The sequence below is a fragment of the Beta vulgaris genome, chromosome 2, assembly GCF_026745355.1.
Source record: "Beta vulgaris subsp. vulgaris cultivar EL10 chromosome 2, EL10.2, whole genome shotgun sequence".
NCBI classification, from domain to species: Eukaryota; Viridiplantae; Streptophyta; class Magnoliopsida; order Caryophyllales; family Amaranthaceae; genus Beta; species Beta vulgaris.
The window spans coordinates 14,937,156-15,009,244 of NC_079203.1; the positions used below are offsets into that span (position 1 = coordinate 14,937,156).

Below are 72,089 nucleotides of genomic sequence, written 5' to 3' on the forward strand. Positions count from 1 at the left end.
ATGGGAACTTTGAAGGATAAAGTTCGAAATCCTGCACAACCAGAAGGTAGTATAATTCAAGGGATTGTGGGTGAAGAGATCAGTAATTTTGTGGCTGAGTATTTTTCTAGTGTTGATCCTGTTGGACTTCCGACATCCCGACACGAGGGCAGACTTGAGGGCAAGGGTACAATTGGTTCAAAATTGATCACACCTTCCGTAGAAAAGCGTAAACAAGCTCACTTATTTGTATTGCATCACGTACCAGATGTCCATCCTTATTTAAGTGAACATATGGAGGAATTACGTGTTAGCAATCCTGGAAAAGGAGTGAGGGCATTGACGCAAATGCATAACAAGACTTTCATTGATTGGTTTCATAAACGAGTACTCAATGATTTGGATGAAAGTGTTCCTGAAACAGTCAAGTGGTTAGCATTTGGTCCTCGTGAATGTATACGCTCTTATGAGGGTTATGATATTAATGGGTATACGTTTTGGACTGAACGTCAAGATCTGAAGTCAAGATCGCAACAAAATAGTGGTGTTTCACTTGTGGCGTCGTCTACACAATATGCAAGCTCGAAAGATAAGTCGCTGTACATGCTGAAAGCAACTATTATGGGCGAATACAAGAAATATGGGAGCTGGACTACTGTACTTTTAATATTTGCCTCTTGTGTTGCAGTGGGTTGACATAATCGACGTTGTGTAAGAAACGATGATCCTTGCGTTTCACTCTTGTTGACCTTAGTCGTCTACGTGAAACTGAGGAGCCATTTGTAATTGCATCACAAGTCAAGCAAGTATTTTTTGTAACTGATCCTGCTGATCATAAGTGGTCAATTGTTGTACCTGGTAAAAGGAGTATCCTCGGTATTGGTGATGTTGATAATGAGGAAGAATATGATGCATTTGAGGACCTCCCCCCTTTTACCTATCCTGAAATTCGTGTGGAAGATGACGTAAATATGTCGGAGAACTATATGCGTGTAGATCACACGGAAGGGATACATGTACTTGAGGATCCTAAGAAACGGCGGAAGGTCAGTAAATCATGAGACATAAACTCAGGTGTGTGTAATTTCTCCAATTTGTAACTATTTTGGCATTTTCGCTCCCAAAATCGTACTTATCGAGTCATTTAACCCCAAATTCTCTTTGAACATGATTGTATGAGGCATAATATAACTAGTATGTAGATTCTTAGGCTTTAATTTGTTGTGGTTGCATTTGGGAACGAAAGGCCATTTCGGCCTTTTTGGCCTTTTCGCTCCCAAAATGTACTTATCCAAGTATTAACCCCAAATTCTCTTTGAACATGAGTATATGAGGCATAATATAACTAGTATGGAGATTCTTAGGCTTTAATTTGTTGTTGGTTGCATTTCGGGAACGAAAAGGCCATTTCCGGCCTATTTTGGCCTTTTCACTCCCAAAATGTACTTATCAAGTCATTTAACCCCAAATTTTCTTTGAACATGATTATATGAGGCATAATATAACTAGTATGTAGATTCTTAGGCTTTAATTTGTTGTTGGTTGCATTTCGGGAAAGAAAAGGCCATTTCCGGCCTATTTTGGCCTTTTCGCTCCCAAAATGTACTTATCAAGTCATTTAACCCCGAATTTTCTTGGAACATAATTATATGAGGCATAATATAACTCGTATGTAGATTCTTAGGCTTTAGTTTTTTGTTGGTTACATTTCGGGAATGAAAAGGCCATTTCCGGCCTATTTCGGCCTTTTCGCTCCCAAAATATACTTATCAAGTCATTTAACCCCAAATTCTCTTTGAACATGATTATATGAGGCATAATATAACTAGTATGTAGATTCTTAGGCTTTAATTTTTTGTTGGTTGCATTTTGGGAACGAAAAGGCCATTTCCGGCCTATTTTGGCCTTTTCGCTCCCACTGCACCCCCTCCCTCCCACTGCCCCTCCCCTGTTGCCCCCCTCCCTCCCACCGCCATCTCCCCTGCTGTCCCCCTTCCCACTGCCCCCCTCCCACTGCCCTCCTCCCCCTGCCCCCTCCCCACAGCCCCCTGCCCCCCTACCACAGCCCCTGCCCCCCTCCCACTGCACCCCCTCCCCACTCACAGCCCCCTCCCACCTGCACCCTCCCCACAGCCCCTGCCCCCTCCCCTGCTGCCCCCTCCCACCTGCACCCCTTCCCCCTGCTGCCCCCCTCCCCTGCACCCCCTCCCCATCCTCATGCTGCCCCCCCTTCCCTGCACTCCCCACCCCTGCCCCCCTCCCCACTGCACAACCCCCTCCGCCTAAATGTGATTTTTTTTATTAATGCGTATGTTTGTACAATTTCAGGGACATGGCGGAGGTGCATACGGATCGAGTGCGGAACACACTACCGAGGATGAGTTTTCGATTACAAAAGGAGCGGGGTAATTGGTTAAGGCTCGCCGTGAAGAAAAAGTTGCACAAAGGCCAAGTAAGAACTTGGGACGAAAAAGAGAAAAGGAAGGGGACCTACAAAGTCACTAGGGAAACCCACCCTAATGACTTTGGAGTACGATCATTTGGGGCAACCTTGTGGAAAATGGCGTCAAAAGTATGCCATGCAAGTTGGGATTTGCATGCATAAGCTCTCCATTCTCCACTCATGGAAAGAGGTGCCCGAGTCTTTGAAAAAGATGATTTGGGAAGATACTATGGTAAGCTTCGCGTACAAAACGTTTAGAATCTTAACACTTTAGTTAAATATACTATGTAATATTTACTAATTTGTGAAATGCGTTTTTTGTAGAATCAATTCAATATTAAATGATGAAGCCAAGAAGAATGTGTTTCTATCCGCGGTTGCCAGAGATTCAGAGACTTCAAGGCCAAGTTAGTGTCGGGGTGGATCACGAAGCGGAGAAAAGTCGTGGGTACAAAGAAGAAGAAAATCTACGGGGGCGAAACACACATCATTTGAGGCGCCCTCCAAGTTTCCATATCAGATATGGAGGCATATCAGACCTGAGGAGTGGCATGCATTTGTTGCACAAAAAAAACTCCGGAAGCTATTGTAAGAATATTTTACTGCTAAGATTTAATACTTTAGATCCAATATTATTGTATAACACCATAACCTTTGTTTATATTGTGTGTTTCAGGCATCTCGTGAGAAAAGTAGCCGAATGCAAAAGCTAGGAAGTACTATCACCATCTGGGTGCTCAGTACGGGCAGGCGAGAGATCGTGGATGTATAGCCATTACCCACGATTGGTCGACAAGGCAATCGGGCACTAGCTCTACGACGACAGTTGCACAGCCTCGGCAACCAGATAGAGTGCTCGATTGGTGGTGTTCATGCATGGGGTTGATGCAAAGGGACAGAGAGTCTTGCTGATCCCGGAACAAACAGATAGCTAATGCCATTGTAAGTACATATTATAAGTTTTTGATAAGGTATATATAATATAACTTGTGCGCTCACGATATTTCTCTCTTATCCTTTAGATTGGCTTGAAGGAAAAGGAGGCAACTGGTGAGTTCACTCCTAAGGACAAGTTGATGCCTTACACGAGACTTTAGGACGGGACCAATATGGACGTGTGAGGGGCGTAGGAGGTGTCCGCCTCGGGGTGAGAAAGGTGTATGGTGATCAATACACCTCTACGTCAAAATCCAGTGCCTCCAGTGTCAATTCGCAGCTTCCATAGATGTGGAGGCTATGAAAGCCCAAATTCGGGAGGAGCTCAGAGCGGAGATGACTCAAATTTCAACGCCATTTGGCGCAGATGGGCTTACCGACTTTTGGTGCTTTCCAGCAGGCAGTGTTCTACGCAGCCTGATCCAGTCCGGAGTTCACGGTAATCATTAATATCACAACTATTGTTCTTAAATGCATGAATTCTTACTATATATATGTTGTTTCATAGACTAACTATGAATAGATTTTTTTTAAAGGAAGAGACACCATGTGAGCTATTAGCTCAAGGGAATGGTCATGGCAGTTTCATTTCGTTGCTTATGGCCAGCACAACCCCCTAGGGACCGGGTATGATTGCACAACCAGACAGTCGCTGATATTCACTATGTGGTCAGCGTTTCAGAGATTGTGCCCGGTTTCGAAGAATTACCTCTTCCGCTGCCGAATGCAGAAGTTGGTTACAGTCAGTGACTGATGCCCTTGGCAGTTAGTTCTATGGCCGCGTGCATTGGTGCGGTTATCATATGAGGTACAATGATAATATAACATATATATATATATATACATATAGTTTTCTTTATAGTTCCTATATATATATGATTGTCAGTAATATCTTTTAATTTAACTAATTACTAGGGTTCGGGGAAGGCCGACAGGAAGGGAAAGAAGACATGTTCACCTCAGGAAGGCCGACGTGATGAAGTGGAGAAAGTAAATGTTTCTAGGCAAAGTGTCCACTCATTACGGAGATCGAGGTGGTGCAAGGCCTTACTCTCCGTGCTTTTGGCTACATGAGTGCGCTAGCGATGTAGCGATGAGAGCAATGATTGAGATTAGTTGTCGCACCACCAATTCCACTACTTTGAGGATTCATCGACCTTCATTTCTAAGGTTGATATTAAGAATTCTTACTTGGGAAGAGTTGAATGTTTCCATGATACAAACATTCATGAGGTAATACTTTAGTATATAAATTAATAATATATACATATATATGCCTTAATTAAGTAGTTTTCAATCCAACTAACTTCCATAATAAGTAAGTTTTTTTAATCAATATGATTCTCAGGCTATTATACAATGATTTGGGCATCTAGTGAGCCAATGTTTGGTTGGTTATGTCCAAGCTTAGTACGAGATGACAGTTGCTAAGACAAAAAGGATTGAAAGCTATCTCAAGTCTTCTTGAAAGCATGTTCTCGTCTTGGAATAAGATCATTCTTCTCCTTACATTGAATCGTATGCTTCTTAAACTCACTTTTACTTTAATTAAATTGACCTATTAGTTGTTCTACGATAATAATAACTATTTATTGTTGTAGGAACATTGGACACTGATTGCAATATGTTTGCACGTAACGAAGCTACCACTTTGATTCTTTGCGTAAAGAAACAATGCGGCCTTACTAGTCAAATCATTGTTAAATAGGTAGCCTAATCGAAACTCAATATATGCGCACTTATTAATATTAAATGTACATCTAATCTTATAATAATTGTATTGATGTAGTGTGATGAAGGAGGTTAATGCATGGACTTCGACACCAAAACTCCTGTTTGGCATTCAGTCGAGGTAACATGACTAATTTTTTCTTCCTTATATAGAAACACATAATACACATCTAACATCAATGTCATTTATTGCATCCTTTGGTGAATTTAGTGTCCGTACAAGAAGGTGGACTTGCGGTGGGTATTACGTCATGAGGTTCATGCTCGATATCGTCAACCGTTGCAAACATGTTATGATCTTCAAAATGTATGTAACTTATTAATTAATTATTAGTATATGTTAGTTTCTGCCTATTTTGGCCTTTTCGCTTCCAAAATGTACTTATCAAGTGATTTAACCCCAAATTCCTTTGAACATGATTATATGAGGCATAATATAACTAGTATGTAGATTCTTAGGCTTTAATTTGTTGTTTGTTGCATTTCGGGAACGAAAAGGCCATTTCCGGCCTATTTTGGCCTTTTTGCTCCCAAAATGTACTTATCGAGTCATTTAACCCCAAATTCTCTTGAACATCATTATATGAGGCAAATATACTAGTATGTAGATTCTTAGCTTGCATATGTTGTTGGTTGCATTTGGGAACGAAAAGGCCATTTCCGGCCTATTTTGGCCTTTTCGCTCCCAAAATGTACTTATCAAGTATTTAACCCCAAATTCCTTTGAACATATTATATGAGGCATAATATAACTAGTATGTAGATTCTTAGACTTGCATTTGTTGTTGGTTGCATTTCGGGAACGAAAAGGCCATTTCCGGCCTTTTCGCTCCCAAATCGTACTTATCGAGTCATTTAACCCCAAATTTTCTTTGAACATGATTATCTGAGATATATTATAACTAGTGTGTAGACTTTTAGGCTTGTATTTGTTTTTGATTGAATTTCGGGAAGGTATATGTCATTTTTAGAACTACTAACTACGGTAAAATGATTGAATTCTTATATACTTCCTCCGTTTCTTTTTACTTGCAACCGTTTGACTTTCACGCTTGCCAATGCATAATTTCAACCTTCAATAAGTTTGCTTATCGATAAATAAAACTTATAAAAAGTATATATTCGGAAAATATACATTCAGACGAATCTAACAAGATCCCACATAAATATGTTTTTCCTTAACTATAAATCACCAAACATAAACAAAGTAGAGTTGGTGAATAGTGTAAAAGTCAAACCGTTGCAAGTAAAAAGAAACGGAGGAAGTATGTGTTTATTCCTTGGTTATTTTGCAAGGTTTATGAGAATTCCACACCAAGTTCGAGGAACTTCACCAAAGAAGAAACAGATGAAGTTCGGGATAAATTGGTGTCCTACATTACCGATGATTGCTTATGATACATACATTTTAGCTCGAATCTACTAGTTTGTATCAATTCTATGTACATTTTTTACTTTATCAAATATATAATTTGAAGTTAATTATTACCTTTCTCTACTTGTCATATATTGTTGCATTTGCATTTATTTTTTTGTCGAAGGGAGGTTTTGGGTGGGGGTGGGGGTGGGGTGGTGGGGCTGTTGGGTGGGCTGGGGATTGGGGTGCAGGGGTGGTGGCAGGGGTGGGAAGGGGTGGCAGCAGGTCTGGATGGGTGTGGGCAGGGGTCTGGGTGGGTGTGGGCAGGGGTGGGCAGGGGTCTGGGTGGGTGTGGGGGTGGGCAGGGGCTGTGGGTGTGGTGGGCAGGGGGTGGGCAGGGGCTGTGGGTGGGAAGGGCTGGCAGGGCAGGGGTGGCAGCAGGTCTGGGTGGGCAGTGGTGGCAGCAGGTTTGGGTGGGTGTGGGTAGGGGTCTGGGTGGGTGTGGGCAGGGGTGGGCAGGGGTTTGGGTGGGTGTGGGGGTGGGCAGGGGTTGTGGCCTTGTGGGTGTGGTGGGCAGGGAGCTGTGGGTGGGAAGGGAAGGGCTGGCAGGGCTGTATTAATTTTCAAAAAAATAAAATTTTTTTAAAAGAAGGGTTGCGCTAGTTTTCAAAAAGCGCAGCCCTTCTTGCTTAGAACGGCTACGCTTTTTCAACTAGCGCAACCCTTCATAGTAGGAGGGCTCTTGAAGGCTGCAGCCCTTCAAGCTTAGAAGGGTTGCGCTTGTTAAAAGAAGCGCAACCCTTCAAGCTTAGAAGGGCTGCGCTTTTACCTAAAAAGCGCAGCTCTACTTAAAAAGTGAAGGGCTGCTATTTAAAGGGCTGCTGTCAAAAAGCACAGCCTTAAAGGCCTTTTTCAGCGCAGCCCTTCTTCATTTTTCCACTAGTGGCTTATCACTAAATTAGACCTACTTTAATTAATCATCTATTATTGGGTCATGGCTCATTAAATAAATCGTTTTTTTCACCAGGTACCCCTGTGGTATCTCAAAATTCATGGGGTACCCCCGTTGTTTGAAAATGCACAGGTACCTTTACGGTTTCAACAAAATGCATAAAATCCCCCTAATGACTAACGATGTCATGATTCCGTTAATAATTAACCATAATTAACTCTTTGAATCCTAATTAATCCCTAATCCTAAACCCAAAACCCTTACCTAATCCTTAACCCCCTAACACCTAACCCCCACCCTAACCCTAGCCACCCAACCACACCCACGCAACCTACCTTCCCCACCCACATAACCACCCCCCTCCTCCGTACCTCCCACCCCCACTCCCACATCGCCACTCCCGCAGCGCCACTCCCCCTGCCCTCTCTCGAGCGTTTTTCGTTTCATCGCCATTAGTGTCAACGTGATCAAAGACAAGCCGCCGCCATTGTTGTTGTTGCATGCACAGGAGGAGAGAGAGTGAGATGCGATTGTTGAATGCAGTCCAACATTCTAAGTTTCCAATAGTCCAATCCAATCTCTTCCTATAAAGTATAGATAATTGTAGTCAAATTTGGTGATGCAAGTAATCAGAATTCTTTTTATCTGACTTGTCTGCTACTTTTAAAACTTGAAAAGCAACAACGCCCAACTCCACTCTATACATTGTCTCTCCTCTACCCTTTTGTTTCCAATAATGCACGTATATATACAAAGTTCAATCAACTCAAAAACAAATTTGATTTCATGTGAAGTATTATTTCTCAAATATTTTGTACACATTGATTTGTTGTTTTTTTTCTTCTTTTGCTATTATATCAGATCTAGCAAATGAGAGAAAAATTCATGATTTTTTCTCATTTTCTAGTGATATTAAGATCCGCCGATTTGTTCTTTCACACTCCTATTTTTAAGGTTGGGGGATGGGGGTGGGTTGCGTAGGTGGGAGAGGGGATATGGTGGTTGAGTGGTTAAGGTTGGGGCTTACTGGCTTAGGGTAGCGGTGAGGTGTTAGGGAGTTATGGGTTAGGGGTTAGGGGTTAGGGGTTAGGGTTATAGTGTTTAATTAGGGTCATAAGGCTTAATTGAGGTTAACGACTAACGGAATTATGACGTCGTTAGTCAGGGCATTTTATGCATTTTGTTGAAACAATAAGGGTACTTGGTGCATTTTTCAAACAACGGGGGTACCTCATGAATTTCGAAATACTACATGGGTACCTAGTAAAAAAATCGTTAAATAAAAGCTAGACTCTTAATAGACTTATGTCCATGAAGCCCAGGAGGCAGGGTAAGTGGAAACTCTAGGGTTCTCCTAATTCTATAAATATAGAGCTCCTCTTTGTTTGCTAGGGAAGAAAAACATAAGAAAAGAGAGAGAGAGAAAGAGAGAGAGAAAGAGAGAGAGAGAGAGAGAGAGAGAGAGAGAGATAGAGAGCTGCTCTAGAATTCAGAAACTCTCCAAGTATGCACATCCAAATCAAATCATCCAACCTAGAAGAAGAACAACAAGCATCAAAGCCGTTCTGTTCTAGAAACCATACTTGAAGGAGAACCAGCGCCGAGGCCCTCATTCAAGAAAATCAAATCATTCTTGGAGATCGAATCAATGAATATATATTTGAGATTGTACTCAAATTTTTTATATTGATAAAATTATCATTTGTTCACATCTTTTGTTTGTATTTTGCATACATCTAAAAAACTTGTGTTTACAAATTTTTGGCACGCTCAGTGGGACTATCTCTGCCACTCATCTCTTTCTCCAAACAAAGTTCAAATATTTTCCAAGCAATGGCACCAAAGAAAAACATCTCTCATTCTGATGTGGAGAACACTAATCAATCTCAGCGGAAATCCATGACTCTAGGTGATTTTATTGATGATTTAACCTTGGTTTTCATACTAGGGGTACGAAAAAGGTTGCTATCAGGAGTGTTGCTTCCAACTTGTGAGCAACATCTATACCTACCAAATTGCGCACTAAACCAAGTGTTTCATCCACTTCAGAATCATCCATGGCGCTACTTTTCTTTGGAGCGTGTGAAGTTGTTTTGCTCAATTCAAACCCTTACACACATGAGAAGTGAGACGATGCTTTGTTCGCATAGTTCTCCTCAAACCCCAACTTTCAACAATTTAACGTGGCTGACGATGTTGATAGTAGCACTGGTTCCTCCCCTTCATCACATCCGTCAATTCTGCATTTGTTCAAAGCAATTCAAGAACCCAATGTTGCTAATGTCTGGTACATGAAGCCAAAACACTTGAAGAACAATTGATCGAAATGAAGAATCTCATCCAAAGGATGATGAAGGATGGATAAGAAGAATATGTCCAGATTGCTTCCTTGCAGAAGAAGCTTGGAAAACGCCCTAGTGAAAGTGATTCGGACGCCGATAGCGATCGAAGCCGCGGATCCAAACATATCTCAAAGGGTTAAAAGCCATAAGGTGATTTATTAACTGTTTAAAGAATCCAAGGCATCATAGCCAATGCTCTCAAAATGCAATTTGTTGGAGATTCTCATGGCAATCATCGTTATATAAAGCCATATAATAAGAGGATTGACAAGATGAAAATGCGAAGTAGCTATCAACCTCCAAAAATTCAATAATTTGAGGCCTAGGGCAACCCTAAGCAGCATATAGCACATTTTGTGGAGACTTGCAACAACGCTGGGACAACAGGAAATTTGTTGGTTAAGCAACTTGTTCGTTCCTTAAGGGAATCACCTTCGATTGGTACACAACTCTTTCACCAGAATCCATCAGTAGTTGGGACCAGATGGAGGAAGAATTCATGAACAGGTTTTATAGTACACGTTGCATCGTAAGCATGACGGGGTTAACCAAGATACTACAATGGAAGGACGAGCCTGTTGTTGATTACATCAACCGATGGCACGCTTTGAGTCTGGAGTGTAAGGATCGCTTGTCAGAAACTTTCGTTGTGGAGATGTGCATTCAAGGTATGAAATGGGATCTCTTATACATTCTACAGGGTATAAAACCAAAATATTTTCAGGAATTGACAACGCGGGCCCATGATATGGAGCTTACTATCGCCAACAGTACGTGATGGAAGTTCTTGAGAGTACAAGAAGGAATTTAAGAAGACAGATAACCCTTTCAAGAATTCTATAAAGGAGTCTTTTGTAGTCACCACTACATTTTCTCCTGTGAAGATTTATGCAAAACCAAAGAATGAACAAAAGAAAGGATCATTCACCAAGAATGGTAATAAAGATAGACTCAAGTTAAAATAACAACAGGCTGAGAAGTATTCCTTCCTAGATTCTGACTTAGCAGGAATATTGGAGCATTTGCTCGAGAAGAGGATTATAGAATTGCTCGAGTCCAAGCGACTAGAAGAGGTGGGGAGAACATCTGATCCGAACTATTGTCGTTATCACCGTTTAGTAAGCCATCCTATCGAGAAGTGCATTACGCTGAAGGAGAAGATCTTGCAACTTGCCAATGACAGAAAGATTGTTCTAGATGTTGATGTTATGGCAGAGTCAAATCATGCTTCAATCACTTTAGAAGCCTTTCCATCCAACGACCAAAGGAAGCAAATAAGACTCGTTCAGTTCGGAAGCCTGGAGCCAGTCATGGTGGAAGTGGAGGATTTATCATGCACATCACATCATGAGTATTCAGATTTGGTTCCCATACCTCATGAAGAAGAAGAAGAGGAAGGCTGGACTTTAGTCACATGAAGAAAGCAGAAAAAGAAGGTGATTCCAAAGTCACAACCTCCTCGATAAAGAAAAAGACAACAAAAAGGAAACAATCCAGACGCTCTAAGGCGGAAAAGGAGACAAAAACAATTAGTGAATATGGTGTCTTACCTATTGATCTCCTTGAACAGGAAGCACGAATGCCCATCACCTTAGACGAATTCTTTCCTCAAGAATACTTCGGCAAAATTTCAGTCAATATGGTGACTTGTGACGTGGTGGAAGAAGAAAAAGAGTGAGGTGAACAAAGTCATCTTCCTAAAGAAAGTCTCAATCATGAAAAAATCCTGTAAGAGATGCCAAAAACTTGCATTGTTGGAAACAGTCCCTTCCCGCATGAGATGGCGACAAGCTCTTTCCCTCCCAGAAGAAATGTGATTTTCTCTTGCACACGCCATAGATTATCCTACTCACTATACATCTAAGGAAAATAATGAGCAAGGAATTTATGACAACCATCCTGACCCATGTGCATGTTCCAAGGAGTACCAATAACATGGCAGAAGAAAGCATGTCAATCCCAGTTTGCAATCGATGGGTGGTGACACCTCTTGAAGATGGAATAGAAGAAGGTGCCATTTCAGTCTCAGTTTATGAAGTAAATGCCAAATGATTGGCGTCAACCACTCATAGATTACTTAGAGCATCGAAAGTTGCCAAGTGATCCGAAACACAAGATGAAAATTCGACGACGAGCTCCACGCTTCATCTACTACAAGGGGACACTTTATAGGCGTTCATTCCTTGGAACCTGGTTGCGGTGCGTTGGAGATGAAGAAGCGGTCAAAACACTAGAAGAGGCTCATTCAGGAGTTTGCAGTGCCCATCAAGCTGGTCCAAAGCTTCATGATCGCATCAAAAGATTGGGGTATTTTCAGCCAATCATGGTTCAAGATTTCATGGAATTTGCAAAAAGATGTGAAGATTGTCAGTATCATTCCAATTTCATTCATCAGCCTCCGGAGACGTTGCATCCTACTGTGACATCTTGGCCATTTGAAGCATGTGGCCTCGATGTTGTTGGTCCAATCACACCAAAGTCTTCAGCCGGCCATGCATACATCCTCGCAGGCATAGACTATTTCTCCAAGTGGGCAGAAGTAGTTGCTCTTCGAGAAGTTAAGAAGGAAAATGTCATTGATTTTTTTCCGAAATTACATCATATATCGCTACAGTTTACCTCGTTATATAATCACAGACAACGACACACCATTTTGCAACAGATTGATGACAAGTCTTTGCGAGAAGTTCAAATCTGCACAACGTAAGTCCTTGATGTATAATGCTCCTGTTAATGTGTTGGCTGAAGCTTTAAACAAAACCTTTTGCACTTTGCTCAACAAGGTTGTATAAAAGCACAAGCGAGATCGGCATGAGAAACTTGGTGAAGCATTATGGGAATATCGTACTACGTACAAAATGCCAACTCTATCAACACCAAATGCACTCGTATATGGAGTAGAGTCTATATTGCCATTGAAAATACAAGTCTCATCCTTGAGGAAAGCCATTCAAGAGGATCTTACGGAGGAACAAAATGCTAAGATTTTGCTGATGGAATCAGAAGAACTTGATGAAAAAAGACTTGAAGCACAACAAAAGTTGAAATGCTACCAAGCCCGTCTGACACGCGCATTCAATAAGAAGGTGTAAGTCCGTTCTTTTGAAATCGGGGACATGGTTCATGCAGTGAAGAGATAAATCATTGTCTCTTGCAAGATAAGAAGAAAGTCCGACTCAAAATGGGATGGCCCGTATGTTGTTTAGGAAGTATACACAAATAAAGCTTGCAAGATTGTTGATGCTGACGGGTTGCGCATAGGCCTATCAACGGGAAGTTCCTGAAGCGTTACGATCCTTGAAGTTTTTCACCATGTAAAATCATAAGCAAGAGAATAAGCTGCATATCCATGTAATAAAAAAAACAACAACAAAAATAATAAAACACAAAAAAAATAGTGTTTGATGAGCTACGTTGGCTTCATCTTGTGGAGTGAATTCCTTTCCTTCACAGATACGTAGGCGGTTTGAAGAAGTCATTTATACTTCAAGTCCAGCCCCATCAAAAAAAACAAAACTCATTCATTGTAATACTCCTGGCATGCAAGAGTATAAACTGTGAACAGCGAAAAAAAATGTAATACTCCTGGCCCGCATGAGTATAAAATGTGAACGGCTTAAAAAATAAAAATGGTTTTTTCACCAAGTACCCCTGTGGTTTTTCAAAATTCATGGGGTGCCCCTAGTTTTTTTGAATGCACCAGGTACCCTTACTTTGGGGGTAAAATGTACGAAATGCCCTTAATGACTAACGGTGTCAAGTATCCCTAATTAAATCCTAATTAACTAACTCAATCCTAACCTCTAACCCTACCCTATCCCCATAACTTCAAACCCTAACCCCACCACCACCACCACCACCACCCAACCACCACCACCTCCCCTCCCCTCCTTCACCCCCTGCAGTATCCCTCCTCCCTCGTCGATTTCCCCAACCCACCCCCACCCCCAGCTTCGGTAGCAACCCCCTCCCCTGCCAGCAGCCCGCTCCCCTGGCGATTTTCTCAAAATCTAACCCCCACTTATCCACCACATCACCTCCTCTCACACTCCAGCTGCACCAGACCGCACCCACTACATCACCTACCGACGCTAATCAATATCACAACACTAGACCATCCACCACCTCACCTCCTCTCACCCTCCCCAAACGATTTTGGAAATCATTTTCCAAATTAATTTTCGAAATCAGTTTTCGAAAACGAATAAGGAGAGAGAGAGATTGAGACCTCTAAGAACAACAAGAAAGGGAACTCGAGGGGGGTGGGGGTGGGAAGGGTGAATTCAACAGGGGTGGAGGGTTGTTGCAGGGGGAATTCAACGGGCCGGGGGTAGGGAGGGGGGAGGGGGAATTCGACAGGGGTGGTAGGGGAGGGGTGGGGGGAAGGTGGTGCTTGAGTGGTTAAGGTTGGGTTTAGGTGTTAGGGTGTTAGGATTAGGGCTTAAGGGTTAGGGTTAGAGATTTAATTAAGATTATAGGGTTAATAATTAACGGAAACTTAACACCTTTAGTCATTAAGGGCAATTTGTGAATTTTATTGAAATAGTAAGGGTACCTGGTACATTAAAAAAAAGTAGGGGTACCTCATGAATTTTGAAAAACCACAAGGGTGCCTGGTGAAAAAACCGAAAGAAATAACAAACATTGAGGAGTTTGTCTTATAAATGAATCAAATGTGTATTGCAAGTATTCCTTATTACAAATCAAATGGATATGTGTTCTATTTCAAAATATAAAAAAATGGAATAACAACCTAAGACAATTCACTTGTCCCTAAAATCAAAACTAACAAAAAAAAAGGGAGGAAAATAATAATATATGGCCCATATTCTAAAGTCTTCAATGCCTCATGGACCTCATCAAAACTCTTCTTTGTTATCGATAACTCAGTCTCCCCTTGCTTGACATTAGCAACGCTTTCCTCAAGAGAAGTATGTGATTTTGTCAAGTCTTTCCTGCTCTTCAAGAAGGTGTTTTGATTCTGTAATGACTGTCACAAGATTGTACTCCCTTATGGTCAGCTCTCCGAGTTCTTCCTTGAGTCGAGTTTGCTTTTGGTGGATGTCTTTCATCTCTCCTTCAAGTGTCCGAACTCGTTCTTTTTCCTTTTGGTGATGACTCACAGCACTGCTCAAGTATAAGTAGATTAAATGCTTATTGCTGCGGTCATCAAATGCCCTATTGCTGTGGTTTTGGGCGCGCAACAATTAAGGGGCAGCAATAGGTCATAATTATATTGATGCGGTTTCTAGCCAGAACCACAACAATATATATATATATATATATATATATATATTTTATTAAAAAATTACAACATATTGCTGCGGTTTCTAGCCCAAAACCGCAGCAATAGGGTCTTGTACAGGCAAATAATTTTTTTCTTTTTTTTTTTGCATTTTGTCATAAAATTTGAAAGATTAAAACCGGGCAACAAACCCATCCACTATCCACCAAATTCGCAGACAAATGAAAGATGAAATGACAAATATCGTTTAATAGAAACTAAACTAAAAATGAAACCAACATCACGTCTCATTCACAATAGATGAAACTAACAATAAGAACTGGAAAATTATATTATAACATATCTAAGAAAAAAAAACTAAAATCACCGCCATCAACCACGTCATCAACCACCGTCCTCAACCGAAGAAATCACGCAAAGCAAAACACGCATCTCGGAACTTCGAAATTTTCAGATCTAAGAACGATGCCGGAAATTCATCGCGAGAAGGAACTTCGAAATTTTTTCAGATCTGAGGCCGAGATGAACGATGAGGGACGAAACTTCGAACAAAACTCGCCGGAAATTCATCGCGAGAAGATCTGGTCGCAAAACCGGACGATGATGGCGCCGGTACCAATAAATCTAAAAAATGAATAAAAAAACGAAAAAAAGGAAACAAAAACGAAAAAAAAAACCGAAAAGGGAATTCGTCGGAGGCGGCGAATTGGCGTCGCACACTCTGGTCGCGTCGGCTTCGTCGCGTTCGCTCCGTTCGAAGGTTGACAGAGACGAAAGGTTGACGGAGACGAAAGGTTGAAGAGAGGTTGAGAGTGATGAGAGAGATGAGAGAGAAAAGTGCGTGTGAGGCTGAGAGAGAGAAGATAGGGTTGTGAGGCGCTGAGAGAGACTGAGGGTGAGGGTGAGAGATGGAAAATGAGGGAAAAAACCCTAATTTTGTGTTTCATAACTTTTTTTAATGATATTGCTGCGGTTTCTGACAAAAATCGCAGCAATATATTAAAATATTATTTTTTAATATTATTTTAATATATTGCTGGGGTTCTTGACAAAACCGTATCAATATATCTGGTCAAATAATCATTCTTTTTTCTAAAATTTTCTGTTGATAACATATTGCTGCGGTTTTAGGTAGAAACCGCAGCAATATCTTTATTTTATATTTTATGTTTCTTTTTACGTGATATATTGCTACGTATGGGTATCACCGCAGCAATAAGCAATTATTGTACTAGTGGATTCTGCCGTCAAAAGTTGTTGCTGCTCAAAGCAGGTTTCTCTACATGCGCCTTCTGTTGAGAACGTAATCTCGAGCCGCACTCTAGGTGTTTCTCATCAAATCGTTGTAAGATGGATATGTTGATTCCTTTGTTAGTAATATACTGGAAAATCTCTTCACATTCCTGCTTTGAGTTGTGAATTTCATCCAAAGGGGTTTCCAATAGCTTCTTCCTAATGGATTGAACCATATAGCTCGCAGCATGTCGCTCTGCTTGTGAGATCACATCTCATTTTGAGAGGGCGAATTATTAGAAATGGGAGGGACATCAACAATGTTGCTGGACTCTCGAGTCAAAATGCAGGTTGCAGTTTGGATTATGACATGATCATGAGAGGCGTCGATCAACTCTTGATCTGAGGAAGCGAATGTATTGTTGCATGCTCGTAGCTCCTCAACAATGTCCATTTCACGCTGATCATCCTATATACACAAAGAAGAAAGAGGTAAGATGTAAGAATATGCAGACAGAAAGGAAAAGGAGAATGAGGTAGAACATTAAGGAGATTACTTATGTTTCCTCATGGTCCGATTCTTCATCATAGCCACTACCGAAGATGTCGTCAAAAACTGATTTCTCATCTTTTGCACCTTTTGCAACAACTTCTCACAGAATGGGAGGGACATAATGACTCGTCATCTTGAGCTTGAGCTTACGCTTCTCATTAGGCTCAATAAGGATCTTAGCAGCTTTCTCCTGTGGTGAACTAACATAATCATTCACCTTTTCTTTTCTTAACTTACTCTACCCACCAGTTTTAGAGACATATGGAGAACTCAAAGTGCGTAAGGAATAAGTTAAAGAATAGAACGATTCCACCAAGACACAAAGGCAGGAGTAGTCTGAGCTTGAATGTTAGCGCAATGACCAGGTATCAAGAAAGAAGAGCTGGTTCCTAAGTGAATGCTTTGGTAAATACCAAATTGTCGACTAAACCTATTAGGGTTGTACTGCTCAATCACGTAGCAATTATCATGCCTCAAAGTTACAAAGCTAGATCTCATACTAAGGAACAACCCAGCAGTCTGACGAGATTGCATGTTATCATTAGTGAAATCTTCATCACTGCCTCTGCTCACAAAAGTAGCAAGCCAGGCAATTGCCTTGTTAGATCGGATGAGAGATCTCGCTTCTAAGCTATTGAAAAATAAGGCAGCTTCATGACCATGAAAATAAATCGTATGGGCACCACCAGAAACATGTGTTGTTGAGCGATGGCTCTAAAAGTAGCTGGCTATCCAAGCATATACAAAATGTGCACGAAACGAACCCTGGGATTTACCTGGTGAAGAGGAAATAGAAAGCTCTCCCAGGCCTCTGTAAATGCTTTCAAGGACAGGAACAACTAAGGAAATTTCACGCCACATGCAAGGTATGATGGAGGTTTGAAAACTCCAAGGCGAATATTACCTTCATTTTCAAAGGGAAGGCAAAAGCGCAAATCCAGCATGACAGAAAATATGTAAGATAGGTTTCACGGCGATGGGCTTCGGGAATGTCCAGGTCAAGAAACTCCGTGAGTAGTGTCACTCCATGGATGAGGGTTCCCAAATGTTAATAAATCCTTGTCATATACAGGATAATTCACCCTTTTCCTTGTGCTTTTAGGTGGTGTTGAGTACTTGGGAGAGTCACGGAACCAAAAACGACACCATTCTTCAAAAGTGACACCTAACCTAGTAGATTTTGGTGTTAAGTGGTGAAAAGCTTCAAGCAAGTATGTGCAACTATAGGGAAGACGTAGATCATGTTCCACTTTGGATTCTTCAAGCACCCTTGCAGAAATTACCTCGTCATAAAGAAGATCAGAAATGGGCAAACCACCAAGGACATGAACATCCCACAAGATAATAGACATCACTCCCTCAGAAAGAAGCAAAGTGTTCGTTAGAAAGAACCATGATTCACAGAAGGTTTGCATAACTGAACGGTCGCACTTGTTAACGAACATGGAAGCATACACAACGTCGAGTAGGTGGATGCGACAAAGAGCATTTCTGAAACGGCGTAAGATGTCCTCTAACCACTCCCAATAGCAAGGGATATGTTTGAACTCAACTCCAAAATGCATATTAGAACTCCACCTAGCCTCTTACGCCATTTCAAAAATGCTATTTCCGCATCGAAGTTCTAGCAGTAATGAAACTGCTAGATAACTCAAGTCCTGCTCCATTCCCCGACGTACTAGGAATTCCGAAGCTGCTAGATAACTCCAAAGTTTTTATTTCACCATCGAAGTTCGCGACACATTACAGACACATTACATATATGCTTAAGTTCTGCTCCGAAACTGCTAGAACTTTGATGCGGAAAAAGCATTTCCGAAATGGCGTAAGAGGCTAGGTGGAATTCTAATATGCATTTTGGAGTTGAGTTCAAGCATAACCCTCGCTATTGCTATTGGAAGTTGTTAGAGGATGTCTTACGCCATTTCAGAAATGCTCTTTCTCGCATCCACCTACTCGATGTTGTGTATGCTTCCATGTTCGTTTACGAGTGCAACAGTTCTGTTATGCAAACCTTCTACGAATCATGGTGCCCTCTAATGAACACTTTGCTTTTTTCTGAGGGAGAGATGTCTATTATCTTGTGGGATGTTTATGTCCTTGGTGGTTTGCCCAATTCTGGTCTTCTTTATGACGAGGTGATCCCTGCCAGGGGGCTTGAAGAATCCAAAGTGGAACATAATCTATGTCTTCCCCATACTTGCACATACTTGCTTGAAGCTTTTCACCACATAACAACAAAGTCTAATAAGTTAGGCGTCACTTTTGAAGAATGGTGTCGTTTTTGGTTCCGTGACTCTCCCAGGTACTCAACACCACCTAAAAGAACAAGGAAAAAGCGAATTATCATGTATATGACAAGGATTTTTTTAACATTTGGGAACCCTCGGCCATGGAGTGACACTACTCATGGAGCGTATCTTGACCTGGACATTCCCGAAGCTCATCGTCGTGAAACCTATCTTACACCTTTTCTCTCATGCTGGATTGGCTCTTTTGTCCTCCCTTTGAAAAATGAGGGTCATATTCGCCTTGTGAAAGTCTGTTCCTTTTGTGGTATGATACGTGTCGTTACCGTATAAAATTAAAAACCTAACTTAAACCTTCAAAAATATTTATAACCAGTAAAAGGGTAAGAAAGGGTCGATCCCACGAGAAGATTATTATAATTCCTAAACTCAAATATTCAACTAAGTGACAAAAATATATATTATATACGAATTTACACTATTTACACTATTCACATATATACGTTTAGGGGGATTTCGGTTGTAACCAACTACTTAGACGAAGTAAAATTAAAACTACTACTAAACTAATAATTACAAGTGACGACACACAAACTCTATTAATTCCCGATTCGATCATAGAATGTTTAGTCATAATTTAGCTTCTTAACCTTTATAATTGAAACCATTTTAATTGTTAACTTAGCACTTAGATTGGTGAATTATCGCCGCGATCAATTCTTGTCTTACTCACTAAAAATCTAGAATCTTGCTAAGACAAATCCAACCCTAATAAACTTGTTTTATTAGCACAATTCATACACTTAAGAATATTAAGATGAGCCGCTCACTCTTATTAATCTCAAGTCGTCCTCCCTATCCAACTATTAAACGCTGCGCCTAATAGTCATATAGCACAATTTGAGTATCTAAACAACTAATTGCGTCCAATTACAAGTAAAGATATCAAATTTCATAACCAACCAACAATAGTATGAATTGTATAAATACTAAATTAAATAATTAAATTCAATCAACTCAGCGTTAACCAATTAGACTCAAATAATATAGATATAAGAAACTGAAATCATGAATAAATTCAGATAGAATCAAGTTCAATCACAAGAACAACTAATTGAAAGTAGAAGAGAGAAAACTCATGACTGTAGAACCGAATTGATGTAGCCGCTACCCTCAATTCGCCTCCGAAAACGCAATACTTGTTCAATTCCTATCAACTTGTCGATCTTGGACGAACCCGATTGTTTTCTTCACTCTCACTACCGATGTGTGTTTTCATCTCCGAAAAATGGTGAATTTATATCTCGTTGTGTAGAAGATAGAATCAAAAAGATAAAATTTCACAACTGAAAATCTCCTAAACAATCTGTATCGTGAAAATTTTGAGCAGATAAAATCATATCTCCTCTTTGTCCCTTGCGTGGAATTCGGAAAGTATTCTGTTTCTTTGGTTTGCTGAGTATATAGATAGGAAGCATGAATTAACAGATGTAGTTGCCCCTTTTGTTGCTTCCTTCACGTGACAAAGCCCACGTGAGCTTGGGCTCACTTTATCATTTTTTTTCTTTTCTTTTCTTCTTTCTTTTAGTCTTGTTGTCTTCCTTTAGCAAAGTGAACTTGTAAAATACCTATAATAAAATAACACACTATTTAAACTAATTATTCAATAAAATATAATATGGACATAAATAAGTCACTTATTAATAAAAGTCAATAAATATTATAAAATAACACATAGAAGACAACCATAAGACTAATTTTAGGGGACAAAAATATAGACATATATGCGCTTATCATGGTAGTGGAAACCATGTTCTAAATGAATGTACAAAAAGGAAAAAGAAAAATGTCTAAAATGAAAACTATGTAAAGAAAAAATGGGTCAAGAAAACTGATGTGGTGAAAGAAAAGGAACTCAAGGAAACCCGAGTTCCTACAACTAATCAGTGATTTTCATGCAGGTCCTAGTGAGGGGGAACAACTCGTGGTATCTCGACAACGGGTGTTCCAAACACATGACAAGAGACACATCTAAGTTTCTCTCACTAGAGGCCTATAACGGAGGAACGGTGACCTTTGGGGATACCAATAAAGGTGAAATAGTCGCCATTGGAAAAGTAGGAAGGTCAAGTTCCCACTCAATTGACAACATGTTCTTAGTCGAGGGTTTGATGCAAAGTCTGCTAAGTATTTCCCAATTTTGTGATAAGGGAAACTCGGTAAGTTTTACTTCTGAAAATTGTCAAATTGTTAACAATGACAGTGGGAAGGTTATTTTGGAAGGAACTAGGAAAGGGAACACATATATTGTGGATCTCAACCAAGTTCCAAAAGCCAATTTAAGCTGCCTAAGTGTCATTGAAGATGATTCTCTCCTTTGGCATAAAAGATTTGGTCATGCCAGACTTTCACTACTTGAAAAATTAAAATCAAAATAACTTATGAGAGAGCTTCCTTCAATCAAGTTCCAAAAGGAGAAAATCTGTGATTCTTGCGTCAAAGGAAAACATGTGGAAGTTCTTTTAAGCCAAAGAAAATGGTTAGCTCTTCTAAACCACTAGAACGGATTCATATGGACTTATGTGGTCCTATGACAATTCAAAGTAGAAGTGGTAAAATATATGTCTTAGTGATTGTTGATGATTATTCTCGCCATACTTGGGTAATTTTTCTAGCAAGTAAACATGAGACTTTTGATGAATTTGTTGCTTTTGTTAAGAAAACACAGAGAACCAGTGGCCATCAATTAATTCATTTATGGTCGGATCATGGAACTGAATTTGACAACAACAAGTGTGATGATTTCTGCAAGGAACAAGGTATGGATCATAATTTCTCTGCCCCTAGGACTCCCCAACAAAATAGAGTCGTTGAATGGAAAAACAGAACCATGGAAGACATGGCCAGAACCATGTTAATTACTAGTTCCTTACCAAGGAACTTCTGGGCTGAAGCAGTTAATACAGCTAGTTGTATAATCAATAGAGTCATTATTAGAGCTTTATTAAACAAGACACCTTATGAGCTTTTGAAAGGAAACAAACCTAACATTTCTTATTTTAGAATTTTTGGGTGTCAGTGTTTTTGTTCACAATAATGGAAAAAGGAACTTAGGAAAATTTGATGAAAGAAGTGACGAGGTAGTTTTCTTAGGATATGCCTTAAACAATAAAGCTTACAGAATTTATAACAAACGCACAATGAGTGTAGAAGAGAGTGTGCATGTTTTTTATTATGAAACTGACAAAGTTGATGTAGTACAGGAACATGAAGATTTCGAAATTGGTCTAACACGTTTTTAAGAAAAGATGACGAAATCTCACCCATGAAGCCACAAAACATAGTTGATGTTCCTAGAAGTCAAGAAGCAGGAGAAAATGAAGAAGTTCCTATGATAGAGGAACTAGAAGAAACTGGTGCAGTTCCAAATGAGCACAACGAATCTCAGGAGCATGAGGCTCAAGAAACTGAGATGGATGCACCTCAGCCAGAAACCGTTCCTGCGGCAGAGATCCATCCAAAACCATGGAAACATCAAAGTTCTCATCCAATGGATCTTATTATCAGCAACATTCGTAAAGGAACTCAGACAAGATCTCAAATGAGGAACTTCTGTGCTTTTCATGCATTCTTATCCATTCTCGAGCCAAGGAACCACACAGAAGCATTACAAGATGCAGACTGGATTACTGCCATGCAAGATGAACTCAATGAGTTCAAAAGAAACAAAGTGTGGCATTTGGAACCCAAACCAAAGAATCAAATGGTAATCGGTCTCAAATGGGTTTTCAAGAACAAGCTCGATGAACATGGAACTATCGTAAGGAACAAAGCAAGGTTAGTTGTTAAAGGCTACAATCAACAGGAAGGTATAGATTTCGAAGAAACTTTTGCTCCTGTTGCTAGGTTAGAAGCCATACGAATTTTAATTGCTTTTGCTTCTTTCATGGGATTTAAGATGTATCAGATGGACGTCAAATGTGCTTTTCTGTATGGTTATTTAGATGAAGACGTCTATCTGGAACAACCTCCTGGATTTATAGACGCAAATCTTCTTGACCATATCTATAAGCTTGATAAAGCTCTCTATGGGCTCAAACAAGCTCCTAGATCCTGGTACGAGAGATTATCAAAATTCCTTTTGCAAAATGATTTCAAACGCGGAAAAATAGATAAAACTTTTTATTTTTGAAATCAAAAGTAACTGATCTTTTGGTAGTACAAATATATGTGGATGATATATTATTTGGTGATACTAATGAAGTTCTGTGCAAGGAATTTGCAGATTTGATGAGCAGTGAGTTCGAAATGAGCATGATACGGGAACTTAATTTCTTTCTTGATCTACAGATAAAACAAACTGAGAAAGGAATTATGATTCACCAACAAAAGTATGTAAATGAACTCCTCAAGAAATATGACTTTGAATCTGCTAAAGTGAATCACACTCCTATGGGACCAGCCACAAGATTAGATGAAGATCCCAATGGAAAAAGTGTGAATCAAACAAAGTACACAGGTATGATTGGATCATTGCTATATCTAACGGCAAGTAGACCTGACATTTCTTTCAGTGTAGGTTTATGTGCCAGGTTCCGATCGAATCCAAAAGAGTCTTATATGACTGCTGTGAAAAGGATACTTAGGTATCTTCGAGGAACAGACGATTTATGTTTATTCTACCCTAGAGATGGTGCCTTTGATTTAAAAGGTTTTGCTGATGCTGATTACGCTGGAGATTTGGTAAATAGAAAAAGCACGTCTGATATGGTTCAATTTTTGGGTTCCTGCATGGTTTCTTGGAGTTCCAAGAAACAAAATATTGTTGCTCTATCCACTGCTGAAGCTGAGTATGTAGCTGCTGCTGCATGCTGCTCACATCTCCTTTGGATAAAGCAACAGTTAAGGGACTTTGGTATGATATATGATTGTGTTCCCATTTATTGTGATAATACTAGTGCTATATGTATTTCCAAAGATCCAGTACATCATTCTCGAGTCAAACACATTCACATACGACATCATTTCTTAAAAGATAATGTTGAAAAAGGTTTAATCAAAGTAGATTTTTGTGAAACTGGAAATCAAATAGCTGACATTTTGACTAAGCTTTTAAACAGGGAAAAACATGAGAAAATGAGAATGGAACTTGGGATGATCAAGTTGATATGAGTGCCTATGAATTTCCCTCCAAGGTAAAAATGATTGTTTCCAATACATGGCATTGTCATTCCATCACAATATATTATGTGCAAGCATATTCTAAGTTTTCCATTATAGGAACTCATTTTCACTTCATAACTTGAGCAAATTAAGCACCTTCTTTTTGTTTTAGTTATATGTTATATACCGCTAAGCAAGTTTTTTTTTTCTGTTTCTCTTCTTCATATTTTTTGCTTTTATTTTTCATTTTTCTTTTCAACGTGCACCTTAAAACACGTTATTTCTGTTATATCAAAAAAAAAAAAAACGTGTTCTTCCATACACGTGTTCCACAAAAAAAAATTCTCTTCTTTTCCTGTCATACGGTTAAGAAGAATGTTCTATTATTTGTTCCTTCTCTTTCCTACATTCACTCCTTCTTAATCTCACCCATTATTTTATTTTATTTTACCACATTATTGTTCCAACTCAAAATAATCTAAGTGATACAATTAAAATCAAAAAGGAAAACCCCTTTTCTCTCTCCTCCCCCCTTACACGTGCAAAACATAGCCCTTCCTTCATCTTCTTCGAAATTCCACCCTCCATTGTTACACCTCTTCTTCTACAAATTTCTTTTCTTTCATCTTCACCATGGTAATCACAAGCTTAGACACTGATCTTTCTTCCCTCAAAAGAAAAAGAAATTCATCTTCCCCAATTCCCATGGAAACATCACCCACACAAAACCCTAACCCTCTAGAAATTCAAAAACCACCCATGCCCCTCATCACCGGCGAACAGACCGACGCCTCACCGGCGTCTGCACCGGGACTCGCGGCTCCAACCCACGTGTCTGATGTTCCTTCGCCACCCACAGCCGCGAATCTGCCTGTCGTGGACTCCACTCGCGCGATTCAATCGCGACCCACTGCATCCATGTCCCGTGTCGCTACGGTAACACCGGCGATGCTGTCTCCCATGCTTCAAATTCCGACTGCAAAGCGCCGGAAAACCGGTGGGTCTGACATCCCTGAATTGGATTTTCTGGTGGTGCCCATGAGAGGTCCGAAAATTCCTTCCTTTGCTATTAACTCTCTCACCCATGGTTTTGCTATTAATTATGGATGGTGTAAATCTGAAAAGTTGGATGAATTGGTAGAAATTCTTGATTTACAATAATGGGTAAATCTTTTTGACACACATGCTAGACTTCCAATTTACCCTATGGCAATGCATAAATTTTGTGCAAACAATCTTATTTGCACTAGTATGGTTAATCGAACTCACATAAATTTTGATGTTGAATATTTGGGAACTCTCTTTGGTGTGCCTGATGAGGGTTTCGATGATTATCTTAAAGGGAAGCAGATAAATGTGAGGATGAATGGGATTGAGAGTGCCGACATTGTGAATTACATAGGGGGATATTATGAGCTTTCTTCCACTACTAAACATTCTCTTTTAACCCCCCTACAGAAATTGTTGTTTAGTATTGTTTGGAGTGTAGTAGTTCCCATAACTCAAAAGAGGGATGTTGTGAGTGTATTTGATGCCTGTTTGATTTATGGGCTTGAAAATCACGTACCTCTTAATTTTCCTGCTTTAATGATAAAACATTTAGCACATTGTATTCCTAGGAAATTGAGAGTTGACTATGGTTTCCTTCTGACTGCCATTTTAAGGAACCAAGCGGTTGATCTGAGATCCTATGAGAAACTTCTGGTTAAACCTTCACAAACCTTACAAAAAGGGTTTTTTTCGAATTCAAATCTTGAAGTGGTTGAAAAACATGTTCAGTTCCTTAAAGCCAAAATTCATGAAGTGCATGATATTGAGATAGAGAGAGATGGAGGACAGAAAAAAGTTTGCAAAAGAAAGAGTGTGCGCATTGCTAAAAAATCTAAGCCTCACTCTGTTTTTATGGATATCAGTGATGAGGATAATGTCATTCTGGAGGAAAAAGGAGAAGAGGAATAGTTGGGTACTCCTGGGAACACCCCTACAATTCCTATGAGTTCCCCTCCTGTTCCTAAGAAGAAAGGAACTCAGAAACGGTCAGTTCCTCAGGGAACCGGTTCAGTTCCTACGTCTGTTTCATCTGGTTTTGCTGGGTTTACTGGGTTATCTGGTTTTGGTGCAGACACAAAGAAAGATGAGTACATTAAGGATCTCGAAGCCTCTGTTTCTCAGTTGAAGGAACTCCAGGGTAACACTGTTACTAAACTCGAGTTCCTGCAGGAACAAGTTGGGTCTTTGGTCTCTTTGGTCAAGAAACTCCAAGCATCCTTCCTCAGCTTTTCATCTCAAACCTCTTCTACCCAGGCTATTATGCTTCAAAAGATTGATGACCTCACCATTGAAATTGACACCTCTGAGCCTCATGATTCTTAGCCTCTTTTTCTTTTTCTTTTTCTTTTTCTTTTTTTTGTCACTATGATAATTTTAGTTGGAACAACTTAAATTTTTTATTTTCTTTCTTTTTTTAATTTACATTTTTTTTGGGTGTGATTCTTTTTTTTAGCCTTCCTAAAAACTTGCTATGCTACATTACTATGACTTTAATGAAGAGTTGGAACGAAAAGAAACACCAACTCTTCATTGAAGTCATAGTAATACGTAGCATAGCAAGTTTATAGGAAGGCTAAAAAAGAATCACACCCAAAAAAATGTAAACTAAAAAAGAAAGAAAATAAAAAATTTAAATTGTTCCAACTAAATTATCATAGTGACGAAAAAAAAAGGAAAGGGAGGCTAAGAATCATGAGGCTCAGAGTTGTCAATTTCAATGGTGAAGTCATCAATCTTTTGAAGCATAATAGCTTGGGTAGAAGAGGTTTGAGATGAAAAGCTGAGGAAGGATACTTGGAGTTACTTGACCAAAGAGACCAAAGACCCCACTTGTTCCTGTAGGAACTCGAGTTTAGTAACATTGTTTCCCAGGAGTTCCTTCAACTAAGAAACAGATGCTTCGAGATCCTTAATGTACTCATCTTTCTTTGTGTCTGCACCAAAACCAGATAACCCAATAAACCCAGCAAAACCAGATGAAACAGACGTAGGAACTGGTCCGGTTCCCTGAGGAACTGACAGTTTCTGAGTTTCTTTCTTCTTAGGAACAGGAGGGGAAGTCATGGGAACTGTAAGGGTGTTCCCAGGAGTACCCAACTGTTCCTCTTCTCCTTTTTCCTCCAGAATGACATTATCCTTATCACTGATATCCATAAAAACAGAGTGAGACTTAGATTTTTTAGCAATGCGAACACTCTTTCTTTTGCAAACTTTTTTCTGTCCTCCATCTCCCTCTATCTCAATATCACGCACTTCATGAATTTTGGCTTTAAGGAACTGAACATGTTTTTCAACCACTTCAAGATTTAAGTTCGAAAGAAATCCTTTTTGTAAGATTTGTGAAGGTTTAACCACAAGTTCCTCATAGGAACTCAGATCAACTGCTTGGTTCCTAAAAATGGCAGTCAAAAGGGAACCATAACCAACTCTCAAAATATAATGTGGTAATTGTTTAATAATTAAAGTAGGAAAAGTAAGAGGTACGTGATTTTCAAGCCCATAAATCAAACAGGCATCAAATACACTCAAAACATCCCTCTTTTGAGTTCTAGGAAATACTCCTCTCCAAACAATATTGAACAACAATTTCTGCATGTCGGCACTCTCAATCCCATTCATCCTCACATTTATCTGCTTCCCTTTAAGATAATTATCGAAACCCTCATCAGGCACACCAAAGAGAGTTCCCAAATACTCAACATCAAAATTTATGGGAGTTCCATTAACCATACTAGTGCAAATAAGATAGTCACATGAAAAATGTGCAGAATATTCATGCATTGTCATAGGGTAAATTGGAAGTCTAGCATGTGTGTCAAAAAGATTTACCCATTGTTGTAAATCAAGAATTTCTACCAATTCATCAAAACTTTTCAGATTTACACCATCCATAATTAATATCAAAACCATGGGTGAGAGAGTTAATATAACAAAGGAAGGAATTTTCAGACCTCTCATGGGCACCACCAGAAAATCCGGTTCAGGGATGTCAGACCCACCGGTTTTCCGGCGCTTTGCAGTCGGAATTTGAAGCATGGGAGACAGCACCGCTGGTGTTATTGTAGCGACACGGGACATGGATGCAATAGGTCACGATTGAATCGCGCGAGTGGAGTCCGCGACAGGCAGCTTCGCGGTTGTAGGTGGCGAAGGAACATTAGACACGTGGGTTGGAGCCGCGAGTTCCGGTTCAGACACCGGTGATTTTGAATTTGTAAAGGGTTAGGGTTTTGTGTGGGTAATGTTTCCATGGGAATTGGGGAAGATGAATTTCTTTTTCTTTTGAGGGAAGAAAGATCAGTGTTTAAACTTGTGATTACCATGGTGAAGATGAAAGAAAATAGATTGGAGAAGAAGAGGTGTATCAATGGAGGTTGGAATTTTGGAGAAGGTGAAGTTGGGGTCTTTTTTTTTGTTTTGATTGTCACGTGGAAAGGGGTAAGGAGAGAGAAGAAAAGGGGTTTTCCTTTTTTATTTTAATTTTATCACTTAGATAATTTTGAGTTGGAACAATAATGTGGTAAATAAAAAGATAATGGGTGAGATTAAGAAGGATAGTGAATGTAGGAAAGAGAAGGAACAAATAATAAAAAATTCTTCTTAACCATATGACAGGAAAAGAAGAGAATTTTTTTTTGTGGAACACGTGTATGGAATAACACGTTTTTTTTTGTTGATATAACGGAAATAACGTGTTTTAAGGTGCACGTTGAAAAGAAAAAAAATGAAAAATAAAAGCAAAAATTATGAAGAAGAGAAACAGAAAAAAAAAACTTGCTTAGCGGTGTATAACATATAACTAAAACAAAAAGAAGGTGCTTAATTTGCTCAAGTTATCAAGTGAAATGAGTTCCTATAATGGAAAACTTAGAATATGCTTGCACATAATATATTGTGATGGAATGACAATGTCATGTATTGAAAACAATCATTTTTACATTGGAGGAAATTTCATAGGCACTCATCTCAACTTGAGCATCCTAAGTTCCATTCTCATTTTCTCATGTTTCTCCCTGTTTAAAGGATTAGTCAAAATGTCATCTATTTGATTTTCAGTTTCATAAAAATCTACTTTGATTAAACCTTTTTCAACATTATCTTTCAAGAAATGATGTCGTATGTGAATGTGTTTGACTCGAGTATGATAAACTGGATCTTTCGAAATACATATAGCACTAGTATTATAACAGTAAATGGGAACACAATCATATATTATACCAAAGTCTCTTAACTGTTGCTTTATCCAAAGGAGTTGTGAGCAGCATGCAGCAGCAGCTATATACTCAGCTTCAACAGTGGATAGAGCAACAATATTTTGTTTCTTGGAACTCCAAGAAACCATGCAGAAACCCAAAAATTGAACCATATCAGACGTGCTTTTTTTATTTACCAAATCTCCAGCGTAATCAGCATCAGCAAAACCTTTTGAATCAAAGGCACCAGCTCTAGGGTAGAATAAACATAAATTGTTTGTTCCTCGAAGATACCTAAGTATCCTTTTCACAGCAGTCATATGAGACTCTTTTGGATTCGATCGGAACCTGGCACATAAACCTACACTGAAAGAAATGTCAGGTCTACTTGCCGTTAAATATAGCAATGATCCAATCATACCTGTGTAGTTTGTTTGATTCACACTTTTTCCATTGGGATCTTCATCTAATCTTGTGGCTGGTCCCATAGGAGTGTGATTCACTTTAGCAGATTCAAAGTCATATTTCTTAAGTAGTTCCTTTACATACTTTTGATGGTGAATCATAATTCCTTTCTCAGTTTGTTTTATCTGTAGACCAACAAAAAAATTAAGTTACCCCATCATGCTCATTTCAAACTCACTGCTCATCAAATCTGCAAATTCCTTGCACAGAACATCATTAGTATCACCAAATAATATATCATCCACATATATTTGTACTACCAAAAGATCAGTTCCTTTTTATTTCAAAAATAAAGTTTTATCTATTTTTCCGCGTTTGAAATCATTTTGCAAAAAAATTGTTGATAATCTCTCGTACAATAATCTAGGAGCTTGTTTGAGCCCATAGAGAGCTTTATCAAGCTTATAGATATGGTCAGGAAGATATGGGTCTATAAATCTAGGAGGTTGTTCCACATAGACGTGTTTATCTAAATAACCATTTAGAAAAGCACATTTGACGTCCATCTGATACAGCTTAAATCCCATGAAAGAAGTAAAAGAAATTAGAAATTCGTATGGCTTCTAACCTAGCAACATGAGCAAAAGTTTCTTCGAAAATCTATACCTTCCAGTTGATTGTAGCCTTTAACAACTAACCTTGCTTTGTTCCTTATGATAGTTCCATGTTCATCGAGCTTGTTCCTGAAAACCCATTTGAGACTGATTACCTTTTGATTCTTTGGTTTGGGTTCCAAATGCCACACTTTGTTTCTTTTGAACTCATTGAGTTCATCTTGCATGGCAGTAATCCAGTCTGCATCTTGTAATGCTTCCGTGTGGTTCCTTGGCTCGAGAATGGATAAGAATGCATGAAAAGCACAAAAGTTCCTCATTTGAGATCTTGTCTGAGTTCCTTTGCGAATGTTGCTGATAATAAGATCCATTGGATGAGAACTTTGATGTTTCCATGGTTTTGGATGAAACTCTGCTGCAGGAACGGTTTCTGGCTTGGGTGCATCCATCTCAGTTTCTTGAGCCTCATGCTCCTGAGATTCGTTGTGCTCATTTGGAACTTCTTCATTTTCTCCTGAACATCAACTATGTTTCGTGGCTTCATGGGTGAGATTTCGTCATCTTTATCTGAAAAACGTGTTAGACCAATTTCGAAATCTTCTTGTTCCTGTACTACATCAACTTTGTCAGTTTCATCAAAAATAACATGCACATTCTCTTCTACACTCATTGTGCGTTTGTTATAAACTCTGTAAGCTTTACTGTTTAAGGCATATCCTAAGAAAACTGTCTCGTCACTTCTTTCATCCAAAAATTCTAAAATAAGAAATGTAAGGTTTGTTTCCTTTCAAAAGCTCATAAGGTGTCTTGTTTAAGAAAGCTCTAATCATGACTCTATTGATTATATAACAAGCTGTATTAACTGCTTCAGCGCAGAAGTTCCTTGGTAAGGAACTAGCAATTAACATGATTATGGCCATATCTTCCAAGGTTCTGTTTTTCCTTTCAACGACTCCGTTTTGTTGGGGAGTCCTAGGAGCAGAGAAATTATGATCCATACCTTGTTCCTTGCAGAAATCATCAAACTTGTTGTTGTCAAATTCAAATCCATGATCAGGCCTTAAATGGATTAATTGATCACCACTGGTTCTCTGTGTTTTCTTATCAAAAGCAACAAATTCATCAACAGTTTCATCTTTACTTGCTAGAAAAATTACCCAAGTATAGCGAGAATAATCATCAATAATCACTAAGACATATATTTTACCACTTCTAGAATTCTCATAGGACCACATAAGTCCATATGAATCAGTTTTAGTGGTTTAGAAGAGCTAACCATTTTCTTTGGCTTAAAAGAACTTCTCACATGTTTTCCTTTGATGCAAGAATCACAGATTTTCTCCTTTTGGAACTTAATTGAAGGAAGCCCTCTCACAAGTTCTTTTGATTTTAATTTTTCAAGTAGTGAAAGACTGGCATGACTAAATCTTTTATGCCAAAGGAGAGAATCATCTTCAATGACACTTAGGCAGGTTAAATTGGCTTTTGGAACTTGGTTGAGATCCACAGTATATGTGTTCCCTTTCCTAGTTCCTTTCAAAATAACCTTCCCACAGTCATTGTTAACAGTTTGACAATTTTCAGAAGTAAAACTTACCGAGTTTCCCTTATCACAAAATTGGGAAATACTTAGCAGAATGTGCATCAAACCCTCGACTAAGAACACGTTGTCAATTGAGTGGGAACTTGACCTTCTTACTTTTCCAATGGCGATTATTTCACCTTTCTTGTTATCCCCAAAGGTCACCGTTCTCTGTTATACGCCTCTAGTGAGAGAAACTTAGATGTGTCTCCTTTCATGTGTTTGGAACACCCGCTGTCGAGATACCACGAGTTGTTCCCCCTCACTAGGACCTACATGAAAATCACTGATTAGTTGTAGGAACTGGGGTTTCCTCGAGTTCCTTTTCTTTCACCACATCAGTTTTCTTGACCCATATTTTCTTTACGTAGTTTTCATTTTTGACATTTTTCTCTTTCCTTTTTGTACATTCATTTAGAACATGGTTTCCACTACCACAAAAGGAACAAACTTTCACACTAAGTAGATCCACATATTTTTTTCTTTTTCCCATGGCTTTTCTTGTAAGGAAATCCTAGACCTTTTGTTCTTTTTGTTTTGGCATCAGTAATCCACTGAGGAGTTATATTGAGGGACTGTTTCTTAGACTTAGTTGTAGCTAGTTCCTTTTTTGACTTCTCATTTTGTTCATAGCAGTAGTCAATTTGTTGTTTAATTTTTCTAGATCCACATTAAAAATTCCCATACTTATCTCAGTAGATTTTGTAGGATCTAGACTTAAACTTAACAACTTGTATTGACTTAGCTCCACTTTAAGCATAATGTTTTCATTTTTAACTCTTTCAAAGAAATCATTAAGAGAGGTGTTCCTGTCAAGTAAATCAAAGAACCTACTTTGCACATCAGATCTAACATTACTCAAGTAGGTCATATGTTTCTTGATTAGTTCCACAGCCTTATCACTTTGGCTTTTCAAAATTCCAAGTTTCTTGTAGTCATCTAGTGTTTCCAACATTAATTCAATTAGTTTGGGTTCTGACAGAGATTGAAGAGTAGTAGAGTTTACCTTATTAGATGGAACTTTGTCATCTTCATTCGTTTTTGCCATGAGACAAAGATTAGCTGTCTCTTCGGGATGTTGTTCCTCTTCAGAATTTGTTTCTCCCCACGCAGCAATAATGGCCTTCTTGAAGTTAGGTTTGGCAAAGGTTGACTTGTTGTATCTATCTTTGGCTTGTTCTTTGCCTTTGCCTTTCTCGTTTTCCCAAAGAGGACAATCTCTTATTAGATGATCAGTTTCTCCACACTTATAGCAACCATTCCCAGTTTCGGAACTCATTGGTTTTTTTGACCGAGTTCCTTCCATTTTGGTTTCCAGGTTTGTAGTTCCTGTATAACCTTTTCATTTTTCTTATCTACATGGCAGCTTCTTCATCTGATTCCGACTCCTCTTCAGCTTTAAGAGCCAACCCTCGATTTTTGGAACTTTCAGGTACCGCGGTTCCAAGATGCAATTCGTGGGTGATTAGAGATCCTGCCAATTGTTCAATACTGAACTTTGTAAAGTCCTTTGTTTCGAACAATGTTGTGACCTTTGTTCTCCAATGATCATCCTGATGCATGCTCCTTAGAATTTTCCTAACCTGTTCATCAGTGGGAATAATTCTTCCAAGAGAAACTAATTCATTAGTGATGTTAGTAAATCGTGTAAACATATCTTGAATTGTTTCTTTTGGTTGCATTTCAAAACGTTCATATTTTGACATTAAAAGATCGATTTTGGAACGCTTAACCTCATTAGTTCCTTCATGGGTAACTTGAAGGAGATCCCAAATTTGCTTTGCGCTCTTACACCCCATGACCCTATTATGTTCATGAGGTCCAAGACCACAATGCAGTATTTTGACAGCCATGGCATTGATTTCATATTTTTCAAAATCTTCTTTTGAAAATTCAGTCATTGGTTTAGGAACTACCTCGTTTTCAGCATTAGTCGTTGTTACCTCGAAGTCACCAACTTCGATAACCCTCCAGACTTGGTAGTTCTCTGCCTTGATGAAAATTTCCATACGATTTTTCCAATACGTATAGAATTTTCCGTTGAACATTGGAGGCCTTTGCGTGGAGTAACCTTCTTCGAGTTTCTCGTGCGTATCCATCTTCTTCAGGAACTTTACTCAACAGGGTTGCCTGTATTTCGTAAGCTTGGCTCTGATACCATTTGATACTTCAATGGAACACGTACAAGAGGGGGGTGAATTGTACTTTGTAACTTTTGGCAAAGTTTCTTGCGGAATTATAAAATTATAAAGGAACAGTGATATGAGAGGCAGAGAAATATAAAATTGAGGAAACTTCTTGACACTAATCAAGAAGGGAAAACCTCAAAAACTTTATTATTGCAATGACTCTATTACAATAACACTCTACAACTCGAGTTCCTCTCGAACTCAAGTTCTTATAGTAATCCCCTCTGATTACTGGAACTCTCCTCTCTCTTGCTTCTACTCCGAAGCCTCTACTCACTGACTTAACTCTAAGTCGTTACAAGAGTCACTCAACCCTTGTTCCCCAAAATACAACTCAAATTTTGTGAAAACACTAGTAATTACGTTGAACTCAAATACTTAAGGAACTTTGGAACTCTTATTGAATGCAACTGACTTTTGAAAACTCTTAAGATAAACGTAGACAAATATGTTTTCAGTTGGTGGATTGTAATGAGGCAGACTTCTCTTTTTATAGTGAAGTCTTCTCATGCCAGTTCCACTTGTTCCTCCACTAAGTGCATATCAGTAACCCACGTAGAATCATTTTCTCACGTTCACACTTCTTGAGGAACAAGCAAAGTAATGGACAATCCACTAACAGTACGTGGTTTTAAACCGTTGAGAGAAATAAGGAATTTATTTAGGAAATCCATTTTTATTTATTCAATAATAAAGAAAGGATCTGTATTAAAAATAAAAAACTATTTTATTTATTAACAATATTTCCTGAAAACTCTCTGTCAAATACTTTTTAAAACCACTGTTGCATTAATTAAATTCCATGTGGTTCCTTAGTATAAAGCAGCGTAAATTACTTACATAAATCCTAAGTACATACTCTTGAACTTAGACTTCATGTCATCCCTTTAAATCTTCAACTCTGAAGATTAATGCGTCCCATTCCTTGAAGGAACTCTAAAACACGAATGAGTTCCAGAGGAACTGAGCAGCAGGTAGTTCCTTAGGAACTGTGAATAGGAACTTGAATCATAAATCATAATTTGGAAGTTTAAGTCTTGTTGTTGTGTTTATATTGCTTAGTCTTGATTATGAGTGCCACTTCATCCATGATTCCAACTTTGGAACTCGCTTAGATAACAAAGTTCCTACTCCAGAACTAAAACACTATTTATAAAAAACAATTCAATATGTCAGGAAGTTTGCAATGTAGTCATCATCCAAAACTAAGGAACAACAAAAACAGATTGGGAGAGTATTTGGCGGGCTTTGCCATAACAAAAGTCATGTGGTTGTATCAAGACAATATGACAACGGGCTAAAGTATGTTAGAAAAAAGTTCGAGACTTAATCACAATTAAAACACTCATAATCGTGTATGTAATACAGTCTCGAGGGGGTAATTTGTAGGTATAAAAATATTATTATATGTCATGTCGTACATTTAATTACTTGACCCCTTTAAGTCTTAAAGTCAAATGTTGACTTTTATTAATGGGTGATCATCAAATTTAATTAATTTGAGCTTATCACTAAATTAGGCCTATTTTAATTAATCATCTATTATTGGATCATGGCTCATTAAATAAAAGCTAGACTTTCAATAGACTTGTGTCCATGGGGCCTAGGAGGCAGGATAAGTGGAACCTTAGGGTTCCCCTAGTCTATAAATAGAGAGTTCCTCTTCATTTGCCAGGGAGAAAAACAAAATTCTAAAAAGAGAGAGAAAGCTGCTCCAGAGTTCAGAAACTCTCCCAGTCTGCACATCCAAATCAAATCATCCAACATAGAAAAAGAACAACAAACATCAAAGTTATCTGTTCTAGAAACCATAGTTGAAGGAGATCCAGCCCGGAGGCCCTCATTCAAGAAAATCAAATCATTTTTTGAGATCATATCAGTAGATATGTATTAGAGAATGTACTCAAATTTTCATATTAATAAAATTATCATTTGTTCACATCTTCTGATTCTATTTTTGCAGACATCTAAAATTTATGTTTACAGTAACAATCAAATAATAATAATGCTTGTTATATTTTTCCTATTTTACCCTCTTGTATGAAATGTGGATTATGCAAAGGAGGTCATCAAAAAGTTTCACGATAGTAAAACACTAATAATAGATTTAAAGATGTTTTGTAATATCGTAAGTTTAAAAGTATATGAAGGAGTCAGAAAAATTAGAAAAAGTATATAATTGTTATTATAAATATTGTACATAGATAACTTTAAAATAATTTTATTGATATGTATGCAATTAATTGACATTTATAACTTTAAAATATTCTTATCGATATGGATGCAATTAATTGGAATTCCTAACGAAATCTAGATTTAACAAAAAATTGTTAAGTGATTAGTGCAAGTTATACAAATCTAGAATATAGTTTTTTTAAGGGGAATCTAGAATATACTTAATTTGATGATTATATAATAAGATTCTTTTACGCGAAGAAATTATTCATTAACTTATTGTAATACTAAATACCGGAATATATAACATAAAAGATAATGCATTATATAGAACATACCCGTTCATGAGCTGAAAACAATTATATAGGAATTGGGTGAATAATGAATAAGATTAATGCTTATTACATTTTACCTATTTTATCCTTTTTATATTGACTTGAGTGTTGGAAGGGACTTCCTCCATGGGAAGTTTTCCTAATGTTGAGGATTTGAGCCGACTCAGACAAGATCCATTTGGACCAAATAGGACACAGCTCAAGACAACTCTCCATAGTCCAAATATCATATCCTCTTTCCAAGACCGAAACAGAAATCAAGTGGGACAAGAAATCCAGACTGCAGTTTATGATTAACAGGTTTCTTCCTTGATATATCTAAAAAAGATTGATTTCTAAAGTGGAGAAGCATTACCATAACTGGAAACAAAGAGCCAAAACATATTGGGATGTGTAAGCAGAATAACCTTCTAAGTTGTTCAATTAGGCATAACACAGGCAACAATAAACGAAGATAACTGCAATAAAAGATAAGGGAGATAGATAACAGAACCAGAACATATCACTACACTTATACAACAGTACATCCAAAAGGATTTACCAAGAACAGACATCAGCAATAATAAAAAAAAACTTAGACGCACCTATAAGAAACATTGGACCAACTATGTTTGCCAAAATTTGGAGTGTGGGTTCAGCTCTCAAAAGAGCAGAATACTCCCCTCAAGAAGTATAACAGGTAAAGTTTCATATGAATGGGAATAAAGTACCAAGCATAATACAAAACATATTGGTAATTGGTTATGTAATGGGGTAACTCAAGCCATCTTTTATTTTCGGAGAAGTGCTCTAGTACTCGGGGAATGGAGCAGGACTTGAGTTATCTAGCAGTTTTGGAGCTTTTGAAGAAGTATCTACAAACGGCTTCGTAGTGTAGAACAAATTACAGAAATATTGAAAAGAAGTATGCCAAAAGATATCAGTGCACTTCAAAATCTGTTTCCTGAGCAATTATATATCTTAGTATGTTTCAACAACTTCATGGAATTAGAGGCAGCATAGGACTACAGTCTACAAATGCAGGAATGATGAATTGATGATAATAAACGATAGAGAGGAGGTAGTAAAATCTTGAACATCATCAATTCGAGCCAAGACCAATAAATCACAACCAAAACCCTTACGGCCCGTTTGGTAGTTGGTCATAAATGATGGTAATGGGAATGAATTTGTCGGTAAATTTGTGAAAAATATCATTGTCCATTCCCATGGTAATGCTAATTTATCCTAAAGTTTCCACTTTCCCTCTTGAATTTTCATTCCCATCTAATACCACCTTGTAAGTGATAATGAGTGGTAATGAAAATTGCTTCCCCTTGGAGACAAAAACACAAGTTTATGGGTAAGATTGCTTGCTTATGGAGAAAAAATGCCTCCCCATGGAGATTTTAAGGATGCTTCCCTAATAAGATTACACTTAAAATTCATTCCCATTACCGCAATTTATTAACGATTACCAAACGGGCCGTTAAAGAAGCCACTAAATAATAAATTTGATCAATTAATCAAACAAAAGAAACAGATTTCAGCAACCAACCAACCAAAACTGAATGAAAATCAAGGCACAGAAACTTACATAAGGTGAGCAGATTCCAAACAGATCAAGCAGTTGATCCAATCACAGAAACATGCAACCACATGAGCCATCAAATGACTAGGAGCAGCAGAAGCAGGGCAGTTACCTAAAAACACACATAAGATAGTGAGATGTAAAGATTGGGAGCCGTCATCCAGCGGTCCCTCTGTCCATATCAAGCAAAAAAGATATTCTTGCAGATGAAGTAAAGGTGTAACTTGTCTTCGGTCTTCTTCAAGAACAATTTTGTTTTTTAAACCGATCACAGGCCTGATAAACCGCTCCATATTCTTCCAATTAAAGGCACATATTTCCCCTGCATGTCGAATCAGTACAAAGTTGTGTGCACTGGCACCCTAACCGAGGTTCTCCATGCAAGCGATTATGTAGACAAAGATCAGTCAGAAACTATTCCCAAGACTGCGAGTCATAGATGCATAAAATCTAACTGTGTTCACCTTGAAGCATAGCTTTTAAGAGTCGCCAAGGTGTGCGACAATCGTGTCCAGCCAGACTACAGAAGTTGCTCCCAAGATCACTTTATAGGATCAAAGACCTCAGCGAAAGAAACCCCCCGCCGCCAAAAGGGTAAAGCTTGCCATCAAAAGCGATCATGTAGAGAAAATGCCTAATACAAAATAACCAACACATTAAATTAGGAATCTAATAAGAACATATATTCTTTTAAAGGGTAATGTTATAGGTAGCCTTTAAGGCTACATATAAGCATTAAATACATTTCTTTAAATGGAAACAATTTAAGAATTCAAGACACATTTTCACATCAATTGAGTTAATAAATTATTGATTTAATATTTTATTTCTACTTTAAGCACCTTATACATAACCCTTAGGGCTATGTATATCATTTTTCCTTTTTAAAAAAAATTAACATTAATTTATTGATTCAAAGTCATACGACATCTACAATAACAGTAGAAATTAAAAAAATACATATGAAAATAAAATAAATACTATTCTAATATGACAAAACCACGATCGTTGAGTAAACCTAATATTTCTGAAAACCCTCACATCACTGTCTGATGCAGCCTTCTAGAATCGGTCTGTCGATCTTTTGTAATTTTGAAGTAGAACTGGATTTAATTTAATTGATTGTAAATAAAGTTTTGACATCTGTTGCAACTCCGCACAAATTTCGATCAACAAATCAACATCTTGAATTACACAAAAACCCAAAAACAAAGTCTTCAAACTCTCACATGGAGATAGATAAAACCCAATATATGGGTAGATATAACCTAATATATGGGTAAAAAAACTCTCAATTAGAGGCTGAAATTTATTAGAAACATAAACATAAAAAAAAAAAAACTAGTAACAAAAGGAGAAAAACGGGCTTACCACCGTCAAAAAGGGTGATGGTAGCCCCTATAAACATAAAAAAAAAACTAGTAACAAAAGGAGAAAAAAGGGCTTACCACCATCAAAAAGGGTGATAGTAGCCCCTAGATTGAAAATAAGGGTTTTGTGGGAAATGAAAGAGAAAAACAAGAAGATAGGAGGCGGAAGTATATCTTAAGGCGTTTCGTTCTAGTATATCATTAGGAATTGAACTGCGTCAAGAACTGGAAGGTCTCAAGATCGCGAGAAATGCGCCAAAAATCACTCACCTTTTCTTTGCGGATGATGTGTTATTTTTCTTCAAAGCACAACCTAAGAATTGTTGGGCGATAAAAAATGTCCTATCAAAGTTTTGTGAAAAATCTGGATCGAAATGATCAACTTTGAAAAATCGCATGTTATATTCAGCCCTAACACACCGACAAAGTTTATGATGATCATGAGAAAACCATTGGGAGTGGTTATTAAAGCTACCATAGGTAGCTATCTGGGCTGTCCAATGGAAGTGAATGGAATACGTCTCGATTCAACAACATCACAACTAAACAGTTAACAAAATTCTGACGTCGAAGTTTAATAATCTGTCTCAAGAAGGCAAGCTGATTCTCATCAACACTATTCTCACTTCACTAGCTTCACATATCATATCCATTTACCTATTCCCACAAAAAAAAAAAAATCACAAAAAAGATAACCTCGATCCTCCTAAAATTCTGGTGGTCATCTACGATTGACAAAACTCCAATATATTGGAGGAAGAGAGAATTACTAGAAAAACACAAACATCATGGAATATCGCTCACACTAACAAGGCCCTCTTGTTCAACCAAGCCTAGAGAATTCACAAGAACAAGGACTCTCTTATCAACCAAATCTATGTGGCCAAATACAAAAAAGATCCAATACAAATGGTCATGGATGATGCAACCCCTAAAAATTGCTCATATGCATTTGGCAGTCTTTCCAAAGTCTGCTACTCATTCAAAGAGGAACTTTATAAGAGACTAGGCAATGGAAAAATTATCAGGCTTGACAAGGACAAATGGCATCACAACAAGTGGCTGAAACCTAAAAACTCGGAGGATTGCCCTTCAAGGGAAAACCTCAAAGTAGTTTCAGATTTGATAGGCTCAGATAAAATGTGGAGACCAATAGCTATTTGGAATAACTTCTCAAAGGAGGATGCGAGAGAGATATTAATAACTCATATTACACAAGAAGAAGTGGAAGATGGAATTGAGTGGAGCTTCACTAAGTGAGGCAAATTTACAAGAAAATTAGGTTATTGGTTCCTTCAAAGCATGATAAATAATACTGAAACCAAATCAAAATTCTGAAAACACGTCTGGAATTCAGACATCTTCCCGAAGTGAAAACACTTCCTATGAAAAATAATGGTTAATGCTCTGCCAATAACAAATAACCTCATCAAACGAAAAATCAAAGATGTCAACCCCTATTATTGCAGTATGTGTAATACTCATAGAGAACGCCTAGCTCATCTATTCAGAGAATGCCAAGTTACCCAAAGAATTCGGAGATCAACTATTGAAAGTGTAGCAACGCAAGAGAGCCAACAATCCATACAAGAGTGGATTAGAAATTTCCTCAACCTTTTCAAAAAGAAAAAACACGAAGAAGGAAAGGGGATGGAAACGGAATTCATTTCAACATTGTGGGGAATCTGGATTCATATAAATGAATTATTTTCAAGGAAGTCAAGTTAGATCCCGGAAGAATCATTGAGATAATAAAAGAGAATAGTAGTAGATTTAACAAGAGCAAAAGAAATTTGAAGAGAAAAGAGGAGAACAACTGCGACAACAAGGAAGAAGAGAATTTCACAAGGTCAGAGTGGACAGTGGGAACAAAAAGCTTTAGTAATGCTCAGACTCTTGTAGTGGATGGCGCTTGGAAGAAGAAGAATAAGGCTAATCATTGGCAAGCAGCAATAGCATGGAAAAATATTAATGAAGATTCAAGGAAAGAATTCGCCTCTAGAATCTTTGCCAACTCCGCGGAACAAACGGAGGCATACGTGATATTGAAAGCTCTAAGAGACATGGAATGGAGATGCTCGGATCTAATTATCAAAACGAATAATCAAGAAGTGATCCATGCACTACGGAAACAGGAAAAAACAAATAAAAACATAGATTCAATTATTTAAGATAAGAGACTAGCTAATAGTTTTCAATATGTTTCTTGTATTAAGGCAAGGAAAGGCTAATTTCTAATCTCTTCTTTGTATTTGGTTTACCCATTGTCAAAAAAAAAAAAAAGATTATAAAGACCATAGCTTTATTACCATTAAGTATAGCTTAAAAACCTCAGGCAATAGAGAAAACACTATCACAATAAGGTCCATGTGTTCTAATCTTTTTCTATCATAGAATTTAAATGAAGAAGGAAAAGGGAATGTGCAGAATATTAGTAGCTTCATTTCAATTTCAAGTTTAGGAAATGTGCAAGGACATGAACATAAAGGAGGAAATGTAATGCAGATATGTAGGGCCGGCAAACAGATCAGGTCGTCTTCGTGTTCGGGTCATACCTAAAAGGGTCTGCTATCCCCCCCCCCCCCCCACTCTAACCTGATCCATTTATTATTAGGGTCGATTAGTTGAAACCTAATAACCTGATATGTGTTTTTTTCAGGTTGACCTAATATGATATGTTTAACCTTTTTTTGCGATATAATATACAACAGGGTTAACTAAACCTGTATTGACCTGAAATTTTCAGGTTGACCCGAATCTCTTAACCCGATCGTAACCTACTTACAACCTAATGTTACAAACTTGCATTGTCAAACCATGATCATTGAGCATCCAAAATCTAAATTCAAATTACATCCCACATTATATTTACAGACCATCACAAAATAAATTAAAGATAGTTCAAAGTTCACAACCAAGAGCAAAGTTCAAAGTTTTAAGTTCTAAAAACTAACAAGTAACATAATCGAAATTAAAGTTCTAGACATGCATATTCAACTAATTAAGGCAGATTTCTCATTTCTTAGAACTCCTTCCATTAAAATTGGAGCTCATTGTCGGACTCAAGATTGGCGTATCATCCATCATATTATCCACCTTTAGATTCATCACACTTTCACACAAGTTCTCAAGCTGGGGATCCATATATGCTACAATACAAATAAGTTAATATGTAATTAGTTAATCAAAGATTCAAGCATGAGTTAAAAGAAATAAGTAATTATAACTTATAAGTGTATCAATATTTTACCTTCTCCAAATGTCCAATCCCTAAGACATATAAGTGTATCAACATCTTAGCAGCCATTGATCTCATCAAATGATCCTTACTTTTGATTTCACGCTTTAACACACTACTACATTAAAAGGCAAAGGCAACACACCAAAATCGTTGCAATAGGGCTAAAAGTCATTGCAGTAGGCCTACTGCAACAGTTTTGTACTGCCGTTGCAATAGGCCTATTGCAACGACTTTTAGCCCTATTGCAACGACTAAACGTGTCGTTGCCTTAGATTAACTATCTTTTGCAAAGGCTTTGTTAGCGATTAATTATGAAACATTATTGTCTAGTGCAACGCCCACGAGTTAAGCTAGTGCAACAAATTTAAGCTAGTGCAACGGAATTTGTTTCCATTTTTGTGCGGATATTGCAACGATTATTACTGTAATTTACCGAAAACCTATAGTATTACAGCCTTGGATATATATTAGTAACGATGCAACAAATGCAAAAATACTCTTGAAATGCCAAAAATAATTGTCATTTCTGTATTATAATTTCAAAAACAAATTAAATTAAGAGTATACATGATAAATCCTAATTAACGAAAAATAATGTACTTAATCAAACCCAACTAATTAATAAATATTTGTTTTAGTACCACAAATATTTCTAATAAGTACATATGGATCATTTTCCTTCTAACTACCAAGTACCGCATCACTATAATATAATAGCTAGCTAAATCTGGCCGATAGTGTGTATAGTGAGACGTCTACGTTTGATCTCCTCCAGTTGGTTCATTATTCACCTAAAATTCAAACATTGTAATAGTTAGTAAACGTAAACCATCAATAATACAAAAAAAGGCTAGTCATGTATAGCGACTCCTTTGATTTGTTTCTATAGGTATTATAAGTCATGTGATTGAAGATCAGCCTCCTCCAAATTGAAAATTATAAACCTTGCTCTAAGAAGTTTCCACGGGTCAACAATTCTAATTAAAGAGCTGGAACCAAGACTTTGTTCACATATTGGTCTTAAATCAAAATTTCAGAGATTACTGAATAATAATTATAAAAATTTCAGAACCGAAATTCTTAAGACTGTCAAGCAACAGATTAAGCTCATATATTATACATTCTCGAGATTTCCTAGCATGTAGAGGCAAAATTCAATCACGACTCACTCATCAAATACCAAACTACAAAAGCCAACCACTTTTTAATTTTAAAGTCATGACTAAATTCAGAACAGAACTAGGATGCATAATAATTCAGGTGGCAATACACAATAAATTGAAGGAAATTACAAATAGAACTGAAAGTGCCTATTTAAGGGCTGAAGCATTCTCATAACACAAAATCTTTGATTGACTTCACAACTAATTTACTATAGTGATTTATAACACAGCAAGTCTAACATTCTAAGACAAACAATCTAAAATGGTTAAACCTTAAAATAAATTATTTCATGTTCATTCTAAATACATAATGAAAATATCTTTGATTATTTCGTGTTCTACATCAAAATATAGTTTTGACGTCAAAGAAAATTAGAATATGATGTGAATAATTTGATCAAAATTTACAACTCAAAAGCATCTGTTCTAGAATTTGGGTAGTGTTAGATAATTTGGGTTCTAGCATCTGTTCAAGTACAGATTTAAATGGTTAGGCTTGTTTTCCTTTGATAATTTTATTTGTGAGGTATGTGTCCGAGTGTCATGTTTGTGGTGTAAGAGTCTGATAAATTAGTAACATCGGAGACCGAAATCCTATGAGTTATGACAACTATAAGAAAATAGATGTTCTATTCCAGCTATCTTTTAGTGGGAATAGGTTATGTATACATCTTAAGTCAGTGAACTAAGATCGACCTTCTTTTTTATTTGTTTCAGAACAAGTTTTGCACTCTTCTTGATTATTTTTGTGGATTGCTATTTGCCTAATCTTATTTTCCAATCTGTCGACAGACCATCAGTGTAGATTAATGGAGTTCAGAAGCAATCTACGGCCAAGAATCTGCCAAACAATTGAAACCATTCTTAGCTAACCATGCTTAGGAAAGTTTGCATGCAGGAGATTCATTGGGATAATACCCTTTATGAATAATCTATTAACCTTACAGAATTAACTAAATAGGTAACCAAACAGGCAGACAACTAAGCTAAGATTCCACGGTATATTTCTTGTTCTCCTGTCAGCAAGTAACAAACAAAGATAGAATTCAACATTATATAAGAAACTAGCAAATGTTTTGTTCACCTCATTCTTGCACCATTACTATTTCAGTGTTTCTTATTCCTATTCGTTAAGCTTCTTATAGTAGATATACTAGCAGATTAATAGTGACAATGGTACAACCGCAATTAAAAAAATCTACCAGCTCGGTAAGGGCCACAAAATTGATCTATCGCTCCCCCTTTCCCCCTACTCTCCAGAATTCTGAACTCCGCATTGAAACAAGTTACAAAAATAGTAGGCTTTTTACATCACAAGGAGGTCCAATCATCATGGCTCAGGTACATCAGTTTTGATATGCTGATAGTTAGATGATTGGATTGGATTGGATTGGATTGTGGAGTTACAGTTTTGTTTTATTTTGAAAAAAGGACTAATTTATGCACCATGGCAAAAGTATCATATAAAGTGTTGTTTAAACTTTAAAGGCAGTCCTGAAGTGGATGTGTTTAAAGTAGCATGTTAAATGGACCTTTGTTTAAATTATTTGCTCCTCGCACAAAGCATTTGATACACTTCTTTCTGTAAAGCCTTTAGATTTTGTGTACTTGAGCATTCAAGTGATAGAGCACTGCTAACATTGGGTTGACTTGGTTCTATAAAATATCTTGTGTGATTTATGCGTTCTCCATAGATGTACTTTTTCCTTTGTTGTGTCTAACACTCTGTGTCCTATTGGATATATTCCTCTGTGTTATTGGTGCATACTATTATAATGCTGATATTAAACTTGCTCATAGTTTCATTTCGTTTTCCTTGCAGATTGAAAACGAATATGGGTATTATGAACAATCATATGGAGATGAAGGGAAAAGATATACCATGTGGGCTGCTAAAATGGCTGTTTCTCATAATTCCATCTATTTTCACAAAAAAATTCAATCACATGATTGTCAAAACAAATATTGACAATCCATAAGGAGATAAAGCAGAGCACCACCATCACAACCACACAACTTTTACCCCTTCAATATGAATATCCTACTACAATGGAGCAAAAACATAAAACTCCCATAACAATTGAAATTGAAGAAAATACCTTTTGAAGCTCGACTAATGATCCATTTCTCCTGTTTGCTGGGTTTACTTGAATTTTGATTCTTTACTGTGATTGCTTGAATAATTTACCCTCTATATTTGTATCATATTACCATCCAACAAAACAATAACTATAATACTGGAGAATTTCCAGAATTCACGAAATTGAAGAACGCACCTTTATTTTGAAGCTCGATTGGGTTTTGTGCCTTTTGAAGAATTTCCAAAATCACGAAATAGAAGAACGCACCTTCGAAGTTCGACTGGTATTCGAAATTTCGCGTAATTGCTGAATATTCTTGAAGAGGAATTTCGCTTACTTGATGTGTTGAGGATTTGAGGAGGAATTTCCCATATATTCGTGAATATTGAAAGAAATCTCGAAAATCTGTTGGTAAATCGCAATTCGCACAGTTAAAGATTTGGGAATTGATATTTATTTTGGCAAATATTCTTAGGATTTTCGGTCATCAATTATCTCTAGTACTGTCAATGGAACTTTTTCTTTAATTTGTTGCTTGTTTTACGAAAATTTGGGGGGGGGGGGGATTTGTTTGGTTTAAGTTTTGAAATTTTTGTGGAAAAAAAATAGAGCGAAAGAGATATAATTCTTGTGCAAATTTTGATTTACCGATGATCCGTTGCCATAACTAATGTCTAGTGCGTCGACCCTTATCATAACATTATTATAATTCCATATAATGCAACGGTATTTGTAAAGTCATTGCTATAGCTCTACCTACTGCAACGGGCTTTCTGAAGTCGTTGCAATAGCTCAATTCATAAACAAACAATGACGTGGACAGTTGCAATAGATGTTCCTACTGCGACGGTATAAAAAAAACTGTTGCATTAGCTAATCTTAGACATTGCCTTTGGTTTAAAATGTAGTAGTGACAACAATCAAACCTTTAGTACATTTGGGAAGAAAATATTGGTTGTAGGGTATTTGGTCCCAGAAAAGACAAGAGTAGCTTCATAAAAACCCTTAGAAACTTGCATATTTTCTCAACTTTATCTCACTCTTCTAAAGTTGGACAATGAACATAATTGGCGTCAATCTTTTTAAAATGATTAAGGCCTTTTTCATAGTACAAAGAACTCTCTAGCATGCAATAGGTCGAGTTCCATTTAGTGGGAACATCTTGCTTTAAGCCTTTAGAAGAATCAAGTTCAACATGAGACACACAAGTTAAAAATTTCTGTTTTCTTCCTTGAGAACCCTTACAATATTTCACAGTATCCCTCACCTTAACCACAGCAACATCAATTTCTTTTAAACCATCAAATTCATAATGTGTGCACAACATCTCACATGAAAAAAAAAACCCCCATTACAAACTAAGTCAAGTTCATCTTTAAGATATTGAGTGTTATTTCCCTAGGGACACTACAAGAGGGGGGGGGTGAATTGTAGGTGTAGAAATAAACGTAACTTTTTGCGGAAATTTAAACTTAAACGAATAAACAAGCTAGAGAACACAAGGGATTTTTACGAGGAAAAACTTCTTGGGCCCAACAAGAAGAAACAACCTCGACCACTAGGGATTTTAAACTCAACTCTTTCACTAATTAGGCCAAACAACTTTGTTACAACCTAATTCTAACTCGAGCCACACCTTGAGTTCCTAAACTCAAGTTCCTGAGCCACTGTTCCCTTAACAGTAGTTCCTCTCAACTTCACTCGAAGTTTTCTCACACATACAAGCTTTACTCAAAGCCTCTCTCTTACAGAACTTCACTCAAAGTTCCCTTACCCCAAAAACCAAAATACAATTGATCGAAATAAGCTTAGTGGAATTAGAGTAAGAAAGCAAAGAACAAATGGCTATTATGAGAGAATGAAGGCACTGACACTTAATTAGTTAAACTCACTTAATTACTTAGTCAGAACACTTTGGAACTCATTTAGACTTCAATATTTATAGTGAATCACAAAGAACGTGGGAGTTAAAATCGAGTTCATGTTAAGTCCATTAACCCATGATGTTCCTTCCCCTAAGGAACACGTTTCTCATCATGTCCCATGATCCCATGATCTCATTTGAACGTGGATATATTTTAGCCACAACTCCTAAAGATTAGGATTTCTTGAGTTTATCCGAAAATCAGTTTAAATAAAAACAGATTTTATTATTAAAACTGAATTTTAATCTTTAAGAAAATTATCTTTTAAACAAATCTTTATAAAACCGGATAATTATTTTCTTATTTTTCCGAAAAACAAAATCTTTTCTTAAACAGATTTTCTATAAACTGATTTTCAATTAGATAAAACTAATTTCCTATAATTTAGGCATGACTTACTCAATTCATATTTACCGTTAACATTTGCACGCCTAAGTCTAGTTCCTTTTATAAACCAAGTTCCTTTAACAGATTCGTTTAGTGCCACTTAGTTTGTTCCTTAGAAAGGAACAAACTCTCATTCTCAAATAAAACTGCCAATGTTCCTTACCATCCTTACTTTGTTCCTTTACATGGAACTAGAAAATAAAACGCCTAGCTTTATTCTTCTTGATCCAATGCTTGCTCCAGTATCAACTTATAGAAACTTCTTTACTTAGCCTTTGAAATCCTCTCTTGACTTCTTCCTTGACTTCGTATTCTCCCAGTTCCTTTCATTGATACCTTAAACATCATACACTTAAATAACTCATTAGTTCACTACTTAGTTTGCATCTTTGTTTCTTTGTCATCATCAAAACTAGGGTTCAACAATTTCCCCCTTTTTGATGATGACAACAAAGGTACAAACTAAGGAAATAACAAATAATATAAGTGAATGAAATGATAAAACATAAAGAAGAAAATGAAAAATAAAACACAATTAGTAAGTACTAAGTTGAATTTTGATTTTTCATTTACCTTAACCTATTTTTGATTTTTCATTTACCTTATCCAATTTTAATTTTTTTTAATTTTTTCAATTTTTTCAGTTTATGTACAGTTTGTTCCTTAAATCTTTCCCCCTTTGTCATCCTCAAAAAGAATAGACTCTGCATGTATTGATGAATTGTTTAACACCTTAAGACCATAAGCAAGCACCTAGTTGGTTAAGTTAGAATCAAAGATAAACTTGCTCAAACATCAATCACATAATACTAGCCATTCCAAGGAAGAAATTATGCAAACATTCAAAACACAGACAAAATAGCAAAAGTCATTGTTTATATATAGCACTTGTTCCATAACAAAAACAAAGAAAGGAAAAGAAAAAAGGATTAAACAAAAGTCGTGTTCCTTGAAAAGGAAACAGGAACAACAACAAAAAAAAACTAAGAAAGGGAAGGGGAATGGTGTTCCTCTACAACCTCTTCTTCAACCACATCCTCTAGCTTCTTCAACCCCCATGATTGAGTTCCAACTGTTCCTTCAACTCCTCCAAAGCTAGGGCCATATAGTCCATCTTCTTTTGTTGCGCAACACCGTATCACTTAGAATCTTCATAAGACATCATTTGTATCAGTTTTAGCATCCAAAGTCCAGTGAAGGTGATTATAAATTTTATCATGTTTGAGCAGGAAGACAAACATCATTAACCCAGCTACAGTCATCCGGAGATTCTTGTTCCTTACCCTTGGAACCTGAGGCAGAAGGTGATTTTGTGGAGGAACTGGGGAGTTAGTGGAAGGCTCATCTTTCCGGAATGGAAACAAAGGAGAAGGGTTTAAAGGGAGGAAGAAATGGTGGTGTTGGTGGAAGAGTTGTGGAGGTGGAAGCAAAAGGTATTCCTTTTATTTCATCCTTCAATCTGCTCAAAACTGGAAGGAACAGAGAAGGATGAGGGAGAAATGGATCAGTTTTGTGAAAGGAACAGAAGTTTGGGATGGTGGTGGAGTGGGTTCCTTGAGAGTGGAGGGTTCCTGTTCCTCTGCATCGAAAGGACTAAAGGGAGTCCTTGTTGGAAGGAACAAAACAGTAGGAGCAATTTTCAAACGATTGCTCTTCCTCACTCTCTGAGGAACAGAGGGTAGGCTTTTGGCATGTGTTTGCGCCTCTTTGGTTTCGGTTCCTCCGGCTTAGGAACAGGTTCTCCAAGATAACATCATATCTTTTCCTCTATGTCAACCTTAGGCATTTTCTTTGTACTTGAGGAACCAGGAGCTATTCTCCCTTGAATGAGTACTCCTTCTTGGACAGAAAGACCAAGTCCATTAAGAGTCTTCTCATTCAAGATGTTCCCTTGTTTGACTCCTATATGTAGGCCACCAGTGAGTCTTACTTCAAAGTGATGAAGTAGAGAGTTATCAACTCATACCCAATAACACAATTGATTTTCAATACATGGGTAAGATGTTGATAAGAGGAAGGGAAGTTGATTTGAATGTGTGGTCCAAACAAAACATATAACACATATCTAAGAGACCCACTTCATTCCTCTTTTCAGTCGAGGAATGAGTGCTCTCCATACCAAGTTGAATAGACTTTGTGAAGGGGAGAGAGTAGGTTATGGTTTATTTTTTTGACCAGCAGTTCCTCCAAAATATTCACAATTTTGTCCTGAGGAAAATTCGGAAAGAGAAACAGTTCCTTTCCGTTTAAAATACAATAGTTCCTTTGCAAGGAACTTCCCAAACTTTGCCCAATGTGGCTTGATTAAACTTAATTTTCTTTCCTCTAACCTCAGTTGTGCAAGTCCATTATTTGTAAAATTGCACAAAATCTCATCCATAGCTAAAGGAACAAGTGCGTTTTAAAGGCGAATTCAAACAAGAATTCCATGCCTGTTCCTTTAGAATGGAGTTAATTCATGAAATTCTACTTTATTTGCCCATTCTAATTACACAAAAACCCAATACATACCTAGATTCGCTTCTTTCGACCCGTTTCTTGGAAGATGAAGAAACAGTTCCTTTGGAAGGAACAGGCGTAATTTCTTCTTCTTCCCCCTGTGTTTGTTCCGGGGTTTCTTCTTCATCATCTTCCCCAATTAATTTTCTTCTACGCATGCTCCTTCTTGGAGATTCTAACCGTTGTTCTTCATGGGGTTTCTTGAATTTGGTCGTTTCAAGGGTTTTGGTGGAGAAGAGAGAATTTTCCATTTTTGAAGGTGTTGGATTTTTGATGTTGGAAAAGGAGAGTTTCGTGAGGTTTTTGCCATGATTTGAGAAGATTGAGGTTTTTATGGGTTGAAGAGGTTGATGAATTTTCGGCTATGGTGAAGATGAAGGTTGAGGAACACGGTTTCTATAATGATGAATTAAGGAGGGAGTTTGCATGTAATAGTGTCTTTGACACGCGGGAAAAAATAAAGCAAATAAAAATAAAAAAAATAAAAAGAAAAAAAACGAAAAGATGATAAATAAGAATCAAGATTTAATTAAATCTGATTCATTTTATTTTGGGATTTTTCGGATTTTTATGAGTTTTAATTTTTGAAGAAAATAAATGCTAAGGAACTTGTGCTATAGGAACAACTAATGCTACATATCAATGTCCTTCATATCATGCATGTTTCTTACCTTAGGAACAGTAAGGGGAGTATTATGTGACATTTGTGAGTTGTTTAATTCTTTGAATTCATGTTTATGTTTTGTAACATTCCAATTTGCAATGGTCTTAGGCAATTAAACACAATTATTTTTAGCACACAAAGTCACTCAAATTGATTCAACATGGGAATGACATAGGAACAATCACTTAATTTTTATTAACCCTAACTCAAGCCTTAATTTTTCATATCTATCTCTTTGCAAAGGCTTAGTTAGATATCAGCAATCTGATTCTCAGTTTGACAAAACTCAAGTTTAATCAAACCTTTTTCAACATTTTCTCTTAAAAAGTGATGTCTGATATGTATATGTTTAACTCTAGAATGATGCACTGGATCTTTAGAAATACTATAGCACTTGTATTATCACAATAAATAGGAACACAATCAAAGTTTATCCCATAACCACTAAGTTGTTGTTTTTTCCAAAGCATTTGAGAGCAACATGCAGCAGCGCTACATATTCTGCTTCAGCAGTGGATAAAGCAACTGTGTTTTGTTTCTTGGTACTCCAAGAAACTAAACTATGACTAAGGAATTGTGCCATACCTGAGGTGCTTTTCCTATTTACAAGATCTCCAGCATAATCTGCATCTGCATATCCTTTTAGCTCGAATGTATCACTTCTTGGATAGTAGAGTCCAAGATCATCTGTTCCTTTAAGATATCTAAGAATTCTCTTCACAGCAGTAAGGTGAGACTCCTTTGGATTTGCTTGAAATCTAGCACACAAACCAACACTGAAAGCTATGTCTGGACGACTAGCAGTTAGATACAAAAGTGAACCAATCATTCCTCTATATTTTGTTTGATCAACACTTGTTCCTATGGAGTCTTCATCTAATCTAGTTGAAGTTCCCATAGGAGTGTGATTTATCTTTGAGTTTTCGAGGCCATATTTCTTTAATAGTTCCTTTATGTATTTTTGTTGGTGAACAATTATTCCCTTTTCAGTTTGTTTGATTTGTAGTCCAAGAAAGAAATTTAACTCACCCATCATACTCATTTCAAATTCATTACTCATGAGACTTGAGAATTCTTTGACAATGTTTCATTAGTAGCTCCGAATATGATGTCATCAACATATATTTGAACAAGCAAAATGTCATGTTCCTTTAGATTTTAGGAACAAGGTTTTATCAACCTTTCCTCTTTTAAAATTGTTTTCTAAAAGGAACTTTGATAATCTCTCATACCATGATCTAGGTGCTTGTTTTAACCCATAAAGAGCTTTATCAAGCTTGTAGACATGATTTGGGAGATTATTATTTTCAAAGCCGGGGGTTGTTCAACATATACATCTTCTTTAGATAGCCATTTAAAATGCACACTTAACATCCATTTGATATAGTTTAAATCCCATGTAAGCAGCAAATGCAATTAAAATTCTAATGGCTTCTAATCTAGCTACAGGAGCAAAGGTTTCTTCATAATCTATTCCTTCTTGTTGATTATAACCTTTTACTACAAGTCTAGCTTTGTTTCTTACAATGGTTCCATATTCATCTAGTTTGTTTCTAAACACCCATTTTAAGCCAATTACTTTTTGTTGTTTAGATGAGGGAACTAGATGCCATACCTTGTTTCTTTCAAACTCATTTAATTCAGCTTGCATGCAGTAATCCAATCAGAGTCAGTTAAGGCTTCTTCATGATTTCTTGGTTCCATCATTGATAGGAACGCATGAAATGCACAAAAGTTCCTTAACTGAGATCTAGTTTGCGTACCTTTGGATATGTCGCTGATTATGAGTTCCATTGGATGTGACTTTTGTTGTCTCCAAGGTTTTGGTTGAAACTCTCTTATAGGAACATGTTGTTCCTCATGAGTTCCTTGAGTAGATGAGGAACTCTGATCTGTTGTTCCTCTGTTAGCCTCGGTGGACTCAGTTCCTTCATTTTGAGGAACAGGAACATCTTCTCCTCCTTGAGGAACAGGAATCATTGATTGTATTATTTTCAAATTCCTCGTTCCTTTCCTCTTTCACTTCTTCTTCTTCTTGTGAATCTGCATTCTTTCACTTGGTTGTACAACCCAATCTCATAGTCATCAACCTGTATGCTTGGATTTATTTGTCAGATTCATCAAAGATTACATGAATGCTTTCTTCAACACACATAGTTTCTTGTTATATACTCTATAAGCTTTACTATGTGAGAGTATCCTAAAAATATTGCTTCATCACTCCTTGCATCAAATTTTCCAAGATTATCTTTTCCATTATTATGCACATAACATTTGCAGCCAAATGTTCTAAAATAGGTGATATTTGGTTTCTTTCCAAAATAAAGTTCATAAGGAGTTTATTAATGATAGGTCTCATCATGGCACGATTAATTATGTGACAAGCAGTATTAACAGCTTCAGCCCAAAAGTTCCTTGGAAGTTCACTAGCAATTAACATGGTTCTAGACATTTCCTCCAAAGTTCTATTTTTCCTTTCTACAACACCATTTTGTTGTGGTGTTCTAGGGGCAGAAAAATTATGATCTAGGCCATTATCTCTGCTTAAGTCATCAAATTTATAATTTCGAATTCTTTGCCATGATCTGATCTAATGTGCATTATTTTATGACCACTTAAGTTTTGAACTCTTTTAGCAAAGACAAGGAACTCATCATAAGTTTCATCTTTACTAGTGAGAAAAATAACCCAAGTATACCTAGAGTAGTCATCTACAATACAAGTACATACCTCTTTCCACTTCTGCTTTGAATTCTCATGGGTCCACATAAGTCCATATGAATTAATTCTAATGGTTTAGTGGTACTTACAATCGTTTTAGATTTGAAAGAGGATCTTACTTGCTTACCTCGTGCACATGCATCACAAACTTGATCAATATGAAATTTTATGGATGGTAATCCTAAAACAAGATCTTTTGATCTAAGTTTCTCAAGTAATGAAAAGCTAGCATGTCCTAGACGCTTGTGCCAAAGAAGTGAATCATCTTCAATAACACTAAGACAAGTTAAATTGATTTGAGGAACAAGGTCTAGATCCACAATGTATGTGTTCCCTTTCCTTGTTCCTTCCAAGATAACCTTCTTAGTTTTAATGTTGATGATCAAGCATTTTTCTTTATCAAATTTTACAGTATTTCCTTTGTCACAGAATTGAGAAATGCTTAATAGTTATGTTTTAGACCTTCAACTAAAAATACATTTTCAATGGAGTGTAGTGGTGACTTACCGACCTTACCCATGGCAACTATGTTACCATTCTTATTATCACCAAATGTTACACTTCCACCTTCATAGGTTGTGAGTGAGAGAAACTTAGTTTTGTCTCCTGTCATGTGCTTGGAACAACCACTATCGAGATACCATGTGTTGTTCCCCCTCACTCCAACCTGCAAAAATCAACTAGGTGTTAGTTGTAGGAACCCCATCTTTCGTGGGTTCCTGTTCTTGACTAGGATTTGTTTTGACAACCCATTTTTTCTTACTTATTGTCACATTTTTCCCAATCATCTCAGATTTTAGTTGACATTGATTTATGTAATGACCTACCTTCCACAATACATACAAATTTATCGCTAGGTAGATCAACATATTTCTTTGTCTTGTTCCTTTTCTTGTAGTTTTCAAAACCAAGACCTTCCTTCCTCTTGGTCTGTGGTTTCTCAATCCACTTAGGAATTTCATGATTTTGCCTCTGTTCCTTGCGACAACCAGTTCCTTTTTAAGATTACAGATCTGTTCCTTTAAAATATTTTTCTCTTTATTAAATTTTCAATCTCAGATCTGTATCCTTTCAAAGGGTTGATCTTATATCAAAGGAACTCAGAACAGGGACAAACTCCTTCAAGTGTGAAATCTCTAAATTAATTAGATAATTTTCATTTTTCAAACTTTCATAATATTCTTTGATTTTTAAGTTTTTATCAAATAAATCAAAGAATCTTGTTTCAACATCTGTTCTCATTTTCTTAAGCCATTCTATGTGTTCCTTGCAAACTTTAGGCTTGTTCCGTTTGTTTACGTTTTTCACGTTCATCTCTACATTCAAGAATTGCATCATAAAGAAGATCATATATTTCAGCCTAGTTTTACATCTAAGTCTGACTCAAGACCATGTTGACTTACCTCAACTTTTTCTTCATCTTCTTTTTCGTCAGTGTTTGCCATGAGGCAAAGGTTTGCTGTTTCTTCAGTTGTTGTTCCTCTTCTTCTTCCGTCTCTGAATCTCCCCAAGCAGCTATCATAGCTTTGCGCACATTTGCCTTAGAGAAAGGTGCTTTGATTCTTTGTTCCTTTCAGCAAAGCGTTCCTTGTTCCTTTCTTTGGTTTTGTCATTTTCCCAAAGAGGACATTCCTTGATGAAGTGATCTGTACTACCACATTTATGACAAGCAGCTTTGTTAGAAAATTTCTTAGTTTTACCTTTGAAGTTTCCATTCTTCATGTTCCTTACATCTTTCGAAATTTTCGAACCATGAGGGCTGCTTCTTCTTCTTGAATCCGAATCATCTTCATCATCTGCTTTGAGAGCAATTGATTTTGATTTGGAGCTTTCACCATATTCAGTATCAAGGTGAAGCTCATGAGTCATAAGTGACCCTGCCAGCTGTTCTAAGTTGAACTTAGTGAAGTCTTTTGTTTCTTGAAGAGCAGTGACTTTAGCCATCCATCTGTCCTTAGGAAGACTCCTAAGAACCTTTCGAACCTGTTCCTCAGATGAAATAAACTTTCCAAGAGAAGCCAACTCATTAATAATGTTAGTAAAACGAGTAAACATGTCTCGGATGCTTTTCTTAGATTTCATGCAGAACAGTTCATATTGATTCATAAGTAAATCAATTTTGGATCTTTTGACTTTATTAGTTCCTTCATGGGTTACTTCTAGTAAATCCCATATTTGCTTTGCGGATTTGCATCCCATGATCCTATTATGTTCATGGGGTCCAAGTCCACAATGCAACAGTTTAATAGCCATGGCATTTACTTCCATTTTTTCAAAATCAGATTTGTCATAATCAGAGAGGGGTTTTAGAGTTACCTCATTTTTGTCATTTGTAGTTGTGACTTCGAAATCACCAACTTCAATGACTCTCCATACCTGATATTTTCAGCTTTGATGAATATCTCCATGCGGTTCTTCCAGTAGTTGTAGTACTTCCCATTGAACATAGGAGGCCTTTGAGTGGAATAACCTTCTTCAAGTTTCTCGGTGGTATTCATTGTTCCTTGGATCTTTTTCTCAATAGGGTTTCCTATCTTACGTGAGTTCTAGCTCTGATACCAATTGTTATTTCCCTAGGAACACTACAAGAGGGGGGTGAATTGTAGGTGTAGAAAAATAAACGTAACTTTTTGCGGAAATTTAAAACTTAAACGAATAAACAAGCTAGAGGAACACAAGGGATTTTTACGAGGAAAAACTTCTTGGGCCCAACAAGAAGAAACAACCTCGACCACTAGGGATTTTAAACTCAACTCTTTCACTAATTAGGCCAAACAACTTTGTTACAACCTAATTCTAACTCGAGCCACACCTTGAGTTCCTAAACTCAAGTTCCTGAGCCACTGTTCCCTTAACAGTAGTTCCTCTCAACTTCACTCGAAGTTTTCTCACACATACAAGCTTACTCAAAGCCTCTCTCTTACAGAACTTCACTCAAAGTTCCCTTACCCCAAAAACCAAAATACAATTGATCGAAATAAGCTTAGTGGAATTAGAGTAAGAAAGCAAAGAACAAATGGCTATTATGAGAGAATGAAGGCACTGACACTTAATTAGTTAAACTCACTTAATTACTTAGTCAGACACACTTTGGAACTCATTTAGACTTCAATATTTATAGTGACAATCACAAAGAACGTGGGAGTTAAAATCGAGTTCATGTTAAGTCCATTAACCCATGATGTTCCTTCCCCTAAGGAACACGTTTCTCATCATGTCCCATGATCCCATGATCTCATTTTGAACGTGGATATATTTTAGCCACAACTCCTAAAGATTAGGAGTTTCTTGAGTTTTATCCGAAAATCAGTTAGACATAAAACAGATTTTATTATTAAAACTGAATTTTTAATCTTTAAGAAAATATTATCTTTTAAACAAACTCTTTATAAAACCGGATAATTATTTTCTTATTTTTCCGAAAAAAAAATCTTTTCCTTAAACAGATTTTCTACTAAAACTGATTTTCAATTAGATAAAAACTAATTTCCTATAATTTAGGCATGACTTACTCAATTGCATAATTATACCGTTATACATTTGCACGCCTAAGTCTAGTTCCTTTTATAATCCAAGTTCCTTTAACAGATTCGTTTAGTGCCACTTAGTTTGTTCCTCAGAAAGGAACAAACTCTCATTCTCAAATAAAACTGCCATTGTTCCTTACCATCCTTACTTTTTTCCTTTACACTGGAACTAGAAAATAAAACGCCTAGCTTTTATTCTTCTTGATCCAATGCTTGCTCTAGTATCAACTTATAGAAACTTCTTTACTTAGCCTTTGAAATCTTCTCTTGACTTCTTCCTTGACTTTGTACTCTCCCAGTTCCTTTCATTGATACCTTAAACATCATACACTTAAATAACTCATTAGTTCACTACTTAGTTTGCATCTTTGTTTCTTTGTCATCATCAAAAGTAGGGTTCAACATTGAGCAAATAAATCATTTGATGATGCATCATCTAAAGTCAAAGAAAAGATTTTCTTTTGAATTCCCCACTCTTTCAATAAAGCAAACACATGGTCACATAAATTAACTCCTGTATGAGGAGGAGGCATGTAAGAGAAATTCAAATTTCTTTATTGCAAATAGCAATATTTGTCAACATAGTGAGCAGTCAGAGAAATATGACCATCAGTGGTTATAGAAGTCCAACAATCAGAAGTTAAGGAAATTCTACCAGTGCCATCACCCAACTCAAACTTCAATTTTTGGGACTCCCTCTTCAACATTTTAAGTACATCTTCCTTAATGGTATTGCGACTAACAAGTTTAAAATCAGGATGCATATACCTAAAACATTTCCTAACACCCTTATACTTAGCAAATTGAAATGGAAGATCATGTCTAACAATTGCCATAGCCACCAATTCACGAAATTCATCAGCATCAAACTTCACTAATCTATTCTCTAAACCAGCGAATGTTTTCTCTAAGCGCATTTGACCAATATCTCTATATTTTCTCATTTTGCAACTCTTAAGATGACGTAATAAGTTTCCAGTTCCATTCTTACCATCAGCACTATAAGTAGTACCACATTTCTTACACTTACACATCAAATTCCATTCTCATCATGTTCATCCAAGAAATCAAAGTGCACCCACACAGTAGAATCTACGAGGACGTTTCTTACTTATAAGTAGTACAACGTCCTTTTTCCTGTCATTAGGCTCATTTTTACACAAGTAGAGTCCATTTCTTCATCGGAGTTGAGACAAATTGGTTCAGCAGAATTGGAAGACATCAATTCCTTCACTGTAATTTTTAAAATGACAAAATAAAAAAAATAAAAAAAACAGATCACACGAAAATTCATAAGACATAAGGTCGAAGCCTCGAAGGTCGATAATTAGTTAATTACTCATAAAATAACTCAAAGATCTGCCATATATTTACTCGAAAATTAGTCATACAATTACTCTTAAATTTGCCCTATATTTGCTGAAAAATTAACTAAGTTATTACTCAATATTTAGTCATAAAATTACTATAAAATTACTCATATAATTAGTCAACAATCAACATGTAATTACTTCAAAAATAAACATGCAATTATTGGAATGAATCAACAATGAAGGAAAATTACCTTAATGTTTGTCTGAATTGTTTTCAATCTTCTCTTAATTTTATTTTGATTTTTCGAATTTTGATTTTATTTTTTTTTTTTTGATTTTTTTGAGAGAAGAAAGAAGAGAGACAGTGAGAATTGAAAGTTGAAACAGAGAAACGAGATAGTGAGTGAAAGCGGCGATCGTCGTCCTAAATCCTAACCTAAATGAATTTTACGGTTTATTTTAGGGTTGGGCTCAAAGTTTGTTAAATCCTAGGTAGGTATTTTGGACCTAATTAAAATTCTAGTATTTATTTTTCGGTGTAAATGAATTTTTTTTTGGGCTTTTATATTTTCAGGTCAATTCAGGTTGGTTTTGTGTTAGAAAATTCAACCTTAACCTAACCCATTTAACTTTCAGGTCGTGTTCGTGTCGACCCATTTACCTTTTCGTGTCAAACATCTCAACCCTAACCCGGATTTTTCAGGTCGTCTTCATGTCGTGTTATCGTGTCGTATCAGCTTTTGCCAGCCCTATAGATATGTAACTAACCAGGATAAGTAACTCAGTGAGGGCTCTGCCTAGCTTCCGAATTAGCATTCCTTTCTTGCTAAATTCACAAAATGGAGGCATATAACATTGGCCCTTGCTTTTTTGGTGACGGCAGGCGTGTTGCTTGTTATGGCCAAATTTTATATGACGTCGACGTCCGATTTTGACAAGCGATACATGACGCCACTAAGCTGGTCTAATAACGCCAAGGACAGCAGGCCAAGTCAAAGTTGTTGTAACAACCCTTATAATCAAGCAAGATATTACTAGTGCTTCCTAAAATTGCACAGAGCGTGTCTAATAGCATAGAGAAGTGGTTTAAATGTATATACATATCACACCGGTCCACATTCATTGGAAGACCAAGTCGTGGGAGTAGCAACCACTTCCCATTTTTTAGGGGAGACTCTAGTGCAAGAGTTACTTGAAGCTCTATAAAAGGAATGCAGTAGAACGAAGAGAAGGAAAGAAGGGAGGTGGTCTATGATTCATTGTCTCCATGTAATAATTCCACCAAAAAGCTAATGTCTACTATCACTATCATTTTATGGATGCCATTGCCAAACTCCTATCAACACCATTCCACAAATACATTCTACTACTACTAAACTACTATATTTTATATCACCTCTACACAATAATAACTATCCCTATCACTACACATCACCCTGTACCAAGCTCAAAACCCCTACATACTACTGTTAGTAATATGTAGTCATGGTTATACAGAGGCAGTCCCACAGCGAGAGTTTCACTCGTCCTATTTCACACTATATAGCCAAACTACAACTGTCCCTCTGTATAAGTTTTATTTATATTTCCTTATGTCGATGCTTTTATATTCGCAATAGCTATGTATACATGATCACTAGATGTACATGTAATTTCAATGGCTTTAACGCCTGAACCATAGTGAATTGGTGGTCTCATGTCCACCCTCGGTTTTTACCCACCTTCATCGGGGTTTTTCCGCGTCACCATCTTTTGCATCCCCTCTTTTTATTTTCATCCTTTATTTTTCTTATCTTAGTCTAGTTATCGATGTCCCAACCAGAGATTGTCCCTTGGGCGATTTTTGGCATAAACAACTTGGCTCCTACCGTGGGGCCGATGGCTAGATTGTTTTCCTCTAAACACATTTTCACAAAAAATCCCTTCAAAACACAAAATCCTGCTCCTTTCATTTTGATATCATCGAAACCCATTTTTGAAGTATCATTTCGAAGTATTCATATCAGTTGCAGCTAGTGTATGTCATGATGTCAAGTTGTAGACTGCATTAGAATGTTGAGAAATGCTAGATGAACCAGACAAGAGTAATGCTGCACACGCAAACCATATTTTATTCATTTTCCAACGTGGATGAAACTTTTCATAATTACTGATTCAAGCTATAACAAATGAAGGATAAGAACCTTTGACTTTTTTAATGTAACACCCCGATAATTCTCTCTTTCTAAAAATACCTTTTCAATATAAAACATAGAGAATTACCAAAGCATTATCACCCGTGTGATAACGTATCGGCTTATTCAGAATTTTGCAACTGAAAACATATGTAACTAAACTTCATACTTTAAATATAATATATAAACAAAGTACTTAAAACCAACACACTACAAATGTTAACTTCAAACCAACTCAATAGTATGTTTCTACTAAAGTAATAGATAAAACAATCTGTTACACAAGCTCTCCATTCCCAGATCCCCATGATGCAACATCTGCAAACCTGTAGATGTCAATGCTTTAAATAATCTGCTCACCAAAATGGGTCATCACATAATCAATAAGGCAAACCCATGATCAACATACACAAACAAAGCACGTAATCAGCAAGGCTGAGTACTACATAATAATAATACATAAACATTCGTAACATGATACTAATAAATAATAAGCATGTACAAATAATAATTTAACAATCTAACATTCTGCAGATAACTTTTACTGAACTAAACTTTAACCATCTTTTTATTACTTTAATGGAATAATTATTGGACCGAATTGTTTTGCCAAAACATGCCTTCACCTAGGAAGACGAAATACGGGAGTGATTTCGTATTCCTAATGACCTGCGATATCGAGGAACCTTTGAAAATAGGAACGGTGATCAATCCGTTTCCTAGAAAAAGTCATGGCAGGCTCACCATGAACCCCAACTCCATTGTCCAACTTCAGACGTCCACCAGTCTAAAGTTTATTACTATCCAAGTTACACTTTACGTGATTTACAAATTATTACTTGTTGCGACACACAAGTAACACAGACATATAAGCGATCACATAGCTTACAACCCAAGATTAATTCCTTTTTATTCCAATCTTTCTTATTTGTTGAACCTAGCCAACAACCAACTTACTTTCCAAAGGCATAACTTATCAACTTACCAAATAAGGCCCACAGTCCTTATGAAGTAGTGAAAATCATGATATAAAGGAACACATGATTCAATACGATCCAACTCAATAAATATGTTAATTCTCCCATGTGAATTGATAAATAAAGTTCCCAACCAACATGTTTGCATCAATATTTCAAACACACATGACATTCATCTCATAATCAAGATGTTTGCACATAGGCATAAAACATGTAAAATCCAATCATAATAAAAATTACATATGAACTTACAAAGTTCCTATACATGATACTACAACTTTTCCTTCCGAAAATCATGATACTACATCACATAACACATAGCTATGTATGTACCTTGTGTAAACAAATTGGTAGACCACCTTTAATCACCTTAAAAATCACCTATTGAATAATCTCCGCCTAAAACAACCAATATAATTCAAAGTCAACACTCCAAATAAATTTCAGCAACTTTAACATACTTTAAATCCTCTTTAAAAAATATTTAGAATTTTTTTTTACCATTAAAACTTCAATTACTTATTTTACCGAGCATAGTACTACTATAGAAGTCATTAAAATCTATAAAACTCCATTAATAACAACCATTCCAACAACTTATAAATTATTAAAATTCTCTTTAAACATATTTAAACATGCTTAAATTCATGAGTTAAATCAATTTCATAGTTTATAACATACTACTATGATTTCCAATCTTTAACACCCTAAAAATTCATATTTTGATAATTAAAACTCAATCTAAATATAATAATCAAATCTGAAATTTTATTCTTTCAATACATAATTTATGTACTCAAAGATTCATCATTAAAACAGTAAATTAAAGTTACTAATCATAATTAGAACTAAAACAATACATAAAAACATAATCTTTAATCAAAACTTGAGGAGGAAGAAAAGAATTAAACCAACGAATCAAAGAAACCAAAGGAGGAAAGGACGCCGGCAAGGGCAGCAGCAGGGGCGGTGTCATGGTGATGATTGTGGTGGTGTGGTGACGTTTCTTGGCGAAGAAGAAAGTGTTTCTTGAAGAAAAAGAAAGAAAATTGGAAGGAAGCAAAAAGAGAAAGAAAACCATGAAGTAGAGGGATGGAATAGGTGCCGGCTCTTGGGAAGTATGAGGAGGAGAGAGAAAATTTGGTTTAAGATATTTACATGTAGGTTTTTTCTTTTGGGCTTAGGAAAAGGAAATTGGGTTTGAATAGAGTTTTATGATGAATAGGATTGATGATTTAGAACTCCTAACATCAATAGAAATCCTTTTCCTAATCCATTTAGAATTTGGGTTCCTCAAGCCCATTTAGACTTCTTTTCCAAATCCAATTAGTATTTCAAACATTTTTCAAGACATGCCTTAACAAAAATATTTTAACTTCCTTAAATCCTTCAAATAATTTCTTTGACATTTAAGATGGTCAACCTTCTTTAAATAAATAAATCATTTCAAACTAAATTATGTTTAAATATAAATATATAAATACTAATATATATATAATCCATAAATTTATGGGGGATTACAATTAAATTTTGACAAATTAGTTTCTACTAAGTATTCTTGTACGTTAGTTACGGTTCATTCTTTTTCTAGGAGTAAAAAAAATGCTGATTTTTACGTGTATTATCATATGCATGCATGTGAAGTACTTAGATGTATTGAAACCTATATATTGTGATGACTAACCTATTATGTATCAAATGTTTTTTTAGATAAAATAAAGTTACAGGTGAAGATTGTAATGTTAAGTGATTGTGATGTCAAGACCTTGCAATAAAAAAAAAAACAACAAATTAAAGCTAACATTATATTTTGTGGCTAACTTCATTTCATAATATTCATATTTTTCCGTGAAATTGCCACAGGGGGACAAGACAGTATACTTTGCTTGTTATAAATTTAATAATTTGTTCATTATTATTATTATCATTATTATTACTAATAATCTTCAATGCATGCTTTAATATTTAATGTTTTGATTATGTTATCATTTTTCGATACTTAACGCTATAATTACTAATGCTTTTTTCTAATATTAAGCAATACGACATTAAGTGATTAGTTTAAATGTCGACGTTTTCCCAAGGTAAGTTTTTATAGTAAATGACGTTTATATTAAGCATATCATGAATTACAGTCATCAAAACCACTAAGGTATGTCATATTACTCTTATTTTTAATTTATATTAATATGATGATGATCCTTGTTATCTAGGTTAAAGTTTTAATTTATTCTCTTCTAACTAGTCTCTAATTCGTTGTTATGGTCTTTACAACTCTAAAGTTTTACTTTATATCCTTATCGATATGTATCTTACCTTAATGCTTTACATTTTATTTCCATCAATATCTTGTTGCCTCAAAGTTTTACCTTTTAGTTTCATTATTAATTCATTAGTTTTGTCACCTTGAAAGTATTATCTTTTTATCCCCATGTTTTTAACGTAAAAGCACATACGATTAATTTATGATTCGCATCACTTATCTTGTCTACTATTTGTTATCGACTAACCGTGATTCTTGTGCACGCACCGAAATACTTTAATCTGCATCTTTATTACGGACTAACATTGTTTGCATTATTCAAATCTTTTTACATGTTATTAGTATTTTCGATTTATTAAAGATGTCATGCCTAAGTAGAACAATACTGTTTAGATTGATGACAACAGGTTCATTAGTGCCACGATTAACCAACATGATCACGGCGTATGAGAACATCAACGTCGCCTTACTTTCATTCATCATTTCATGGCGTCATCTTAATGCCAGTCTTGAACCAATCAAGACATCTTCTTAGTAATGTCGTCACCCATGTGACGCATAAGTCAGTTTTCTACTTGGCGTGATGACCATATATTTCTCTTAAGACTACTTATATTAGCTTTGATATGGATTCGATTATGACTACCTACTATAATCAGTGCGTCTTGAGTTAACACAAATTCGTCAGGACGAACGAAGAATAGATTATAGCTTCTAACTTCTAACTACCAGTAATTACCAAAGGCCAATACTAAAGTCACAAGTGTTATCTAATTTTGTGGCTAGCTTCAATCCAGAACTAAGATCGATGTGAAGACCTCTGTTTTGGTCCTAAAGTCACCACGGGGGGACATGATAGTATGATTTAATTGTTGTGACTTTTAGATTGTAACTTATGATATTTTTTGTCATGACTTTGAAAGCGATTAACAACTATGCTTTTAATGTTTCAGTTCAAGGTACAATGTTGGTCAAAGACATAAGCGCCATCGGGGCTCGATATCAACTATGATTACACACTATCACTCAAAGAAGTCTAAGATCTCAAAGCAAATAAAAATGCTAGAAACTTCCTATGTCATAATGACATGAAAGACGTCTAAAAAGAATCAGATGAAGAACACGTTGGGGGTTGATACCAGCATGAAAATATTTGACATTGAAATGTTTTTGATCATTAATGTCGTCAAGTAAGTTGCAACTTGTGATCATTGTCGATACCACATAGGTATGCTACAAAACTCTTTCAAAACTTTGTTTTTAATGCTATGGTTCAGATGAATGGGATGAAGACTTAGTACATAAATTATCCATCACACTTGACTATAACGTAATTACACTAGCTTTTACTCTTGTTTTATTTATTAGCTTAATGACAACTCTTCTGTGTTGGAAAGTGACAAAGATGTTACTATTATTTGCTTGAACTAACGTCAATTGCAGGACTTAATCCCTTCACCAAGATTTCTTAAGACATTCAAAGCTGACCTCAAAATGTAGATTGAAAATCGTTTGACACAATGACAGCGATGCTACAGTCGTGACAGTGATGACAAGAATCAATTGACAAATGGACCTGACACCTGCACTTTGCAATGTGACGATCTATACGGGTATCATAACATCATCAAAAATTACTCGATCCTTAAGTCACTCAACCTTCAAGTAATTTTGTTCCTTCTTCATAGTTGATTTCATTTGTCTCACTATATCCTTTGCAATTGTTAATCTCTGTTGTTTACACCATAATGATTCGTATCGTCTCTTATATATGTTTCGACGGTCTTGACTATCTCTTGTATATAATACATATATTATTACTATTATACTTATGAATATACTTTTTACTTACACCTCCAAAGAGCTATTCATTTACGGCTAGTTTTGCAAATCACTCGTGTAGCAATGACATCGACAAAATTCTGATTCTTGAGAAGTACCCTTACCCATTGACTTCAAACGCCAAACATCAGTTGTCTGACACTATATAAGGCATTCATCACGAAAACCAACGTTCGTCGTCAACGTCAAGAGCAGTAGACAAATGACTATATTAAAGGCAAGCGAGACTATATATGAGATGATGGCAAATGACAAAGAAACGCAAATGTTACAAGTTTTAGGGGACGACGACAGAGATTCAATAGTTGAGGGGCTACTACGAGAACAAATCATTGGTGTTCCATGAACAGTCACTGACGTTGGTAAAACTCATGACGACAGTTATGAACTTCCTAATCTATTTCTGCAATTCTTACTCGTATCATTGACCTCTGTGAATTACTTATTGCTAACATTTGAACGCTTTATTGTGTTTCTAATCTGTTACACATGTTTATTTTGGTCTTTACAAGCACTACGAACTTGGTTATCACAAGAACATTCGTTGTTGTATCTTTCCTTTCGCACAATTAATGATCGGCAACATGATAATGACGTGACGCTTGTCTCCAGACGATCACGTGACGCTTGTCTCAAAACGACGTGAGATCGACGACACGACACTAGTCAGAAGACGACGCGACGCATATCTATACACGATGCAATGTCTGTCACCAGAGGGCGCGATGATAGTCGCTAAGCATCAGAATGACATAGGGACCAACAATGATCTCACAACGTGGAACATACAAAGTTTCCAAAGCATGGAACATGCATCGAGTCAATAGCATCACATGACATTAGTTCACATGATCTACTAGCTATGATGACATAACAAAGGTACTCATTTTTTGTCTCACATGCATCTACTAAATACATACAGTTTAACGCCAGATATCGGCAAACACACTGACGATCACTTCTTTTATTATGTTTAAACAATACATCATGAGGTAAAGATATACACATGTTCACAATCACTTGTAGTATTTACTCATGACTCCTTAATGGCACACATAAACATGCATAGACGTATTTATACATGTATTATATATTTCGATGGTGGAATTTTATATGTCCTGACATTTGTGTTTCAATATAAATGGAGTTTCATAACAATGGATAATTTATTAGCTAAGTGACATTAAATGACATTGTTTTCTATGATGACATACCGAAATGCAAAGGTATTTACACCCAAATTCACTAAAGCATTTAGTAACACCTTTGAGTTTAGCATTGTGTATCCACAAATGCACCTATAATTATTTCATTTGTTGACTTAAGCTATTCATCTTGAGCTAATGCATGCATATGTTCAAACACACTAAGCGTCGATACGTACGACGACATGCATACATGCTTTTTAATGACGTATAACCTATGACATAACATCTGCATCATGACACAACAAGGTTACACATATAAGGCAACCTAAAAAACAACTTAATGATTACAAAAGAATGACTAATGTTATACTAAGATATTTTGAAGGATTTGACGCCAGAATTCATTCTACAACATCGTCTTAAGTGGCCATGTCGCCAGAATTCTTTCTTCGGCATCGTCTTAAGTGGCCATGTCGTCAAAATTCTTTCTACGACATCGTCTTAAGTGGTCATGTCACCGGAATTCTTTCTACGACATCGTCTTAAGTGGCCATGTCGCCAAAATTCTTTCTACGACATCGTCTTAAGTGGCCATGTCGCCGGAATTCTTTCTACGACGTCTTAAGTAGCCATGTCGCCAGATTTCCCCTATGATATGTCAAATGACATACAAATTTTTATTCTACATATTCATTCCAGGATTCTCTATTGGTCATGTCACTAGCAACATACGATGAGGAAAGAACCAAGTACGACAAAGTTTCAAAGTGACATTCAGATAGTTTCACTTGTAAGACAATGACTATGTGATAACAGTCAAAGACGTCAGTAGACAAGACGATGAACGAAAGTCATCAACTGGCAACCACATATCGATAGCAAAAGATTCGAAAAAACAATAAACATAGGGTCAAACATGAAGATTATTTTCCTAATCTCCGACACACTTCAACTAGGAAAATGGGGGCTATTATTATGGTCATATTTTATATGATGCCGATGTCTAACGTCCGACGTTGACAAGCGATACCCAACGCCACTAAACTGGACTGATAACGCCAAGGACAGCATACCAAATCAAGGTTGTTGTAACAACCCCTATAATCAAGCAAGATATTACTAGTGCTTCCTAAAATTGGGCAAAGCGTGTCTAACAGCATAGAGAAGTAGTTTAAATGTATATACATATCACACCGGTCCATATTCATTGGAAGACCAAGTCATGGGAGTTGCAACCACTTCCTATTTTTTAGGGAGACTCTAGTGCAAGAGTTACTTGAAGTTCTATAAAAGGAATGCGTACAACGAAGAAAAGGAGAGAAAGGAGGTGACTTATGATTCATTGTCTCCATGTAATGATTCCACCAAAAAGGTATTGTCTGTTATCACTACCATTATACGGATGTCACTGCCAAACTCCTATCAACACCATTCTACAAATACATTCCACTAGTACTTAGAAACTATTATATTTTATATCACCTCTACACAATAATAACTATCCCTATACACTACACCTATCTCCGTGTACCAAGCTCAAAACCCCTACATACTACTTGTTGGGCCCTCAGTTTTCTGGAATAGGCGGGCTTCCTTGATTATTTTGAATTTCTAATTAACGTGGCAGTTTGGCAAAGGAGTGGGAAGACTGAGTCAAGCGACGTTACTTGGCGTCATTCTTGGCGTTGAGATATGCACGGGATTATGCTGACGGGCCCTTAAATTGGGAACAACTCAAAGCAGCTGGGGAGATATTTTCTTAGTAGTATATATACATAATTTGTAACCTAGTTTGTTATGTTCTTTATCTTCACTTCCATCGTCTCTCTCTAAGAAAAACACATATATTTCTCTTCTCTCTAAATACTTGAGTTCCATCATCATTGTAATCAGCTACATTGTAACATCTACTTCAAGCGTCATATTAGTGGATTGGTGATCAGAGCATCACCCGCGGTTTTTCCCTTTTGGGTTTTCCGCGTCAACAATTTCTTGTTTCCTTCATTATTTTTTCTTTACGCAATTCATTTATTTATCATGTCATTTAATATTAGTATGATATTCTCGTTGTTGGCACCTAAACCTTTTTAGTACTTGGTACAAAATCGGCATAAACAATTTGGCGCCCACCGTGGGGCCACAGCAAGATCTTCATACGTTTATTGACAATCACATCTTTTATTTTATTTTCCATACTCTTCCATCTTTTCGTATTTGCTATGGCAGGACAATGGGTTACCACCCAGGAAGTCATTGACGAACTCAATCGCGTCAAAGCGGAGATGGCGACGTTAAAGGAAAGCTACGTCGCGTCATGCATGGAGATCCAGAGCTTGAAATCCGCCAAGAAGACGTCCAAGGGGCCCAAGCCTCGCAATGTCCGTGGCGTCTCCAGGATGCAAAATCTGGACGGCGAAGGGTTCGAGACCCCAGAAATCGTGCTGATCTCGGAGATGCTGATGATTCAGAAAAGGAAGACGCCGATGACGGCGAGAATGACGGTGCTGACCCTTCGAAAGAGTTCGCCCAAGGCCGTCTTGATGATCCTATCCAGCAGCGTCTCCAGCAATTAGAAGACATGATCGCCGTATCCCTGGTGTCCCCAGGCCTATGGAAAAAGCTACTCCTAACAGTTATGCTGATTCTCCTTTTGCAGATCCCATAGCATTGATCGAGGTACCCAAGAGGTTCTCCGTCCCGTCCATGAAGCTGTACGACGGCACCACAGATCCCAACGACCATGTCGCTCAGTACAAGCAAAGAATGATTACCATCTCAATCCCGAAGAATATGCGGGAAGCATGCATGTGCAAGGGATTTGGCTCTACGCTGACTGGGCCAGCTTTGCAGTGGTTCATTAATCTTAATAACGGGACCATCTCTTCTTTTGCTCAATTGGTTAATGCTTTTAATATGCAATTTGCTAGTAGTCGCAAAATGGAAAAACAAGCTAGCGACTTACATAGGATTGTGCAAAAATCTGACGAGTCTCTTAAAGAATTTGTGAACAGGTTTAACAGGGAAAAGTGTCCATCCCGAATTGCGATGCTAGGACGGCCATCGAGGCGTTCAGACGTGGTCTGGACGAGGAATCAGACCTCTATAAGGAGCTGACCAAATATCCATGTCCGACGTTCGAGATGCTCAAGCCAAAGCGTGGCCCAATAGGCTGGAGAAGACATGCAGTCCAGAAAGGCTTATGCCCATGCTGACAGCCGGAAGGCAACGTCCAACAAGCAAGCTCTTGGCGTCAAAAGCCTTATGAGCGCCCGCAGCAGGTCCATAGCGTCCGTCATGATGGGCCAGTCAATGATTGGAAAATGATCCCGGTCTTCCCCCAAGCTAAGCGAATATGGTTTCAACGTCACTATGGGAGGTTATTAATACTTTACATTCTTTAGGTTCTGCTGTTAAATGGCCTTTCAGGAATGAAAATCGACGGCCATCGCGACAAATCCAAATGGTGCGAATTCCATGGAGACCATGGGCATCACACTGACGAATGTGTCGCTCTAGGCGAGAAGTATCCCACCTGCTGAAGCAAGGATACCTAAAAGACTTGCTGACGGAGAAAGGTAAGCAGACGGTGTCGAAAATGACGACCGACGTCAACCGCCGTCATCCCCACCGCACGTCAAGGTAATAATGTCATTAGTGGTGGTTCAGATATCTGTGGACTAACATATTCTGCAGCTAAGCGGCATGCACGAGACGGTCTGAATCAAGACGCCGTCCCAAGAAACTCCGTCACCCCGTGACTCGAGCTGGAGCCATGCCAATCACCTTCGATGACGCCGATCTCGGCGACGACAGGGACATACACCATGACGGCTGGTAATATCTCTAACTGTCAGTAATTGCTTGCTAAAACGTGTGTTAGTGGACAATGGCAGTTCAGCAAACATCCTGATGAGAGGCGCTTTAGAGGACATGGGGATCGATGAACGTGACGTCATCCGCAAATCTACCGTCCTTGTCGGATTCAGCGGAGAATCCAAGCACACCATGGGAGAAGTGACCCTGCCCACCTTCGCCAAGGGAGTTAACATGCCAACTAAATTTTATGTCATTGACTGCCCTTCTTCTTATAATGTGATTTTAGGCAGGCCATGGATCCATAGCATGAAGGCTGTCCCCTCGTCATTCATCAATCTCTGAAGTTCCCTACCAAGTGGGGAGTGCAGGAAATCAAAGGGGACAGACGGATCGCGAAGGAATGCTACAAGACGTCCTTGAAGCCAAGAAAATCGAAAGCATAGCAATTACAGACAGGGACGTTGGGGGAACAAGACTTCGACGAGCAGCAAGTAGAGAGGTCATCTTGGACCCCAACAGGCCGGATCAAACGGTCAAAATAGGGGCCGCCTTATCCCCGACGTCCGTCAACAGGTAATCGATTTTCTAAAACTAACGCTGACTGTTTTGCATGGTCCCATGAGGACGTTACAGGGATAGATCCCGACGTGATCACACATAAGCTCAACGTTGACCAAACCAC

The 72,089-nt window shown here is 37.1% G+C and overlaps 1 protein-coding gene across 7 annotated transcripts; it reads right to left on the reverse strand.

Moving 5' to 3' along the window:
- Positions 1-20,298: 20,298 nt before the first annotated feature.
- Positions 20,299-40,571, reverse strand: LOC104887265 (retrovirus-related Pol polyprotein from transposon RE1). 7 transcript variants are annotated; one of them, XR_008967963.1, is made up of 3 exons: positions 38,303-40,571; positions 30,530-35,362; positions 28,276-30,016 (listed from the first exon to the last, which is right to left on the reverse strand). XR_008967963.1 is itself a non-coding variant. In XM_048638489.2 (2 exons), the coding sequence occupies exon 2, from the start codon at positions 29,990-29,992 to the stop codon at positions 29,195-29,197; it is 798 nt and encodes a 265-aa protein (XP_048494446.2). In that variant the 5' UTR covers positions 29,993-30,016; positions 38,303-38,967; the 3' UTR covers positions 28,276-29,194. The 7 variants fall into 7 exon arrangements, 2 of the variants coding, with proteins under 2 accessions (XP_048494446.2, XP_057248498.1); XR_008967964.1 differs by lacking the exon at positions 28,276-30,016 and having other exon boundaries at positions 30,023-32,299; positions 33,034-35,362; XR_002039306.3 differs by lacking the exons at positions 28,276-30,016; positions 30,530-35,362 and adding an exon at positions 20,299-20,648.
- Between the last annotated feature and the right edge of the window lie 31,518 nt (positions 40,572-72,089).

What these genes read in the sequence shown, in the direction of transcription:
- LOC104887265 (XM_048638489.2), bottom strand. Translation starts at nt 29,992, where the DNA reads ATGATTCACCATCAAAAGTATGTAAAGGAACTACTTAAGAAATATGAC.